Source organism: Neoarius graeffei, chromosome 16 (genome assembly GCF_027579695.1).
Source record: "Neoarius graeffei isolate fNeoGra1 chromosome 16, fNeoGra1.pri, whole genome shotgun sequence".
Lineage (NCBI taxonomy): Eukaryota > Metazoa > Chordata > Actinopteri > Siluriformes > Ariidae > Neoarius > Neoarius graeffei.
The window spans coordinates 33,214,015-33,286,103 of record NC_083584.1 but is presented as its reverse complement, the minus strand read 5'-3'; the positions used below and the strand labels follow the sequence as shown (position 1 = coordinate 33,286,103).

The 72,089-nt window shown below is 41.3% G+C and overlaps 2 protein-coding genes across 4 annotated transcripts; both read left to right on the top strand.

Moving 5' to 3' along the window:
• The first annotated feature begins 28,456 nt into the window (after window positions 1-28,456).
• Window positions 28,457-31,977, top strand: LOC132900617 (uncharacterized). The gene is made up of 2 exons (XM_060942822.1): window positions 28,457-28,646; window positions 28,871-31,977. The coding sequence occupies exon 2, from the start codon at window positions 29,110-29,112 to the stop codon at window positions 31,975-31,977; it is 2,868 nt and encodes a 955-aa protein (XP_060798805.1). The 5' UTR covers window positions 28,457-28,646; window positions 28,871-29,109.
• Window positions 31,978-31,993: 16 nt separating this feature from the next.
• Window positions 31,994-63,651, top strand: LOC132900615 (uncharacterized). Of its 3 annotated transcripts, none has more exons than XM_060942821.1 (3): window positions 31,994-35,420; window positions 37,627-37,671; window positions 63,585-63,651. In XM_060942821.1, the coding sequence occupies exon 1, from the start codon at window positions 31,994-31,996 to the stop codon at window positions 35,174-35,176; it is 3,183 nt and encodes a 1,060-aa protein (XP_060798804.1). In that variant the 3' UTR covers window positions 35,177-35,420; window positions 37,627-37,671; window positions 63,585-63,651. The 3 variants fall into 3 exon arrangements, with proteins under 3 accessions (XP_060798804.1, XP_060798803.1, XP_060798802.1); XM_060942820.1 differs by lacking the exon at window positions 63,585-63,651 and adding an exon at window positions 38,029-38,507; XM_060942819.1 differs by lacking the exons at window positions 37,627-37,671; window positions 63,585-63,651 and adding an exon at window positions 35,645-35,746.
• Window positions 63,652-72,089: the final 8,438 nt, after the last annotated feature.

Sequence of the window (72,089 nt, the reverse complement as noted above, 5' to 3'; positions counted from 1 at the left end):
GTAATAGGCTGAGGGCTATGGAGATCGGCAGCCGCCACATGGCGTGGGAAGGACTTCCATTTTTTATATGGAAGACTAAGCCCCATACAGAAAATATCTAAATATTTGAATATACTCGAAAATACAGTATCACAAGGCTAAAGATCTCCTTAAAGTGAAGTCAGCAAGAACAATACATATTAACAACATGCTGCATAAATCTTATATTTTCACAACTAGAACTTTCAGCTTAGTGCCCAGGTTTTCTGTTTCATGTTGAACCAGGTGCAACAGTGTTGTTAGTGTTGTTGCAGACAATTTCAGACTATGACTTGATTGGAGATTTTAAGTTTGCAGACTCAACCCAGCAGTGGTGTCTCTGATAAGTAATGCATTGAAAAACACAGGCTATATTCAGCAACACTGCTGCTTTATGGTACACTGTATGGCCAAAAGGATGCGGACACCTGATCATAACACCTACTGTATATGACACTCTTCCCCAATCTGTTACCACAACATTAGAAACACAAAATTGTCTAGAATGTATTTGAAAGCAATAGCATTAAGATTTTCCTTAACTGGACCTAACAGGCCCAGATATATGCCAGCATTGTGCACAAAGTGAGGTCCATAAAGACATACGGTACAGTGCCTTGCAAAAGTATTCATCCCCTTTGGTGTTTGTCCTATTTTGTTGCATTACAAGCTGGAATTAAATAAATTTTTGGAGCGTTAGAACCATTTGATTTACACAACATGCCTACCACTTTAAAAGTGAAAATTGTTGTTTTATTGTGATACAAAAAATAATTAAGATGAAAAAAAAAACCCAGAAATCTGGAGTGTGCATAGGTATTCACCCCCTTTCATATGAAACCCCTAAATAAGAGCTGGTCCAACCAATTCACTTCATAAGCCACATAATTAGTTGATTAAGATCCACCTGTGTGCAATCAAAGTGTCACATGATCTGTCACATGATGCCTGTATAAATCAACCTGTTCTCGAAGGACCCTGACTCTGCTATACTATTAAGCAAGCAACATGAAAACCAAGGAGCCTCCAAACATGTCAGAGACAAAGTTGTGGAGAAGTATAGATCAGGGTTGGGTTATAAAAAATATCCCAAACTTTGAATATCCCACGGAGTACCATTAAATTCATTATAACAAAATGGAAAGAATATGGCACCATTACAAAGCTGACAAGAGAAGGCCGCCTGCCAAAACTCACAGATCAGGCAAGGAGGGCATTAATCAGAGATGCGACAAAGACACCAAAGATAACACTGAAGGAGCTGCAAAGCTCCACAGCGGAGATGGGAGTATCTGTCAATAGGACCACTTTAAGCCATACACTCCACAGAGTGGGACTTTATGGAAGAGTGGCCAGAAAAAAGCCACTGCTTAAGAAAACATGTTTGGAGTTTTCCCAACAGCATGTGGCAGACTCCCCAAACACATGGAAGAAGATTCTCTGGTCAAATGAGACAATTTTTTTTTTTTTTTTTTGGCCATCATGGGAAATGCCATGTGTGGTGCAAACCCAACACCCTGAGAACACCATTCCTACAGTGAAGCATGGTGGTGGCAGCATCATGCTGTGGGGATATTTTTCATCTGCAGGGACAGGAAAGCTGGTCAGGATTGAAGGAAAGATGGCTGGCACTAAGTACAGGGCAATTCTGGAGGAAAACCTGTTTGAGTCAGGGCAAGGTTTGAGACTTGGATGAAGGTTCACGTTCCAGCAGGACAATGACCCTAAATATACTGCTAAAGCTACACTGGAGTGGTTTAAAGGGAAACATTTAAATGTCTTGGAATGGCCTAATCAAAGCCCAGATCTCAATCCAGTTGAGAATCTGTGGCATAACTTGAAGATTGCTGTACACCAGACCCCAAGAGACTTGCAGCTGTAATTGGAGCAAAAGGTGGCTCTACAAAGAATTAACTTTTTTTTTTTTTTTTGGGGGGGGGGGGATCTCTATGCACACTCCAGATTTCTGTTTTCTCATCTTTATTATTATTGTTTGTGTCACATTAAAACAACAATTTGCACCTTTTCAGTGGTAGGTATGGTGTGTAAATCAAATGGTGCTAACCCCAAAAAATCCATTTTAATTCCATCTTGTAATGCAACAAAATACGACAAACACCAAGGGGGATGAATACTTTTGGAAGATGCTGTAGTTTATCAAGGTTTGTATGGAAAAACTCAAATGGCCTGCATTGAACACTGACCTGACCCCGCTGAACACCTTCGAGATGAATTGGAATGCCAACTTTGCCTCCTCACCCAACATCAGTGCCCAAGCTTTTGGGACTGAATGGGCAAAAATCCCCATAGCCACATTCCAAATGCTAATGAAAAGCGTTCTCAGAAGTTTGGAGGTTATTATAAACGTAAATGTGGAATAACTCAATATTAATGCCAATGGTTTTGGAATGGAATGTTCAATACTCAGGTGTCCACGGCCCACATTCTTTTGACCATAATATAGTTTTACCTGATTAAAAAAATGCCAAAGGGTATAGATACAATTATGTACCTAACCCTAGCTAAGTAATAGGCGATAGGCTGAGGGTTACGGAAACGGAGATCGGCGGCGCCCTATGTGCCACATGGCGTGGGAAGGACTTTGATTTTTTGAAACTGAGTATAGTATCCTTTTTTTTTTTAAATCAAGACTCTCCATTTGAGTGATATATTTTTGCTCTCACCATCTCTGCTTTCACAACACACATTATATATTGACAACACCATCTGCTTTTGTTTTAGTTCTCAGTTCCATTTCAAGTCTCTGTCCTTGTCCTGCTGTTGACAAATTTTCTGATTGTGTTCACTGGAGTCTAGTTTCCCTTAATTAGTTTGTCTATTTATATGCCTCTGTGTGTAATTCTGTACAATGCCTACTCAGTACCAAGCCTCATTCTCTGTTTCACAACATTTAGTTCCAGTCCACTGATTTGATTGGTCATGTGGCAATCCAGGAGCGCTTATATTTCCTGTAACCACAATGGAACGTTTCACTGTGTCTTTCCACTCGTCTGTGTTTGCCACATAAAAATCCACTTCCTAGTTCTCACCCATTACTACAGTAGTGTTAGTTCTACCGTATGATCAGCAGATATGTCAAATGATATGTTTCAGGAATATAACTTTTGACTTAAAATATGAAAACTCATCACATGGAGGTAAAAAGGAAGAAGGGAACAACAATTTTACCAGAAGCACCTTCAACATGAGCTAGCCACTGGACTATAAAGTAAGTGTGCCTTCTTCAGGCTCTATTTCCACAAGTGGAGCAAAAAATCAACAGAACATTTAGTCATATTGTTTTTGAAATATTACTTACTCAAACTTATTTTTTTTATTAATAGAACTGTTGTATAAAAGCAGTATCACACTCACAATCATGCGGTTATACAACACAGCTGTAACGATATTCATTATAGCCACACTGTCTTGTACCATATTGCTTTATTATTGTACATACAGAACACTTTTTTGATGGAATAAAAACATGTATTCTATTCTCTTCTAGCCTATTTCATTCATTTGGTTTGATAGCATGCAGTATTGTTAGCATATCGCTTATCCTATGTGATTATCCTATGCATGATATTGCATGGTTGTCAAGACAGCATGACGTCACACATCGGAGATGTAAAACTTCCGCACTAGTGAGTGACTGTGACGATTTAGAAACAAACATGGCCGCCAGGTTTGCTTCATTAAATATGGACTATTTTGAGAGAATTTTAAAAGAGAAAAACATGTTGAACACCTGAAAGGAATGTGCATTTATAATAATAATATTGGCTGGCTTTATTTCATGGTATATCAGATATATTCCATTCAGCTAGCATGATACTGAACTTGTCTTCGACTCTTTCAATATTATGCTTGAGAACTGTTGCATAAAAGAAATACCACACTCACAATCATGTGATTATACTGAGTGACAACACAACTGTGACGTTACCGTAACTGTGTTTATGTTTCATTATAACCACACTGTTTCTTGTACCATACTGCTTTATTATATTGCTAGGAATCATTATTGACCATTGCCTATTTTGCCTTTTGGTCTTAGGATCTTAGAATCATAGTAAAAAGCTGTTTGTGGCATTTTGTTTTGTTTGAGAGCTTTTGTCTGTTCTTGACTATGATTGGAAGTGACTGACTTGATTGATAGATTTTTTAAAAACTATTTTACCATTTTATTGACGCGTATGCTTGTGGCAGACTTTACAGTCTATAGTCTTAAATAAACATGGGCTCAATAATGAAACAAAAATCAGACCAAACGTGAAGATTCCTAGTGCTGGTCAAATCTTGTGCAAGAGTTGAGGGGCAATCTAGAAATCCATCCTTGCCCTCTTTATCAAAACCATAAAGAAAAATGTCAATTCATAAAAGAATGCAGAATGGAGTCAGTAAAGTTCATTCTCCACAAAAGTGATGGAAAGAAAGTAGTCAAGGACTCCATCCACATTAACTTCATCTTTCATATAACTAATATAGTATGTATAAGTCTGTGGACCAAATATTTCTTGAGGACACTGTGTAATATCAGCAATAACTTTATCGTCATCTAATGGTCAAGTGATATATTGCTATCAGCACTCATAACTTGTATAATAGAATTATCTCAACTCATTATCTCTAGCCACTTTATCCTGTTCTACAGGGTCGCAGGCAAGCTGGAGCCTATCCCAGCTGACTACGGGCGAAAGGCGGGGTACACCCTGGACAAGTCGCCAGGTCATCACAGGGCTGACACATAGACACAGACAACCATTCACACCTACGGTCAATTTAGAGTCACCAGTTAACCTAACCTGCATGTCTTTGGACTGTGGGGGAAACCGGAGCACCCGGAGGAAACCCACGCAGACACAGGGAGAACATGCAAACTCCGCACAGAAAGGCCCTCGTCGGCCACGGGGCTCGAACCCGGACCTTCTTGCTGTGAGGCGACAGCACTAACCACTACACCACCGTGCTGCCCTATATAGAATTATTATTTTATTTTTATTTTTTTACCATTCTCATTAAGGCAGAGGTCATAAGGCTTGGCTGACCCAGACTGGCTGGTGCCCAGACTGCCAGAGTTTGCATCTCTCAAGTATAAGCTACCGTATATTCATCTAGTAAGGCAGTTGATAAACTGGCAGGGCCATTTATTTACTTTGTTTGCTAGTAAAATTGAATATTTCCCATGGAAACTGCAGCTAAAAATGTAATACCATGGCAACCAGCAGCACATCATGCCAGGACATTTGTACAGTACTTGTTTAAATGCTACTCCTTTATTGTTTTGGTGAATTTTATATAGGTCATTGTGCAGATGGTGTCTCACTCATCCCAGTGAAAATAATTAAAAATTCAAATCTAGAAACCTTATGGCTCCTTTATTTGTGTCTCTAAAGCTAAGGAAACTTTAATGGTTCTATGTAGAGCCCTACAACATGGTGTTTCTGTATTAGAAAAGCATCCAAACTAGATTGTGTTTAGGAGACTAATAACCCTTATCCATAAAAATAACCCACTGAAGAGTTTTTGAAGGTTGTTTCTTAAGAATGTGTGAAATTTCTTTAATTTATGAAGAAAGAACATAGTAAACACGTCTTAATTGTGATGTGATGCAATGTTTTGTAAGCTGAAGCCCTTACAGCTTGAGATTTATCTTCAGAAGTTAATGCTTTTCTGAGGCTATAATCATTAACCCTGTTCCTGGAGATTTACTTTTCCACAGAATTCAGTTCCTAATTCGGTAGATCTAATCTGGCTAATCAAGCATATGGATTATGTAGAGCAGGTGTTTTTTTTTATTAGGAGTGGAACTGAAATTTCTAGCATGGTAGCAGTAGATCTCCAAGCAAAGGGATGATGATTATGGTTCTGAGAGGTGTATGATTTTGTGCAGCACAAAAGCCTGAACACTAATTAAATGTTTACTCTTTTTTTCTTCTTCACAATTTGGTCTTGCCAATTCCTGCCCACTATCCAGTTAATTAACCAGAAAGGATGAAGGCTTACACATAAATCCTCTAAGAATCGTCTTCTCATTCAAAGTACATACATCTTCTCTACAAATTAATTGGCAGAGAACTGATCTAGAAATTGTCATCATATTATATTATACAGTCCTATAAATTTATATATATATATATATATATATATATATATATATATATATATATATATATATATATATAACTTCTCGGGCAGCATGATGGCACAACTTGAGGGTCTCTATGGTTCTACTCTGATCTCAGATTATTCTCTGTGTGGAATTTTGCATGTTATTCTTTGGATTCTCGAGTAACATAAGGTGTGAATGAGTGTGAATGTATGTGTGCCTGGGGCCCTGTGATGCACTTGCATCCATGGTTCCTCAGACAGGCTCTGGATATTATTATCATTATTATTATTATTGTAGCGGTTCAGTGTGGGTGGGTGGATCACAGAGGACGGCAGGACAGAGATCAGGTTTGACAGGGCGTTTTATTGCCACACTTTTCAGTATAACAACTATCTACTTTGCAGACAGACACACACACTCTGCGTCTGGTTCCAGAAGAGCCCCTCTGCTCTCGCTCTCCCTCCTTAAGTAGGGCGCGGTCACTGGGAAGACACACAAACACAGGTTAATTGCTCTCAGGTGTAGTGATTCTGCCACTTACCTTCCCTGACTCCGCCCTCCTGTCACAGACCGGCACTTGACCACGACCCCGCTGCCACATACCCCCACCGCCCAACTCAGGCCGGGCGGCTGTCCGGCCTGCAGTCGACTCCCCCCCCCCCCCTTGACGGGAGAGAAAGTCCGCCACGACCATCTATGCCCCTGGCCTGTGGACCACCTTGAAATTAAAGGGTTGGAGTGCCAGATACCAACGGGTGATCCGCGCGTTGGCATCCTTCATGTGGTGGAACCACTGGAGGGGCGCGTGGTCCAAACAGAGGGTGAACGGGCACCCCAGCAGGTAGTACCGGAGGGCGAGGACGGCCCACTTGATGGCCAGACACTCTTTCTCTATGGTGCTGTAGCGCCCCTCACACACTGACAGCTTCCTGCTGATGTACAGGACAGGGCGGTCCTCCCCCTCCACCTCCTGGGACAAAACCGCCCCCAGCCCTCTGTCCGACGCATCGGTCTGCAACATAAAGGGGAGAGAAAAGTCAGGGGAGTGTAAAAGTGGCCCCCCACACAGTGCAGCCTTTACCTCAGAAAAAGCCCGCTGGCATTGCTCCATCCACTGGACCGGATCTGATGCCCCCTTTTTAGTGAGATCAGTCAGTGGGCTGGTGACGTCTGAATAATTAGGTATAAATCTACGATAATAGCCAGCCAGCCCCAGGAACTGTCTCACCCCCTTTTTGGTCTTGGGCCTCGGGCAGGCTGCAATTGCTGCGGTCTTGTTAATTTGGGGACGCACCTGCCCGTTGCCCAAGTGGAAGCCCAGATACCGTACTTCCACCCGCCCAATCGCACACTTCTTCGGGTTGGTTATGAGACCCGCTCGCCTCAGCGACCTAAGGACGGCCCTTAGGTGTTCAAGGTGCCTCGGCCAGTCATTACTATATATGATGATGTCGTCGAGATAGGTGGCCGCATAGGTGGCGTAGGGGCAGAGGACCCTGTCCATCAGCCGCTGAAACGTAGCGGGCACCGCAAACAGCCCAAATGGAAGTGTGACGAATTGGTGTAAACCAAACGGTGTGGAAAAGGCCGTTTTTTCTCGGGATAGTGGAGTCAAGGGGATCTGCCAATATCCCTTTGTCAAATCCAGTGTCAAATAAAAGCGAGCCGTGCCGAGTCGATCGAGCAACTCATCAATACGAGGCATTGGGTACGCATCAAACTTAGACACCACGTTGACTTTTCTATAGTCCACACAGAACCGGACCGACCCGTCGGCCTTGGGTACCAAGACCACCGGGCTGCTCCAGTCACTGTGGGACTCCTCGACGATGCCCATTTTGAGCATGGTCTCAAGTTCTTCCCGAACCACCTTTTTTTTGTGTTCGGGTAGCCTGTAAGGGCGGCTATGCACTACCACCCCCGGGGGCGTCTCTATGTGGTGCTCTATGAGGTTAGTGCGACCGGGCAGAGGCGAGAACACATCCGAAAACTCGGTCTGCAACTGGGCGACCTCCGTGAGTTGGGTCGGGGAGAGGTGGTCTCCACAGGGGACTGGAGAGGTACGCGATGCCAATGCCCCTTTTTGAACCTCCGGCCCCAGCTCTGCCTTCTCCGGAACCACTGACACCAACGCCATGGGGACATCCTCATTCCAGAGTTTAAGCAGATTGAGGTGGTAAATCTGTAGTGCCCCACCCCTGTCCGTTCGCCTCACCTCATAGTCGACGTCTCCGACTCGCCGTGTGACCTCAAAGGGCCCTTGCCACTTGGCAATCAACTTGGAGCTCGATGTGGGCAACAGTACGAGTACTTTATCTCCTGGTGTGAACTCCCTAAGGCACGTACCCTTGTTGTACAGGCGGGCTTGCCGTTCTTGGGCCTGCCGCAAATTCTCCTGGGTTAGGTGGGTGAGCGTGTGGAGTTTTGCGCGCAGGTCCATAACGTATTGAATTTCGTTCTTGCTTTGTGAAGGTCCTTCTTCCCAATTTTCCCGCAGCACGTCTAGGATGCCGTGCGGCTTACGCCCATATAATAATTCAAACGGGGAGAACCCTGTGGAGGCTTCGGGGACCTCTCACACTGAGAACAACAAAGGCTTGAGCCACTTATCCCAATTACGTGCGTCCTCACCTACGAATGTTTTAATGATATTTTTGAGGGTGCGATTGAACCGTTCCACTAAACCATCCATTTGTGGGTGATACACACTGGTGCGGATCGGCTTAATCCCCAATAACCCATACAGTTCGCACAGTGTCCGTGACATAAATGTAGTGCCTTGATCAGTCAGAATCTCTTTCGGGATTCCAACTCGGGAGATGACACGGAAGAGTGCCTCTGCAATACTGTGTGCTGAGATATTGCGCAGAGGCACTGCTTCCGGGTACTGCGTTGCATAGTCCACCAGAACTAATATAAAGCGGTACCCTCGTGCTGACCGATCTAATGGCCTGACGAGATCCATCCCAATTCTTTCGAACAGGGTCTCGATTAAAGGTAGGGGGCGCAAAGGCGCTTTTGGAATGGCCGCTGGATTTACTAATTGGCATTCGCGGCACGCCGTACACCACCTACGAATGTCGCCGCGAATCCCCGGCCAATAGAATCGGGCCATTATTCGGGCTAGTGTTTTGTCCTGCCCTAGGTGTCCAGCCATGGGATTAAAGTGAGCCGCCTGGAATACCAATTCCCGGTGGCTCTTCGGAATTAAAAGCTGCGTGACTCGCTCTTTAGTTTGAATGTCCTGCGTCACTCGGTATAATCTATCCTTCATAATTGCGAAGTAGGGGAAGGACGGGGTGGCGTTCGGCTGGAGCGTTTGACCATCGATTACTCTCACTTGGTCAAACGCATGCCTCAGAGTCTTGTCTCGCGACTGCTCTAACAGGAAATCTGAGAGGGATTCCCCGAGAGAGGGAGGAGGAGCCGGCGGCTCCTCACTCTGACGCGGAGATGACGTAGACAGCTCTGTGACAGCTGCTCCCGCCAAAGCGACACCAGGACCTCCCCCTGTTAAATGACAGGACCCACTCTTCACTAAATGTGTCATTAAATCCCGAAATCCCAGCCAATCAGTCCCCAAAATTAAAGAGTGGGTAAGGCGAGGATTAACCGCCACCTTCACTATAACTTTTTCCCCTCTGAAATAAATGTGGACTGACACCAAAGGGTAGCTGTGAACATCCCCATGCACACACAACACCTTCACCCCCTGTGCTCCCCCCAATGCCTCGTTTTGGACCAGGCTTTGGTGAATGGAGGTCTGATTACAACCAGAATCCACCAACGCCTGATATGTATCCCCTTGAATACTCACCGGTATGCGATACGCTCCGGCCCGATCGAGGGTGGCCTCTGGTGCGTCGGGGATCCAAACCACCGCGCCCACCTCCCTTGCCGTGCACTGCTGTTGGAGGTGGCCCGGTTCCCCGCAGCGCCAGCAAACCGGCCCGGGCTTCCTCTCTGCACCAGTGTTTTGGGGCTCACTCACCTGAGGGAGGGGAGAGACAGACACAGAAGGGAGAAACGGGAGGGCACCGCGGGTGCGGCGGGCCGGCTGGGGTGGTGCCGGCCCCCACCTCCGCGGTGGGGGAATGGGGCGAGGATGGGACACAGGAGGAGGGGGAGAGAGAGAGAGAGAAGAGGAGAGGAGAGAAGAGAAGAGGCTGTCTGCTGTCCTGCCGCTGGGACAGCCGCCAAATGGTCCTCCGCCAGCTCGATGGCCTGATCCAGCGACGCCGGCCGGTGGCACTGGACCCACTCCACGGTTCCTGCTGGCAAGCGCGCGACAAACTGCTCCAGCACCACCTGATTGACGATCTCCTCGGTGTTGCGGTTGTTGGCCCTCAGCCACCACCAGCAGGTGTCCCGGACTTGCTGGCCAAATGCGAACGGCCGGCCGACTTCCTCCAAGCGCAAGGCGTGGAAGCGCTGGCGCTGCTGTTCCGGGGTACACCCCACGCGCTGGAGGACGGCCTGGCGGAGGTCCGTGTAGGCCAGCCGGCGGTCAGCGGGGAGCTGTAGCGCGGCCAGCTGCGCCTCTCCCATTAGCAGAGGGAGGAGGCGCGCCGCGCGCTGCTCCATCGGCCACCCTGAGGCCTCTGCGACTTGCTCGAAGAGCGTGATGAAAGCCTTGGGGTCGTCCTGCGGACCCATCTTGGTTACGGTGAGGGGGGATGGGCCCGCGGTGGGAGCGCTGGTGGACCCCGCCGACGCGAGGAGGTGCCGGAACGCCTCCCGATCTTCTTGCTGGGCCAGCACCAGGGCCTCGAAGCGCCATTCTTGTTCCTTGCGGAGGGTGACGAGCGCCTGGTGCTGGCTTTGCTGGGCCATGGCGAGGGCGTGGACCAGGTCGGCGAACGGGGAGGACTCCATGGGGCTGATCGGCTGCTGTACTCCACAATATTCCCAGGTTTCGGCACCACTGTAGCGGTTCAGTGTGGGTGTGTGGAGCACAGAGGACGGCAGGACAGAGATCAGGTTTGACAGGGCGTTTTATTGCCACACTTTTCAGTATAACAACTATCTACTTTGCAGACAGACACACACACACTCTGCGTCTGGTTCCGGAAGAGCCCCTCTGCTCTCGCTCTCCCTCCTTAAGTAGGGCGCGGTCACTGGGAAGACACACAAACACAGGTTAATTGCTCTCAGGTGTAGTGATTCTGCCACTTACCTTCCCTGACTCCGCCCTCCTGTCACAGACCGGCACTTGACCACGCCCTCACTGCCACAATTATTATTATTATCAACAATAATAATAATAATAATAATAATAATCTCATCTCATTATCTCTAGCCGCTTTATCCTGTTCTACAGGGTCGTAGGCAAGCTGGAGCCTATCCCAGTTGACTACGGGCGATAGGCGGGGCACACCCTGGACAAGTCACCAGGCCATCACAGGGCTTAATAATAATAATAATAATAATAATAATAATAATAATAATAATAATACAAAGTCAATTTTGTAAGAAGGCATTGTTTAGTATTATATAATAAATGTGAAATTTTAATAAGTTATATTAAAAATACCAATGCATTGGTTAATATTACAACCAGAGACAATCTACACAAACTAAATATCAACTCAGAGCAGACAGGAAAAATGCAAGTTTTTAATGTGTATTTTCACCATTGAATGAACAAAGTGTTTTATTTCTGAGTCTATTTGCTAAATCTATCAGTCCCACCTATTCCATCAGACCTTAAAGGCATTTTGAACTGAAATTTGAAAATGCTCATTGTTTATTTTCTTTTTTCTTTTATACCATAAGCCATGAAATCATCATTACTCTTTGCTATTGTTGCAGTGGGTTGTGATACTTGCATAAATATCATTCACTTACACACACACACACACACACACACACACACACACACACACACACACACACACACGTTTGTCTCACTATCCTTGTGAAGACCTTTTACTGACAATTATTGCAGTTAATTAATGCTGTGCCTGCACCTAAACCTAATCCTAACCTCAGTAATGGAAAGGAAACTTTTTGGCTCTTATTTTTGTTTAAAAATACACAACAACAGCAATTTCCTTGTGGGGACCATCCAAATGTTCCACAAGGTCGAAATTGTCAGATTTTACTATCCTTGTGGGGACATTTGGTCCTCAGTAGTATATAAAACACACACACACACACACACACACACACACACACACACACACACACACACACACACACAGAGGCAGCAATCTCTCCCAGTCTCTAAGACCCTGGCACGTCTCACTGTGTTGTCCTTATACGCTCCCAACCTCTGTCACCTCATAGAGAAAAAAGACTCAATATAAACTGGAACTTTCCAATAATGGCCATATTATAAAAGAAAGAGTGAGTGTGCATAAAGCATAAAGGTAGGGTTTTATATATATATATATATACACACAACCCCGATTCCAAAAAAGTTGGGACAAAGTACAAATTGTAAATAAAAACGGAATGCAATGATGTGGAAGTTTCAAAATTCCATATTTTATTCAGAATAGAACATAGATGACATATCAAATGTTTAAACTGAGAAAATGTATCATTTAAAGAGAAAAATTAGGTGATTTTAAATTTCATGACAACAACACATCTCAAAAAAGTTGGGACAAGGCCATGTTTCCCACTGTGAGACATCCCCTTTTCTCTTTACAGCAGTCTGTAAACGTCTGGGGACTGAGGAGACAAGTTGCTCAAGTTTAGGGATAGGAATGTTAACCCATTCGTGTCTAATGTAGGATTCTAGTTGCCCAACTGTCTTAGGTCTTTTTTGTCGTATCTTCTGTTTTATGATGTGCCAAATGTTTTCTATGGGTGAAAGATCTGGACTGCAGGCTGGCCAGTTCAGTACCCGGACCCTTCTTCTACGCAGCCATGATGCTGTAATTGATGCAGTATGTGGTTTGGCATTGTCATGTTGGAAAATGCAAGGTCTTCCCTGAAAGAGACGTCGTCTGGATGGGAGCATATGTTGCTATAGAACCTGGATATACCTTTCAGCATTGATGGTGTCTTTCCAGATGTGTAAGCTGCCCATGCCACACGCACTAATGCAACCCCATACCATCAGAGATGCAGGCTTCTGAACTGAGCGCTGATAACAACTTGGGTCGTCCTTCTCCTCTTTAGTCCGAATGACACGGCATCCCTGATTTCCATAAAGAACTTCAAATTTTGATTCGTCTGACCACAGAACAGTTTTCCACTTTGCCACAGTCCATTTTAAATGAGCCTTGGCCCAGAGAAGACGTCTGCGCTTCTGGATCATGTTTAGATGCAGCTTCTTCTTTGAACTATAGAGTTTTAGCTGGCAACGGCGGATGGCACGGTGAATTGTGTTCACAGATAATGTTCTCTGGAAATATTCCTGAGCCCATTTTGTGATTTCCAATACAGAAGCATGCCTGTATGGGATGCAGTGCCGTCTAAGAGCCCGAAGAGCACGAGCACCTGGTATGGTTTTCCGGCCTTGACCCTTACGCACAGAAATTCTTCCAGATTCTCTGAATCTTTTGATGATATTATGCACTGTAGATGATGATATGTTCAAACTCTTTGCAATTTTACACTGTCGAACTCCTTTCTGATATTGCTCCACTATTTGTCGGTGCAGAATTAGGGGGATTGGTGATCCTCTTCCCATCTTTACTTCTGAGAGCCGCTGCCACTCCAAGATGCTCTTTTTATACCCAGTCATGTTAATGACCTATTGCCAATTGACCTAATGAGTTGCAATTTGGTCCTCCAGCTGTTCCTTTTTTGTACCTTTAACTTTTCCAGCCTCTTATTGCCCCGTCCCAACTTTTTTGAGATGTGTTGCTGTCATGAAATTTCAAATGAGCCAATATTTGGCATGAAATTTCAAAATGTCTCACTTTCAACATTTGATATCTTGTCTATGTTCTATTGTGAATACAATATCAGTTTTTGAGATTTGTAAATTATTGCATTCCATTTTTATTTACAGTTTGTACTTTGTCCCAACTTTTTTGGAATCGGGGTTATATATATATATATATATATATATATATATATATATATATATATATATATATATACTGTGAACATACAGTGGTGCTTGAAAGTTTGTGAACCCTTTAGAATTTTCTATATTTCTGCATAAATATGACCCAAAACATCATCAGATTTTCACACAAGTCCTAAAAGTAGATAAAGAGAACCCAGTTAAACAAATGAGACAAAAATATTATACTTGGTCATTTATTTATTGAGGAAAAGGATCCAATATTACATATCTGTGAGTGGCAAAAGTATGTGAACCTCTAGGATTAGCAGTTAATTTGAAGGTGAAATTAGAGTCCGGTGTTTTCAATCAATGGGATGACAATCAGGTGTGAGTGGGCACCCTGTTTTATTTAAAGAACAGGGATCTATCAAAGTCTGATCTTCACAACACATGTTTGTGGAAGTGTATCATGGCATGAACAAAGGAGATTTCTGAGGACCTCAGAAAAAGCGTTGTTGATGCTCATCAGGCTGGAAAAGGTTACAAAACCATCTCTAAAGAGTTTGGACTCCACCAATCCACAGTCAGACAGATTGTGTACAAATGGAGGAGATTAAAGACCACTGTTACCCTCCCCAGGAGTGGTCAACCAACAAAGATCACTCCAAGAGCAAGGTGTGTAATAGTCGGCGAGGCCACAAAGGACCCCAGGGTAACTTCTAAGCAACTGAAGGCCTCTCTCACATTGGCTAAGGTTAATGTTCATGAGTCCATCATCAGGAGAACACTGAACAACAATGGTGTGCATGGCAGGGTTGCAAGGAGAAAGCCACTGCTCTCCAAAAGAACATTGCTGCTCATCTGCAGTTTGCTAAAGATCATGTGGACAAGCCAGAAGGCTATTGGAAAAATGTTTTGTGGATGGATGAGATCAAAATAGAAATTTTTGGTTTAAATGAGAAGCATTATATTTGGAGAAAGGAAAACACTGCATTCCAGCATAAGAACCTTATCCCATCTGTGAAACATGGTGGTGGTAGTATCATGGTTTGGACCTGTTTTGCTGCATCTGGGCCAGGACGGCTTGCCATCATTGATGGAACAATAAATTCTGAATTATACCAGCGAATTCTAAAGGAAAATGTCAGGACATCTGTCCATGAACTGAATCTCAAGAGAAGATGAGTCATGCAGCAAGACAACGACCCAAAGCACACAAGTCATTCTACCAAAGAATGGTTAAAGAAGAATAAAGTTAATGTTTTGGAATGGCCAAGTCAAAGTCCTGACCTTAATCCAATTAAAATGTTGTGGAAGGACCTGAAGCGAGCAGTTCATGTGAGGAAACCCACCAACATCCCAGAGTTGAAGCTGTTCTGTACGGAGGAATGGGCTAAAATTCCTCCAAGCCGGTGTGCAGGACTGATCGACAGTTACCGCAAACGTTGAGTTGCAGTTATTGCTGCACAAGGGGGTCACACCAGACACTGAAAGCAAAGGTTCACATACTTTTGCCACTCACAGATATGTAATATTGGATCATTTTTCTCAATAAATAAATGACCAAGTATAATATTTTTGTCTCATTTGTTTAACTGGATTCTCTTTATCTACTTTTAGGACTTGTGTGAAAATCTGATGATGTTTTTGATCATATTTATGCAGAAATATAGAAAATTCTAAAGGGTTCACAAACTTTCAAGCACCACTGTACATCTTCCGATGCTGCCTCTGGACACATCCTCAGTGATGTTCCTGGAATCATTGGCAGTTTCAGGTCTTTCAACATCATACACCCTCCTCCAGGTGATCAGACCCCAGCTTGTGTCCAGGTGGTTAGCTACTGGCTCCATGGCTCTCCTCTTTTGAGCCACAGCCATCTTGAGGCTCTCTCTGCCGCATTGATAATATTGCGGATGGCTCTCCTTTTCCTCTCTCCTACGATGCCCAGATTGCTAAAGGCTCTGACTAGGAAATGAGCTGCAAACTTCAGCACTTCAGTTTATATACATACATATATATGTGCTGAAGTGAGTCAGCAGAGTGCACAGAGCCATCTCCCATTTAGTATGGATGCAGATATGAATATTTCTTTGTTGAAATTTGATTTGTGGACTGACCTGTAAGTGCTTTATCTCCCTTATAACTGATGCTAGAAATCCAAAAAGCAGAATCTCAGGCACTTTCTTCCTTTTGGTCTGCTGTTTTCATAAATGTGTTTCAAAATCGGAAATTTTGAAAAGGCAATGGTTATTTTGAATTTTCTGATTCCCTGAAGTTTCATGATCTGCTACCTGGCATATCACAGAGTGGATATTCAGGGGAAATTTTTTAAGATCCATTCTATAAAAACAATAATGTGCTTATCAGAAATGTTTAATCTCTCCTATCTATAAGACTGATGATTTTTCTTTGACTTAAAAAATTTCTGAGCTTGTCATTTTACTGGCAGTCATGAATCATTTCCCAACGCATATTTCATTTGGGTGAAACTTCACAAATCAAACTTTTTTAATCACTGACACAATGATTGTTGCCTAGCAACAGGCTCAACTGGAGTGAGCTAGCATGGAGGTGTATGCTGCAGCAGTACAGAGATGGTGCGTTGTCCTGTAGATGTGTGAAATGACATGACCATGCTTTTTATCTCCTACTTAATGAGTTTACTGTTTGGTTCATTTTTTACCATTGACATCGACACCCCAGGCCTCAATTTCAGCATGATCCTGTTTAAAAGGGGATGCAGTGCCATAGACAGAGGGGCTTGAGATATCAATGGATCGCTTTATCTTGTCAGATAGCGTCTGACCTATTCACTAGACAGAGTGGGAAATTTCAGGGTGGCACAGACAGGCACGGGAGAACAGATGCTCTCTGTCTAAAGACCAAAATGTGCCTCTTTGCAGAGAACATGCAGCCCTATAACATCAATTTGGGTTGGTGTTATTTGAGTAATCTTGATAGCTCAAAGTTGTGCTACCACAAGGACTTTAATACAAGGACAAACAAGCTTGGAGAGGAACAGAATACATGAATGGTGTTAAATAATTAGGATACAAGAAGATGGTAACTGTATTTATTCCATTAAAATTACAGGATTAAAAAAAATCAGATTACTAATACATTTAGTAAAAATGGGGTGGTTTATTAGCAGGGTTACAATTATAAAATACATTTTAAAATAAAGAATGATAAATTACCATGCACACAGGCACGCAATACTTCACAAGTCTCACAACACCACTCTGGTCTCAAGTGAAACCAGAGCTAATCTTACAGTTGTCAATTCATTATCATGGTCTCAAGTGAAAAAAATGGTTTCACTGGGTGGAAATTGCCTTCCAGCTGTGAAAATGCTGTCATCATCCAAGGACCTGACATCTAATTTAATCCAAAAGTAACAGAAAGTAAGCAAATTACCGTATGTTACTAATGATCTTGGAAACAGGTAATTACTAATTGTATCAGAATATATTTTTAAAGAAACCTCCAAACCCTGAGGACCAATCATATTATTTGTATCAATAAGAGGTTATAAAGTTGACATGGGTGTAATTCATATTAATATTACCATGACATAAAGCTAAAAGCAACAACAGTAACAGCAAGAAGAAGAAGAACAATAATAATAATAATAATAATAATAATAATAATAATAATAATAATAACACATATAACCAATTCCAAAACAGTTGGGACTCTGTGCAAAACAGAATGTGATGATTTACAAATAATCAAAACTCTATCACTCACTCACTTAATCCAGCTTGTCCCACTTATGAGTGTGAGGTCACTGCCATGTGGACTAGGGTTATGACTGTGAAAGTGTTTTCAAAATTTCTACTTTCCTGATGTTGCATTTGGTGAACTTTTACTCATATATTACTTTTTTGAAGTTATTTTTATTGGGTCATGCAAAAACCTCCCGCACCCAACATCACCTCACTTTTGATAAATACATGTAATCATATTTATTCCATTAGTTAGTATTGCATTGATCCTGTGATGTGGTGCAGGCATCAATCTCTGGATTTAAAGTGAAAACTTGTGGTCTGAATTGAATTTGGATAGTGCACAAACATAGAAATATAAATTAAATGTTCTGCATATAGGAGTGGTTTAAGTTCCCTTTTCTAGTGTTCTCCAACCTTAGATATTGTAGAAGAACACTCATTGCTACAGATAATAAAGGGGGGGGGGGGGGGGGGTTTGAAATAAAACATTTTATTGAGATTTTTTTTAAAAATCATAAAAATAAAAATGCCATGCTGGTAGGTGGATTAGAGTGAATGCGTGTGTACATGGTCCCATTCAGGGTCTATTCCCACCACACAAACAATGTTCCTGGGATAGGATTGTGATTCACTGCAACCCTGACCTCTATAAAGCAGCTAATGATGATGAATCAATGAATCGATCTTAATACATGACTATTAGTGCTGTTGTTTAAGTAAAATTAAATTTATTCACGGATGTTTAGCCTGTAGTTGTATAAATAAAGATAACACTGTCACCTCGCTGCATTTCTCCATGATGTTCTGTCACTGTCTGTAATTCGAAGAGATATATTAGCAAACACACTTACCTTGGATCATTTTATCAGCTCTAATCTTCATGCCAGTTTGTACAAATGACTCCAGGCATATGTACTTGCTTGGATACTGAGATGTCCATTATCTGTCTTAAATCCTATCTAAGCACAGAGACATTAACCAAATTTATAAGTGGATAGAAGATGCATTGTGTTGTCAGTGTTGTGTTCATTTTTTTTTTCATGCTCTATGTGGATGACAGTGACTTGGGTCACCTCAACCATAAATTATTGGAGGTGTAATAAGAGGCAGTAACATTCATCATCTTAATTAGAGTGCGATACTGGTTCACACAGCACATTTAATGAAAGAAGCATGGAGATGGATCTCCTCTGTGAGAGCTGAACTACAGACAACCTGTGCTGAAGAATTTCTGTGGTTCAAGGGATTGGCATGGACATATTAAGGAGGTATAAATCGATCATTTCAAGGTAGCACTAGAGTAATTATTGGGCATTGAATTTATTACCATAAAAAAGGGAAAGAGGCAAAAACAATGCTACTAGTGCTGAGTGTGAATACTGAACAATGGAGAGGTCAGATAAATGGGCAAGACTAGAATATGCTATGGATGAATACCTGTGAAAGCAATGTTAGACAGAGTCCAGAGCATCTCTCATGCCACACTGACTAATGTTAGACAGTATGGAGTATGACTCAAATTAAAATTATTTAAAAAAAAAACATGGCCCAAGTTATTTTTTATTTATGGTGGCCAAGTGCAACGCACATTAACAAGCAAAAATGCAACAGAAAATTCAGAAACGCAACATCCATCCATCCATTATCCGCAACCACTTATCCTGTGAAGGGTCACTTGGAGCCTATCCAAGCTGACTAGGAAGGAAAGGCGGGGTACACCCTGGACAAGTCACCAGATCATCGCAGGGCTGACACATACTGTAGAGACAAACAACCATTCACACTCACATTCACATCTACGGTCAATTTAGAGCCACCACTGATCTTAACCTGCATGTCTTTGGACTGTGGGGGAAACCAGAGCACCCGGAAGAAACCCACACAGACATGGGGAGAACATGCAAACTCCACACAGAAAGATCCCCGTCGGCCACTGAGCTCGAACTCAGAACCTTCTTGCAGTGCTAAACACTACACCACCATACCACCTAGAAATGCAACAGCAAAACCAAAAATACAAAAGCAAAACCAGAAACAAGTGTTGCCAGGCAAAACAAACCTTGCCTGGCAACACTTATTTTACACCTATATGTTGATAATGGTAATATTTCTCAGTCATCAGCTGTCAGGTTATAGTCCTATGAAAATCCATGACCTTGGGTTTGACATTTCAAATTCAAAGATCATGGTGTCAAATGAAAGTCCATATGGCACTCACTATAAGTTGATAATGGTAAATATCTGTCTACCATCAACCATTTTCAAGTTACAGCCCTCTGAAAATTCTTGACCTTGAGTTAGACCTTTCAGGGTCACTCAAGGTCAAAGATCATGGTGCCAAATGAAAGGCCATATGGGAGTTCCTATATGCTCATAATAGTGAACATTTGTCTATTGGCAACTGTTTTTGAGTTATAATGGAAAATATGTTATTTTGAGCAAAAGGTTGATCTTTCTAGTGACCTTCACCTTCACCTTGACCCGATTACCCCCAAAATTTAATCAGGTAATTTATGGACCATTGCCCACCTACCCTGAACATTTGAAGTTAATTGGTGCAACCATCTAGATGCTAGATTGTTAACAGACATACAAACAAACAAACAAACAAACAAACAAACAAACAAACAAACCGCACTGATTACAATACCTCGCTCCGCTTACTCTGTCGTGGGCAAGGTAAAAATAACAACAAATTCAGAAATCCATTACATGCTCATTGTTAATTGGACATATATGACTATCACAAGAAAAAAAAGTGATTCTGTTATCTAGTTAGTGTATTGAAAAATGTTTAAGGAGAAGTTTGTGAGGTTATAATAGTGAGGAGTATTGTTCTTCTTCTGAATAACCCAGCATCTTTTAAGCATGTTTTTAGAGTTCATGTAATCATGTTAATGCAGTGCAAAGTTCACAGTGCGTTTAAAGTAACAGCAAATGAATGCCCTTGAGTAAAAATAAATAAATAAAATCATCATTAGATTAATTTAGGCTTATACTTCCTATTACTGCAAACATCCTCCAGCTTTCCACTGTCTCTAAGACTTTACACACCAGCTGCAATACAAAATTGTGATGCAAAAATGTGAAAAATTTGTGTGCAAAATTTTCATAAGAAAGAATGCACACCGAGTCCAATGAGAAGTTTTTAATATGTCGTGATCTATTCCATGCTGGTTGCATGCCGCAACTATCAGTAGTGTCCTGAGTGAATGAGGGAGTCATTTAGAAGTGATGAAGACAATTATAGACATGCTCTCAAGAAAGAGAAAGATATTGGTACAAACGACAACAGGCAGAGTTTCATAAACTCATTAAAGAATTGAAGCTGATAGACAGGATGTTGGACAACAAGAAAGAAAGCAATGCTCAAGGTGCTGTGTGTTCACAGGTGAAATAAGGTAGAGATTTCTCTCATTCTCATTATCTCTAGCCATTTTATCCTGTTCTACAGGGTCGCGGGCAAGCTGGAGCCTATCCCAGCTGACTACGGGTGAAAGGCGGGGTACACCCTGGACAAGTTGCCGGGTCATCACAGGGCTGACACATAGACACAGACAACCATTCACACTCACGGTCAATTTAGAGTCACCAGTTAACCTAACCTGCATGTCTTTGGACTGTGGGGGAAACCAGAGCACCCAGAGGAAACCCATGCGCAGAACATGCAAACTCCACACAAAAAGACCCTTGCCAGCCACGGGGCTTGAACCTGGACCTTCTTGCTGTGAGGCAACAGTGCTAACCACTACACCACCATATAGAGAGTTATTCATATGTTTTATTCCTATCTTAAGTCCAACAAGAAAATAAGTGAGAGAGTGCAGAAATGTGTGAACAGAAGATTCGCGAGCGCACAAATCAGTCTGAATATGAGCAGGAACTATTTGAGAGCGAGGAGGGAAACACTGCAAAATCTGAATGTGAAATGTATAAATGCTGCTTTTAAATTGAAAGACCATGCTCTTGATTAAAGGTAGGAGTAAAACAGAGACTCACTGCGAAATTCAAGGCTACTACATTTTGCTGTCTGTCTCCAACATCACCACATGACATCTGTTATGCACAACATTATTGGTTAATGTCTTTATTCATGGTACGAAAGCTCAGAAAAATCAACCTCAGTGCAAAAAAAGTCTCTTTTTTATTACCTATTAGTCACATTCTGTGTGAAAGTACTCATGACAAAAACAACAGTTCAAAAAAAGCCCCTGGTGTGTAAATCCCTTAATACACACTGCAGCCAATCAGCAAAGATCATGTAACATTCAATAAGGACCCTTTTTGTATTCAATTGTTGTGTTTTTGGTTTTGCTGTCAAGTTTCTGAATTTACTGTTGCACTTTCTAAGATACTACTGCTGTTTTGGTTTGTTAATGTGTTTTGAACTTACGGACCATTGAACTTATTACTTTAGATTATAACAAAGTTCAACTTGAGGGAAATCGGCAAATAATGCAAGTTGGCGGCAATTTAATGAAGACAAAATTCTTTGCTTTTCCAAAATTCTATTACAAGGAAATTAAAAGATACCGTGTCTTGCAAAAGTATTCATCCCCCTTGGTGTTTGTCCTGTTTTGTTGCATTACAAGCTGGAATTAAAATGGATTTTTGGGGGGTTAGCACCATTTGATTTACACAGCATGCCTAAAACTTTAAAGGTGCACATTGTTGTTTTATTGTGACACAAACGATAATTAAGATGAAAAAACAGAAATCTGGAGTGTGCACAGGTATTCACCCGCTTTCGTATGAAACCTCTAAATAAGAGCTGGTTGGTCCAACCAATTCACTTCATAAGTCACATAATTAGTTGATTAAGATTCACCTGTGTGCAATCAAAGTGTCACATGATCAGTCACATGATGTCTGGATAACTCAACCTGTTCTGGAAGGACCCTGACTCTGCTACACGACTAAACAAGCAACAAGAAAATCAAGGAGCACTCCAAACAGATCAGAGACAAAGTTGTGGAGAAGTACAGATCAGGGTTGGGTTGTAAAAAATATCCCAAACTTTGAATATCCCAGGGAGCACCATTAAATCCATTATAGCAAAATGGAAAGAATATGGCATCACTACAAACCTGACAAGAGAAGGCCGCCCACCAAAACTCACAAACCAGGCAAGGAGGGCATTAATCAGAGATGCAACAAAGACACAAAAGATAACACTGAAGGAGCTGCAGAGATCCACAGCGGAGATGGGAGTATCTGTCAATAGGACCACTTTAAGCAGTACACTCCACAGAGTGGGACTTTATGGAAAAGTGGCCAGGAAAAAGCCATTGCTTAAGAAAACACTTCTGGAGTTTGCCCAATAGCATGTGGCAGACTCCCCAACCACATGGAAGAAGATTCTCTGGTCAAATGAGGCTAAAATTGGTATTTTTGGCCATCATGGGAAATGCCATGTGTGGCGCAAACCCAACACCCTGAGAACACCATTCCTACAGTGAAGCATGGTGGTGGCAGCATCATGCTGTGGGGATATTTTTCATCTGCAGGGACAGGAAAGCTGGTCAGGACGGAAGGAAAGATGGCTGGCACTAAATACAGGGCAATTCTGGAGGAAAACCTGTTTGAGTCAGACAGAGGTTTGAAAATTGGACGAAGGTTCACGTTCCAGCAGGACAATGACTCTAAACATACTGCTAAAGCTACACCAGAGTGGTTTAAAGGGAAACATTTACAGTAAATGTCTTGGAATGGCCTCATCAAAGCCCAGACCTCAATCCAATTGAGAATCTGTGGCATAACTTGAAGATTGCTGTACACCAACGCAACCCATCTAACTTGAAGGAGTTGGAGCAATTTTGCCTCGAGGAATGGGCAAAAATCCCAGTGGCTAGATGTGCTAAGCTAATAGAGACATACCCCAAGAGACTTGCAGCTGTAATTGCAGCAAAAGGTGGCTCTACAAAGTATTGACTTTGGGGGGTGAATACCTATGCACACTCCAGATTTCTGTTTTTTTTTATCTTAATTATTGTTTGTATTACAATAAAACAACAATTTTCACCTTTAAAGTTGTAGGCATGTTGTGTAAATCAAATGGTGCCCCCCCCCAAAAAAAAAAAAAAAAAAAATCCATTTTAATTTAATCTTGTAATGCAACAAAACAGGACAAACACAAAGGGAGATGAGTACTTTTGCAAGACACTGTATGCAATAAACCAGAGCTGACGGTACTAATTATTCATAAGAATAATGTCCTCACTCATGCCTAGATAACTGACACTGACCTTCATTTTGTAAAGCACTACCTCCACCTCTGCATCTTCCTTGCTGACATGCTGACTATATTTAATGTTGTCTTGTGTGTAATTACACCTCCTAACTGAGAAAGAAGACTTGTCTATGGCCTCCGGCTATGATGACTTGTTAGCTCAGTGTCCTGCCAGCATGTGAGCTATGAAAAAGACGTTCATTTGTCATCTCTCTGCCATCTCCATGACAACACTCTTGTCTGATAAAGCTGACCTTTCCTCTGAAATGTATATTGTGCCTTTAATGTCTAAATGACCATCTGTCTAAATGAATATCTCTTTCATGTGGCACAATGGAAATCATTTGAGTTTTGTTTAGAGCAATTTTTTTCCCGTAAAAGATTAGTGCATGTAAAATAAAATCAACTTGAGTCCAGGGAAAAAGATTAAGTTATCGTTTTTTTTCTTCAAAATACACATAAATATAAACCAAATAGGGGGGGATTATGCCAGCACTCACTCACTCGCAATATGCTTAACTTGTGTGTCAGCAATGACAGACTTTTTAAATCTTTAATCAATTACTTATTTTTACTTACCTTTAAAGAGAAATCTTCAAGATGGAGATTTATATTGCATATTTTCCTTTGAACCGATTTTTCTACGTCCCAAACTGTTTTTTTTCCTGCCCCTATTAAACTGCGGTCATACCACAGGTGTTTTCACAATATGTTTGACAGTTAACAGGGTGTTACGTGATTTTCCTGCAGTCATCATCCACAGAGTCTAGACTGCCAAAACTCCATTTCTTCTTCAGCTTAATACTCAGGGGTGTCTGGTGGACTCTTGAAAAGGAGTAAGTTGGCAGCATACAGTAAGCAGAGAACAGCATTCACCAGTGGAGTGCTGGTGGAAAGTCAATGTTGTGATATTATACATATAGGAATATTGCAATTACTCCACATACTTCATCACACACAGCTGTACAGAACTGCATTGCTTTAGTGTCAAACTAATTCATAAATTAATTAATCTAATCCTTGTTCTAATGACTCTCGATATCAAGGTCAACTTTCTGATTCCTTAAATAAAGCAATAATTTCACAAGGAAACAATAATTTCCTGACAATAAGGAGAATGAACGATAATGTAACCATTATGAATTCATTAATCTAACAATAATTTAGTAAATATAAAACTGCATACAGATTCTTAAGGAACACAGTCTCCATCAAGATCAGAATGTCAAAATGTTGAATTAATTCATCATGTAAAATTTACATTATAATAAATTACTAAGCTGACATTAAAGTCTATGTAAATGATTTCACATCCTTGCCGAGGGTTTTAAAGGATCTCAGACAGAGCATAATGCAATTTTGTCTCCACATTGGCAAATCCAGATTTATGAAACAGATTTTGGGAAGAAGATTAAGCTTGTGGGCATCACAGTGGTGGAGTGGGTAGCATTACCCTCTCACAGCTCCAGGGGCCCCGTTTCAAAGCTGAACTTGGCTTACTTTGTAGAGTTCTCCATGTTGTCCTCTGGGTTATCGAGTTTCTTCTCACTTTCCTAAAACATACAGATGTATTGTCCATGCTAAAATGCTCCTAACTGTGAATGTGTGTATACATGGTGCTTTGTGATGGAATGGTGGACTACATCCAGGGTGTAATCCCACCTTCCATCCAGTGTTCCTGGTATAGTCTCTGGATCCACTGTGACCCTGACCAAGATAAACTGAATATGATGATGATGATGATTAAGCTTGTCTATTACTCTCCTGCAAACAATGGACTAGAAAGTATTCTGGTGTTATCTGGCATTATTATCTTGTATACTATGGAGAAATCATCCTCAAGTGAAAGCAAAGCTATAGTCATGAAAGGCAATTCTGAAAAGCACGAAGATATGAAGTTTATCTTTGAGTGGTGAATATATTTCATGAGTGAGCAAAGTGAATGAGTTAAATATTTTTCAACATGAGAAGATAAACTTCATATGTCTTCACACCACCGTGTAATATTCTTTTTATTATATAGACCCATCCACAAAAAAAGCAAGTTATTTTGAACCAGTTCACCATTTTGACAATGCACCTCAAAAGTGTCAGAAGTTACATCAGTTTTGTAATGTATATGAGCAATGATGCACTCTGATTGGCTACTCTCGTACTAGGCTATCGGCTCATATACTGTGAGTAAAGAAAAACAAAATGGCGGAGCGTGTTGCTGAACCAACTGAGGACGAAATAAATACTCGACTTGAAAACAAAACCCCCCAAAATTCTTATCAAATATTTAAAGGACATGGGACATGGATTTTTTTCTGGGTATAATTATGTATAAAGGACATAAGAAATGCCATCTAAATCACTGCAGGGTGTCAAAAATGTGAAAATCATCACATTATTCAACTTTTTTTATACATCAGCGTAAAACAATGATTCGTTAATTAGCTAGGTGGTCACATGACCCGTGACGTCACAAAAACTTTCCAAGGAGCCAGCGCTTGGGAATCTAATGTAAACAGGTTACCGAAATGGACACCATCGACAGTGACGTTCCCGATGTTTCACAGAGATGTGAAGTTAGACCCTATCAATTCGAACCAATAGCTGGAAATTCACATGAACATAGATCTTGTCTTTACTCTGACGGGTCAGATGATTCTGAGAGTGAGGGTTCATTCAATCCCCATGAAACTGAAAGCGGTCGGCTCGATAACACTTCCGGGTAAGTTAAAAACAATTCTGCTCAAAGGCTAATGATCTGTTGAAAGAAGTATTATTTTTGTATCATACATTGAAAGTTCATCATAGATCTAGCTAAAGTCCGTTGCAAGCTAGTTTTTTTTTTGCTGATATTTTTCGAGATTGATTGAGATACAATGCTTCCAGAGTCCGAGATGAAAACATTCAAAATGGCGAAACGAGTCAGAATTATGATAATCAATAATTGATACACCCAAAATTATAATACTAATCCTTACCTCGGCTTTCAGTCGCTTAGCGAATGCACCTAGTGGTAGCCGTAGCACTTCGGGTTTCACTCCGCCGTCTTGTTCCTGAATTGGGACGTTGGGAACGGCTCCATCTTTAAGTAGCCTTTTAAATTTGGCTTGGCAATTAATATCGCTCAGTACCTGAGTATTAATGGCGAAAGAATCCTCAGTGAAATGGTCCGAGCACAGTTTGTGGGAAACAGTAGGTGCAAAGTTTTTTCAACAGGTGTTCTGTAAAGTTATCCTACCTCTTGGATTTGTCCTACCAAGCCTACTGCGCATGCGCGAAGCCTACTGCGCATGCGCAGGTGAGCCCACACTTTCCTCAGCTTCGGGTCCTTGGGGAATGCAAAAAAAACTTACTCCAGGGCATTTCCCATTGGAATTATTGCAACCATAAGCAGCACAATACACCATGATGTTCAATGTACATTAAAGACTATAAAAACATTTTTCTTGTCATCCACTTCTCCATTCATCTACCCGCTTGTGCTATGCCCGAAAGTTTTTGTGACGTATGATCACGTGACAGCGGCTCTTCCGGTTGTAAAATATGCATATCGGAGCTCGAGCAGAAATGCCATATAATCATCACGGATATAACGATTTTACTGAATTTAATAGATGATTTTGTATTTGTTGATGCAATTAATTCATATTTTTAATGGAAAGAAACTGATATAGCGTGCATTTATGTTTCATGTCCCATATCCTTTAAAAGAAACAGAAATAGCTAAAAGAATATAGTTTTTCCCCCAAATAGCTCCTGTTCCACACTCCAGCCCAGGTGGTGGTGGTAATGCACATTTAAGTTGGTTTGCCGACCGCCAAAAAAAAAACTAAAGAAGAAGAAGAAACCCTCAGTATTTGATGGTAAGAACATATTTTTTTTTCTTTCCAAGAAGTATTATTATAGTTTTTTTTTCCACAAATTGCTACTGTTATTTCACCGGTTTGTTTAAATTCTAAGCGGAAATTATTTTGTCAGACGTTTTGTATGAAGTTTTTATTTCTCAAATTTGCAAAAAATAAAAATGATTGGTTTCTCAAAAACCAGTGAATATGGATAGAACAAAACAACTCCACTCAATCACGTCGTACATGGCTTATATATATATAATATAATATATATATATATATATATATATATCTGTGAGTGTTTAGTCTATGTCTATTTCTTACCTAGAGTGTTTATACTGTTCATATTGTTTATTTCAGTTATTCTGTTTTTATTTATTGCATTGCCTGTTTGCACCGTGGGTCAGAGAGGACTGAAATTTCATCTGTGCTGTATGTCGAGCATGTATAGCATATTTGACAATAAAGTTGACTTGACTTATAGCCAACTCGGTATTACACGCCTTGTTGGCCACCAGCTCATGTACAACTCAACTTCATGGATGTTCTGGCCCTACCAGCAGTTCTTATGTTAAAGTATGCAGAGACTTTTATTTTGCCTATTGTTTACACCCCACATTGTAGCTGCAGGAAATCTGTAGAGAGGAGAAGAAGAAAAAGTTAGACAGCATGGTTATAAGCAGCATGGAAGTTTGTTGTTGTGCTCCTCCTTCTGTGTAGCTGTTCAAAGGCATTCTCTGTAAGTAAATCATAGTAAAGTTGAGATCAAGTTGTGATGTTTGTGCCTGTGAAATTAGATTAAGATTATCTTTGAGCATTATGATTTTCAGCCAGAGTTAGCTATACCAGTGTATTTACCCTGTTAGCTTCTGTTAGCTTTTGTATCGATTGCACCTGAGCCAAACCTTTTATTTGGAAGATTCATATTTCTTTTATTGACTGGTGCATGTATCTGTGTTTTAGTTTCACAATTTTCCATATAAAGAGTCAACTTCACCCTCGGTGTCTCGGACTTATTGTGTGGAGTTGTTTAGCTTGCTGGATAGCTGAATTAGGACATTCTGTGAAGCCAGTACAGTGAAAAGAGAGACTTGTGAAGAGCTACTGATGACCAAACTGCAGTATTGTGCCGGCAGCCCGAACCAGTACGACAACTGCAACATCGCTAGGAAGGATTGAGGTAAAACACATCCATAGTAGCCATGGACAGAGCAAATGCATCAGTCAGATCATCAGATTCCCATATGAGTAGTGCTTCATGTAAAGTTGCATTGGCAGCAGCCACAGCACGTGCCAGAGCCCAAGCTGCGCATGCAAGAGCTGCTTATTCACGTAAAGAGATTGAATTAAAGATGGAAAAAGCCCGTCTTGATGCAACACTCATCGCCTTAGAAAGGGAGAGAGAGGCAGAAGCCGCCATGGCTGAAGCAGCAGTAATGGAGGCTGCAGCCGTAGACTTTGAAGATGAGTGCCGCAGTTGTGGACCAGAGTTACTGCCCAGGCAAAGTGCAGAACGGCGTACTGAGGAATATGTAGAAAGACACAGCCATCTCAGTGGCAGCTCACATTCACTCGAAGATTTACACTCATGTGAGGAGCAAATACCCCTCAATCCCAGTGCTTATGTATCTGTATGTGGAGATAAGGAAGGTGAACTCCCAACTCCTGATCACCATCAGCAATGTGACCATTTCGCAGATGGTAACCCCCATGTGGGCGATGTTCGTGCGAATACACAAGTGTGTACTGAGCCGATGAGTACCCAGCTGCATGCAGGCTTACCTGCTCACACACCCCGGCGTGCTGAACAAAGCGCGCTCAGGTCAGGCTTACCTGCTCACACATCCAGGCACGCTGACCACAGTCCACTCAGGTCAGGCTTACCTGCTTACACCTCCAGGCGTGCTGACCACAGCGCACTCAGGTCAGGCTTACCTGCTCACACATCCAGGAACGCTGACCACGGTCCACTCAGGTCAGGCTTACCTGCTCACACGTCCGGGCATGCTCACCACAGCCCACTCAGGTCGGGTTTACCTGCTCACACATCCAGACACGCTGACTACAGCCATTTCAGGCCAGGCATACCAGTTTATACACACAGGCACAACGACCACAGCCCCACCACATCTAGGGCTGCACACTGCCCCAGCGACACAGCCACATCTGACTTAGCGAGGTACCTAGCACGAAGTCAGCTAGTGTCATCAGGACTAACCAGGTTTGATGATAAGCCAGGAAATTACTTATCCTGGAAGAGCTCATTCCTGAACACCATTGACAGCCTAGATCTTACAGCAGGAGAAGAGATGGATTTATTAATAAGATGGCTAGGCCCAGAATCTGCAGCACATGCAAGGCGTATTAGATCAGTGAATGTGAGAGATCAAGCAGCAGGCTTATGGCTTGTGTGGGAGAGACTGGAGGAGATGTATGGCTCACCTGAAGCTATAGAGGGTGCTCTCTTCACTAAACTCGATCAATTCCCCAAAATATCAAACAAGGAGCATCATAAACTTAGGGAGCTGTCTGATTTGCTGTTAGAGATTCATTCTGCAAAACGTGAAGGATACTTACCTGGCCTATCCTATCTCGACACAACAAGGGGCATAAACCCAATAGTGGAGAAACTGCCATACACGCTCCAGGACAAGTGGGTAATGGAAGGCTCCCGATACAAACAAGAATTCAGGGTCCCTTATCCTCCATTTGAATTCTTTTTACAGTTTGTACACAGGCAAGCAAAGGCACGCAATGACCCAAGCTTTAGTCTTCCTCTCTTAAGTACAGCAGTCAGGAAAGATAAGTTCAGTGAAAGCAGCCGAAGGACAGTTTCTGTGCATAAAACTGACGTTGCACACTCCGACTCCGCATCCACTGCCGAAGACCCAGAGAAGCAATGTCCTATGCATCAAAAACCACACTCCCTGGAAGTGTGCCGCGGCTTCAGGGAAAAGCTAATGGATGAACGAAAGAGAATACTAAAGGAGAATAACATATGTTTTAAATGCTGCGTGTCAAATAAGCATGTAGCCCGAGACTGTGAGGCAGCCATCAAATGTGCTGAGTGTGACAGCCATAGACACCCAACAGCGCTGCACCCAGGCCCAGCTCCGTGGGTCTCCAAGACCTCTCCACCCCCATCAGGGAATGGCGGGGAGAGCGATGAAGCATTAGAAACTGCTGTGGTTTCCAAATGCACGGAGGTATGTGGGGAAGGCTTCAATGGCAAATCATGCTCCAAGATATGTCTTGTGACGGTCTACCCGGCAGACTGCCGCAACCAGGGCAAAAGGATGTACGCCATGCTGGATGACCAAAGCAATAGGTCGCTGGCACGCTCAGAGTTTTTTGATATCTTCCATGTAGGCGGGCCCACATACTCTTACACTCTAAAAACCTGCTCTGGTGTTGGTGACGCGTCCGGCCGCCGAGCTACAGGCTTCGTCATCGAACCTGCAGATGGTGACATCAGCCTAACTCTGCCCACACTCCTGGAGTGTAACATGATTCCCAACAACAGAGACGAAATCCCCACTCAAGCCGCCGCGCACAGCCACCCTCACCTCAGAGCTATAGCCAATGAAATACCAGAAGTGGACATGAATGCTGAGATCCTGCTGCTTCTGGGCAGGGACATGCTGAGAGCGCACAAGGTGCGTAAACAGATCAACGGACCACATGACGCACCCTACGCACAGAGGCTGGACTTAGGATGGGTCATAGTTGGCGATGTGTGCCTGGGCAGCACACATCGGCCTCCCGAAGTCACCAGCATGAAAACATACATCCTTGAAAATGGCAGGCCAAGCCACTTTCCCCCATGTGAGAACCACTTGAAGGTAAAGGAGAAAATCTGTTCCCCTAATCAGCCCCAGCCTGTCAGCCGTGTGACATACAGTGACAACCTGGGCCTATCGGTTTTCCAGCAAACCAAGGATGATCACAAGCTTGCGCCATCAATGGAAGATCTCCTATTCCTTGAAACAATGGAAAATGAATTCTTCCAGGATTCGGCTAACAGTTGGGTGGCCCCGCTACCGTTCCGCCAACCCAGGGTGTCTGCCTAATAACCGCCAATATGCCATGGGTCGGCTGAAGTCTCTGCACCGAACACTCAACAAAAATCCAGAGATGAAATCTCATTTTATGGACTTTATGCAAAAAATGCTGGACAGCCACCACGCAGAGCTTGCTCCTCCCATGCAAGATGGGAAGGAGTATTGGTACCTGCCCTTTTTTGGTGTCTACCACCCACAAAAACCCTCACAGATCCGTGTGGTGTTTGATTCGAGTGCACAGTTTGAAGGCAAGTCACTCAACAACGTGCTGCTCTCTGGGCCGAACATGAACAATAGCCTGCTAGGGGTTCTTATAAGGTTCAGGAAGAACTCAGTTGCATTCACAGCTGACATACAACAAATGTTTCATTGTTTTCTCATCCGAGAAGACTGCAGGGATGTTCTACGCTTTCTCTGGCACAGAGATAATGACCTGAGTAAAGAGGTGGTGGACTACAGAATGAGGGTGCATGTCTTCGGAAACAGTCCCTCTCCTGCTGTGGCCATCTACGGATTACGAAGAGCTGCCCGCCAGGGAGAAGAACTGTATGGCAGTGATGTGCGGTACCTCACTGATCGAGATTTCTATGTGGATGATGTCCTCAAGTCCGTCTCCACCGTGGAGCAAGCAGTCGATCTACTCAAAAGAACACAGAAGATGCTGGCAGCCTCCAACCTCCGGCTCCACAAGGTAGCCTCCAACAAAGCCGATGTGATGGATGCATTTCCAGTTGAAGATCGCGCCAAAGACATCCAGGATCTTGACCTGTTTGTAGATGACTTACCAGATCAGCGAAGCCTCGGGGTGAAATGGAGCCTCATGTTAGACCACCTTACCTTTCATGTTCCTCAGGACGAAAGCCCTTACACACGCAGGGGCGTACTTTCAATGGTGAACAGCCTCTTCGACCCATTGGGGTTCTTGGCACCAGTGACTATCCAGGGTCGGCTATTGTTAAGAGAGCTGTCAGCACAGGCCTCGGACTGGGACTCACCCCTCCCTGAGGAAATGCGTGAGAAATGGACAGAGTGGCGAAGCTCACTGAGCCATCTCAGCAGCATTCATGTGCCCCGCACATACTTTTCCATTCCCCCCTCTGAGATACAAAGCATTGAACTATGCGTCTTTTCTGATGCATCTGTCAAAGCCATATCTGCTGTTGCCTACCTGAGAGTCACTAGCACCAAAGGGACAGTAGAACTGGGATTCGTCATGGGTAAAGCGCGGCTCGCCCCTCAGCCCGAACTCACAATCCCCAGGCTTGAACTGTGCGCAGCGGTCATGGCTGTTGAAATCGCAGAGGTAATAAGTGAAGAAATAGACCTCCCACTCAACTCCGTCATCTTTTACACAGACAGCAAGGTTGTCCTGGGCTACATATTCAACCAGTCAAGGCGCTTCTATGTATACGTAAACAACATAGTTCAGCGTATAAGACAATCTACCATGCCTGAACAATGGCATTATGTGCCAACGGATCGGAATCCTGCAGACCATGGCTCACGCTCTGTTCCAGCCTCAAGACTCAGCAACACCTCATGGCTCACAGGCCCCTCGTTTCTCCTCAACTCTAAGCTTCCACCTGAGCAGCACACAGAGTTTGACCTTATCAACCCCGATAAGGACGTAGAAATCCGCCCTGAAGTCAAAACCCTATCCACACACGTCACTGAGAGCTTCCTTGACTCCAAACGCTGGGAGCGCTTCTCCACATGGAGATCACTGATCCATGCTGTGGCCAAACTCAGACACATAGCCCTGTGTTTCGCTCACTCACAGAATGATGGAGACTGTGCTGGGTGGCACATCTGTAAGAAGGCCATCTCCAGTGGTACTCTCGAAGAGGCAGAGAACCTTGTCATCTGGAGTGTGCAGCATGAAGTCTATGGAGAGGAGTTCCGTTGCATCACTGCGAAATGTGACCTCTCCAAGCAAAGCCCACTCATCAAGTTGAATCCCACCATCGACAGCAGTGGCCTACTGAGAGTAGGTGGTCGTATCAGTCAGTCAGGCCTTGAAGTAAAGGAAACAAACCCCATCATCTTACCTGGCAGTCATCACATCACCACTCTTATTGTACGACACCATCATGAGAGAGTGCAGCACCAGGGCAGGCACTTTACAGAGGGCGCTGTCAGAGAGAGCGGCCTGTGGATAATGGGAGCAAAGAGGTGTATTGGGAAGATATTAAACAAATGTGTGATTTGCAGACGACTCAGAGGCAAGATTGAGGTGCAGCAAATGAGTGAACTACCTGCAGATCGTCTTCAGCCAGGCCCCCCTTTCTCACATGTGGGCATGGACATGTTCGGGCCATGGGAAGTGTCCGCAAGGAAAACACGCGGGGGTCAGGCTAATAGTAAGAGATGGGCAATCCTGTTCACCTGTTTATGCACAAGGGCTGTCCACATCGAAGTGGTTGAAGAGATGAGCGCTTCTAGTTTCATCAATGCTCTGAGGCGTTTCTTTGCGCTGCGCGGCCCAGCCAAACAGTTGCGCTCAGACTGTGGGACCAACTTTGTTGGTGCATGCCGAGAAATGGGCATCAGCATTGTAGAGCAGAGTGAAGTCCAGAATTATCTGCAAGAAGAAAAATGTTCTTGGATCTTTAACCCACCCCATTCATCCCACATGGGTGGAGTGTGGGAACGCATGATTGGCGTTGCACGACGCATACTGGACAGTGTGCTGCTGCGTGTTGGACAAGCACATCTTACGCATGAATCACTCACCACTTTCCTTGCCGAGGTTACAGCCATAATTAACGCTCGTCCTTTGATACCAGTCTCATCTGACCCTGAGCATCCCCACATTCTGTCACCCTCCATCCTGTTGACCCAGAAATCAGGTACATCAGTTCCACCTTTGGGAAGCTGCAGTCCAAGGGAGATCTTAAAGAATCAGTGGAAACGTGTACAGCTGCTGGCTGACGAGTTCTGGAATAGGTGGCGCAAGGAGTATCTTGGCACTCTGCAGTCACGGCACAAGTGGCAACACAAGAGACCAGATCTCAAGCCAGGAGACGTTGTTCTTCTCAAGGAGAAACGGGTCAGGAGGAATGAGTGGCCTATGGGGGTTGTCGTTAAGACAGTCCCAAGCCAGGATGGACTAATAAGGAAGGCTGAAGTCAAGATTGTTCAGCAAGGAACAACAAAGAACTATTATAGACCTATTTCAGAACTAGTGTTCCTTCTATCCCCAGAGTAAGGTATCATTCTAATGTGTTATGGTATCTCTAAGATACCAGATGGGGAGTGTTCTGGCCCTACCAGCAGTTCTTATGTTAAAGTATGCAGAGACTTTTATTTTGCCTATTGTTTACACCCCACATTGTAGCTGCAGGAAATCTGTAGAGAGGAGAAGAAGAAAAAGTTAGACAGCATGGTTATAAGCAGCATGGAAGTTTGTTGTTGTGCTCCTCCTTCTGTGTAGCTGTTCAAAGGCATTCTCTGTAAGTAAATCATAGTAAAGTTGAGATCAAGTTGTGATGTTTGTGCCTGTGAAATTAGATTAAGATTATCTTTGAGCATTATGATTTTCAGCCAGAGTTAGCTATACCAGTGTATTTACCCTGTTAGCTTCTGTTAGCTTTTGTATCGATTGCACCTGAGCCAAACCTTTTATTTGGAAGATTCATATTTCTTTTATTGACTGGTGCATGTATCTGTGTTTTAGTTTCACAATTTTCCATATAAAGAGTCAACTTCACCCTCGGTGTCCCGGACTTATTGTGTGGAGTTGTTTAGCTTGCTGGATAGCTGAATTAGGACATTCTGTGAAGCCAGTACAATGGAATAACTGTTTATATATATATATATATATATATACACACACACAACACAGGTATTTTTACTTTTATGGTGGACAGAAGATGGACATATTAGTGGATTACTAATACGTTGATAAATATGAGTCAATAAAGAAGGAAAGAACAACTTTATCCATCACACACTTATGAAATTCATCTTTGCATTTAACCCATCTGAAGCAGTGAACACACACACGTGAGCAATGAGCACACACACCCAGAGCAGTGGGCAGCCATGCTAACAGCACCCAGGGAGCAGTTAGGTGCCTTGCTCAAGGGCACCTTAGCCCAAGACCATCCCATATTAACCTGACTGCATGTCTTTGGACTGTGGGGTAAATTAGAGCACCTGGCAGAAACCCACACAGACACAGGAAGAACATGCAAACTCCACACAGAAAGGCCCCCTCTGGCCGCGAACCCAGAACCTTCTTGTTGTGAGGCAACCATACTAACCACTTACACCACCATGCCACCCACAACCATAATGCAAATCTTTATCACTTTTTATTGGATGTGCATTTTGGCACAAAGTGTTTAATATGTTCTCAATTTTAAATCTTTTAGATGGTGCTAACTACTTAAATACTTTTTATTTGCACGAATGGGCACATGTAACAGAGCTATAAATGGATGTCTTTGGAGTCTGCAGGCAAAGACAAAGATGGAGAGTCAATAAATGCCCAGTAATTAAGGAAAATGACTCAACCAGAGACACTTAGAAACAGATTAGTGATGTTCCAAAGGCAGTCTGCTCTTAGATTTACATTCTTTCTCTCATGTATAATAGCCCTCAAATATTGCTGAAAGCTTGTCATTTTGGCTATTAACTTAACAGCTGTCTTTTTGTCAAGTCTTCAAAAACCAATAGGATTATTATATAGTCCTCTGACTCAAAACTTATATTTATTATTGGAACACATGCTTATGCTTATAACATGTATACACATGAATATACTGTATTTTTAAAGCTGTAATCTCATCATCTTCAATGTATTCTCTAATAAGTCTATTCTCTGCACACGATATTTTAGCTTGGATCCCATAAAAAGGTCAGAGATCAGGTGTGTAGAGCAGAAAGGTAAAGCAACAAGAAAGCTCAGTGATCCAGTGATCAGTCCAGGTTCTGAACAATGTCTCTAAGCCTAAAACTACAGCCGCTAATAACCCTGCCTGACTGAAGATATCACTCACACTAAGGGCAAAACTGTCCAACAGCATGACTGAAATGCACAGGATAGGATAAATTCTACAAAAAAGAATAGATCAGGCAGCCAAGAGGAACCTTAGGGCACTGAGTGTATGTACAAGGAGTGCAGCAAAGATTAAACACAGCTACAAAGTCAACATTTTCTTAAACCTATGCCAATCCCTCTGAGCTGAAAAATAGCACCTGCATTTCATTTAAGTCATATCTTGATAACTTTCCCGTACCACATGTCTCATAAATATTGAAATAAAATTCTCATAAATAACCACATCATTAAATTGATCACTTGGAGTGCTTCAAAATAACTTTTTCTTTCCCCTTTGGAAGTGACATGAAATGAAAAGTGCTGCACACAAATCTTCCAAACCTGCATTAAAAACAAAGGAAGGGTAGTCAAGAGCTCAGATTTTTAACTGCGAAGATGTAACACAAGAATTCACTACAACACAGACCACACTGTAGAAAATGGCAGGTTATTTTTACAGCCCAGTGGCTCAGCTTAGCTTGTTGGGTCAGGGAGTTGGGTCGACATGATCCTAATTGGGTTGATGTGTAATCCTGCACTCTTGGTTGGGAATGTGGACCTGAAAGGGAACATGTTGCATCAAGATTCATTTATTTTCACTTTATCCTGCACAGAACCATGGTGGACCTGGAGCCAGTCCTTGGAATGTTGGGTGCAAGGTAAGCGAATTCACCATAGATGGGTCATGAGTCTATTGAATGGCATCATGAACACACATATATACTCAGGATCAAACGAGGGATCATCTATATGCTTTTTCTAGAATTTTCCAATGTGTGTGTCCAGAAAGATCGGCAATCAGGTAAATTCTGAAATAAAATAAATCGGCAGCAACAGCAAGTAATGGTCACATTGAACTTAATTTCTAATTGAGCATTTCTAAGTGTTAACTAGAAATTATGTCAGCAGTAACTTTTTTTCACATGTAGTTTGACTTGATGGCCACCATTAGCCTGCTGACAAAAAGTTTACTAGCTAACACCATCCATCCATTGTCTTTTCCACTTATCCATCAGGGTCATGGGGGAAGCTGGAGGCAGTCCCAGCTGAGTACACCCTGGGCAGGTTGCCAAGCTATCACAGAGACAAGCAAGCATTCACACTCACATTCACACTCTGGGCAATTTAGGCTACATCCACACGACAACGGCAACGAGATTTTATTTTAAAAAAATATCGCGTCCACATGGGCAATGGATCAGTAAAATATCAGGTACATATGGCAACGCAACGCTTGCTGAAAACGATGCAATACACATGCCACACCTCTACGTGCGCTGTAAGACGGTCCCATCGGAGACACCAGAACAATAGAAGAAGTAGGACGCATGCACATAAACCCCTTCTTGTACCCGGCGTGAAGCACTCACAGGAACAAACACACAACAACAAGAAGAAGATGGCTGCGACTACACGAGGAAATCGTGCCTTCTGTGTGTACAAATTAGTTTTATTAGTGTGCATAGTTTTATATAACTTAATTTTCTTATTGTGTGTGAACATTTTGAAAAGCATTTTTATATAATTTATATAACTTTTTATATTGTGTGTGAACATTTTGAAAAGCAGTCTTATCCAATAAAAAAAAGAAATTCAAGAAATGGTTCAGTTACTTGTTTATTTAAAAGAAAAGCTGTATACAAAAGTGAATGCAATGCAGTGGTTCATACAAAACAGCGAGAGTGCTGCTTGTTCTAGTCATGTGGTTGTGACGTCATCATAAACAAATCCGTTCTACTCATCCAGACGACTTCGCAACGGCGCCGTTGCCAGATTTTTCCACTCTGGAACCCATTCTCGTTTTGGGGCACCCAAAACGCCGGTGCCGTGTGGACGCCAGGCCGAAACGATAAACAATTTTATCAGATTCACCTGAATCCGTTGCCGTGTGGACAGCCTCTTATGGCCCTTTTCCACTACCCTTTTTCAGCTCGCTTCAGCTCACTTCAGCCCGACACGGCTCGCGTTTCGACTTCCAAAAAACAGCACGACTCAGCTCGCTTCAGCCCTGCTTAGCCCCTAAAACTCGCACGGTTTTGGAGTGGGGCTGAAGCGAGCCAAAGCGAGCCAAGTGAGGCTGGGGGCGTGAGCAGACACTCCCCTGTGCACTGATTGGTGAGGAGGAGTGTCCTCACATGCCCACACACGCCCCGCGAGCACGCTGGAATCTGTAAACACCGCAAACCCGGAAGAAGAAGAATTACGAATTACGAGAATTTCTGAAGCCTTATGCGCCTCGCCTCATCTATACGCTCTTGCCAGTATCTGTTGGCGTTGTCGGTGACAACAAGCCACAGAACCAAGACCAGCAACACTAACGACTCCATGTCCTCCATGTTTATTGTTTACTATTCAGGTCGTGAGACTACCGCTTAAAAGCTCACTGATGTCACTGTTTGCGCTGCTTAACGACATCACGTGACGTCCACCCACTTTCGCTAACTCCACCCAATGTGTCCACCCACTTCCAGCCAGCACGGTTCAGCGCGGTTGTAGTCGAAATGCAACTCCAACAGCCCCACTCAGCTCGACTCAGCACGGCACGGCTCAGCCCGACTCAGCCGCGTTTGTAGTGGAAAAGCGGCATTAGTGTAGCCAGTTGACCTGAACTGAATGTCTTTGGACTGTGCAAGGAAACCCACACAGGCAAACCCATACTCACAACACTCAGTCTTATGAATTAAATGCTCAGTTTTGTGTGTCTGACTTTACCAGAGCTCTGTTATTGTTCTTTTGAGTCTGGTTTTTGTCTTTGTATTTTGGGTCTTTGATATTTGATCTGACCTCTGAGGCTCTGTTTGTGCTTCACTTAATCATTACCTTTTTCTGATTCTGATTTTTGCCTCATGATTTGGATTTGTCTGCCAGTTTGTCTGAATAAACTCTCTTTCAGCTTTTACACCTGTCTGCCACCTGCATTCCTGACACAGATAAAAAAGGAATCATCAGTTAGGATTGAACATGTTGCTTGACATAGAGTAGATATGCATTGTCAAGTCAAGTTTATTTGTATAGCGCTTTTAACAATAAAATTTGTCGCAAAGCAGCTTTACAGAATTTGAATGACTTAAAATATGAGCTAATTTTATCATTAATCTGTCCCCAATGAGCATGCCTGTGGCGATGGTGGCAAGGAAAAACTCCCTCAGACGACATGAGGAAGAAACCTCGAGAGGAACCAGACTCAAAAGGGAACCCATCCCCATCCGGGCAACAACAGACAACATGACTATAACATTAACAGTCCTAACATAAAGTCAGCTTCGTTGATGCTATAAACCCCCCACCGACGGAAACCCGAGCGCAAAACCGTTCACGACAACCGTAGTCCCAAAGTCAGCAAGTCAACTGCAGTCCCCAGCCACAAAAGCAAAATACATTGGTATTGAAAGTCTTTTAAAAAGTCAAATAAAGTTTGGAATGTTCTTCTCCCAACTCTTAACATTAACTCTAAATACTTGTATCACAGCAAGGTTCATTGCTTAAATCTGATTGGTCAGTAGGTATCCATCACGGGCGATTGCTCTAAGACAACGAGGGAGGCTCAGCCTCCTCTAAAAATGACGAACATCGTGTAGGATGAATTGCGCTAGGCTTATGTTATAGCCGACCTTATAACATTGCTATTTAAGATCCAGAATCATAGAAATATATGTGCTCAACCCAACTACAGTGTGAAATCATTCCGTTATAACTTTCCCCAGTTCGCCTAATGTGTGCGTGAGTTTTTCCCCCTCGTGACAGCGCGATGCAGCCCAGCCTCAGTGGACTTCAATGGCATTTGGGAGCTATGCGCTTTTCAATATCAAAATGCAAGATGATTATTGGACAAATACTGCGAAAACGCCCGCCCATGGAGTCCCACGGACTCCCAGCCTCAGTGGACTTCAATGGCATTTGGGAGCTCTGTGCTTTCAATATCAAAATGCAAGACAGTTATTGGACAAATACTGCGAAAACGCCCACCCCACGGACTCCCAGGCTCACAGTGGGAGGGACATGGCAAAGCTTTCCGCGAGGAGACTGGTGATTGGTGAAAGCAGCCGGATATTTTCTTTGACTGACAGCTCGTTTCAAATATAGACAGGCAGCGGTGAATTTCAGTTCAGTCCCATGCGGATTCGCAAGTGCTGTGGTGTATTGTAAGAGATCAGCTTACATTTCGATTTCATTCATTACATACGGTTTCTACCAGCTTTTTTAGTTTGTATATATTTTCATTGTAAATAAAGTGTAAATATAGTGTTGTCAAGTTTGCTATCTTAGTTCCAGAAATTTCGTTTATTTGAGTGACTGAACTTGAACTTGAGGGGGCTAGTCAGCTAGCAAGAAAGCTGCGCACGGATGCCAAGCATTGCTGATTTAATTTTGGCGAAGCCATTTGCCAGTCTTCCTTTCAAGGAAAAAATTAAAATTAAAGAGCAGGGTAGACCAACACCTCAAATTGACTTGGTGAAAAAGGTAGGGAATAATACTCATTCCTTTCAGCTCTCCTGGTACAAGAAAGTGAATTGGCTAACAGCAAGTGACCCACATCAACAACAGTAAATAGGCTACTTTAGTAATATATCATGGATGGACCAAAAATATAGAATCTATTTAAAATGTTTATGCTGATTATATTATATTGGAATATATATTTCTCTGGATATGAATGAAACACAGCTACAATTTGGAAAACATTTTTAAACAAAAACACAGCCAAGAACATTTCACACTACAGACCTGGATTAAAAGTGAAGGGTTATCAAAATTGTCAATAAAACATTTCTCAGTCAAAATAAGTAAAATATAGGGAAAGTGTCATTGAATGAAATGTGTGGCACCCAGCTCTATGTTTGGCTCCCCAAGGTCAGTGCTTGTGCCTATTCCAGAACACTCTGCTGTTACTGCTGAGGTTCCTGACAAAGAGCTGCTTTCAATAATGATCAATTTTTAAACAACATGCCACAATTTTAAAATATAAAATGTGAAAATATACCCCCCAACACCACCATCATGTATATTGGACAGTAGGCTAATGGGCCAAAAGAACCTGTTATTTCACAGTTTGTGACCCTGCCAACAATCAGCCAGATCAGAGGCAAGAGTATGGGCAAAATTGATGTGTTTTTTCTTTTAAAATCTGGAAATATTGTAACCGACCAGCCTCCCCTGTTTGAAAGACTACCAGCCGCCACTGGTATGCATTATTTTCATAGCACAGGTAGTTCCTTCTGAACATCAAATCGCTTGTTCTAATGCATTATTTTTTCCGTAGTAACCGCTCACACAAAGGGACTTGTACACTCCACATAATTTGAAACTAATGAGAAACAGGTTTTAAAAAATGGGTTATTGTTGAACAAAGTAAGCACTCTCCACCTCAGTACCACACAAGGACTGTGTGTGTGTGTGTGTGTGTGTGTGTGAGAGAGAGAGAGACTTGATTGCTGAATAATTATGTTTATTGCAGTTATAACATAGGTGAGAACAGGAGCTTGCTCTCACCTCAGTGCCATAGCGTTAAATCTAAATCTATAAATTGTTGTAATCATTAACAAATTAAACATTGTAAATGTTGGCAACTTGCTGTGGTATAAGCAGAATAACACAACAGACTCTGAATGCACTTCAGAGGGTAGCAGCACTCAGCTTCTACCATGCACCACATCAGAATTATTTTTGTACAGCAGCATGATATGTAATTTGTTATTCCTTACATAATGACTGTGATCATTCAGTAAATAATAAAGTTCCATGCATAAAACCACAAAGTCTATTCCTGAAAAATGCACTAAACTAGAAGGGCACTTGGTAGATTGCATGCCTCCACCAAGCCACATGTTATCAACATCAAATCACTTGAACCTAGGATTATACTAAAGCTATACACCAAATTTCATCAAAATCCACTCATTACTTTTTGACTTGTATTGGGAACAGACAAAAAAAAAATCCTGGATCCACATACATATCTGGATTTGCATCAAAATCGAATAAATTGTTCCTTGGCCCATGGCGCACCTTTCCTCAAAACTGCATCAAAATCTGCTCACTACTTTTTGAGTTACATTGGGAACAGGCAAGCAAATGGAGACAAAAACATAACCTCCTCCAACAAAGTTGGCAGAGGTAATAATATATCCCATCTTCATGAAGAACTGAAATAAGACATGGGCTTTACTGTCACCATTCAGCAAACATTCCTGTTTGAATGTAAATTGAACATAATTGTTTTTAGATACGCAGCACGGTGGTGCAGTGGTTACCTTCTTGCTCGCCTCACAGCAAGAAGTTTCTGGGTATGAGCCCGATAGCCGATGGGGGCCTTTCTGTGTGGAGTTTGCATGTTCTCCCTGTGTCTGTGTGGGTTTCCTCCGGGTGCTCCGGTTTCCTCCACAGTCCAAAGACATGCAGGTTAGGTTAACTGGTGACTCTAAATTGACCGTAGGTGTGAATGTGAGTGTGAATGGTTGTTTGTCTCTATGTGTCAGCCCTGCGATGATCTGGCGACTTGTCCAGGGTGTACCCCGCCTCTCGCCCATAGTCAACTGGGATAGGCTCCAGCTTGCCTGCGACCCTGTATAGGATAAGCGGTTATGGATAATGGATGGATGGATGATTTTGGATACAGAAATTTGTGGTTTATTGCATTTTGTTTCATTAATTATTGTAGTGTATGGTTTTTGTGGCATTAACCAATAATGGTTTAAACAGCTCTTCACATATTTTTTAATATACCTGAGAGAAGCATATTAATCTTCGAGAGAGATGCTTGCGAACAGTTATTTTGGCTGGGTCTTTGGCCTCAAGTTATCCTGCACTATTGCTCAATAAATAATGTCTTCTGCAATCTGTTCTGCTTTTCAGAGTCACTCTGGTAATTACAGACTACTTCCAAGGGTTGGTTGGTTTATTTATTTATTCATTTATTTATTTAGAAGAGTTTGCTTTTGTATACTTTTGAAGTTCTTCCAAAAAAAAACCCCCTGATTTGCCCACAAAATGCCATGACTTTTAATTTGATCAGCAAAAAATGCATAAAAGCTTTTCTTTCCTGATACTTTTTCTGGTGTGTTTACCTAAGCTGTTTACCTAAGCTGTCCCTGACCCCTCTGTATTGGGTCTGTAGTTAATGATGTGTGGTGCCATCTACCATGGTTCATAGAAATGGCCAAAACAACAGCTTGAGAGTGTTCCTCCAGTGCCCTTCTGTCTGAAGGTGTGCATTAGTTTGGCTAACATGGCTGTCAGCCAAAGCTGACCTTTCGAGCACTTTGCCAGGGAAGATATTTTAACTTAGTATAAATTCTGAGCAAAAGAAATTGCCCTAAAATGAACTTGCGTCCAATTCAAGGTGTGTTCCTGTTTTGTGCCTAGAATTCATCCACCTTGACTTTAATCAGGATAAAGCAGATACTGCATGAATGAATGAATGAATGAATGAATGAATGCCTTTATAAGTTTATTGATGGCTGTTTAAAGAGGCTTAGGTCCAGTTGTTTTCTTCAACCAGCTGTAACCAAAAGTAATTCATATTATCTGTGTATCATACAATACTCTCTGGAGGTCCAAAAAGAGTTTGATGTGTGATCCATATAATGTTTTGTGATTACTAGAGCTGTGAGCAAATACTACAAAAAATTTAAAAAAAAATAAAACGCTGTATTTACTGGCTCAATTTTGAACTTAAAATATAAGATGACATTTAAGTTTTGCAATCACCCACACATATGTAGGACAGTTGCCCCCTGCTTCACCTTACCAAAAGTGGTGCAATGGGTAGCATTAACTGCCTCACAGCTCCAGGGTCTATGGTTTGATCAGGGTCTGAGCTTGGGTTATTGCCTGTGCAGAGTTTCGTCCAGGCTCTCTAATTCCCTCCCACCATGCGAAAATTAGATAACCTGTCCATAGGTGTTAATCAGTGTACCCAAGGTTCCCCGCAATGGCTTGATGTCACATCCAGGGTGACTCCACCTCATGCCCAGTGTTTCTAGAATAGATTTTGGATCCAACTCAACTCTAAACAGGATAAAGAGCTGAGTAAAGATAAATGAGTGCATCTACCAGAAATTCTTGGAGGCATCAAGTCAAACATGGTGAGATGCTAATGCAAAAATAAATCTCACCCTTGTAAAGTGAAATATTGTGTTGTTTTATATGTTCATGCAAATACTTTTAATAAAGGGATGAGCCTGAGGCAGCCAATCCCTCAGTTATTCTCACCAAAGAGAAAAGATCATAAACCTCAACAGATGATCCTTTAATACAATGCTAATACACATTCCACATTGCTTTATTTTACCTATGGCAGGAGCTTTGGATTAAACCAAGGAACAGCAGTGATTCATGACCATAGATTTTGGTGGGAAGGAACAACATTAATAACGACATAGCCTCAAAGAAAATTAAGTGAAGCGGCTTAACTTGATCACACTTCATTTATGCTACAGGCTACTATCTAATGAATTTTTAGAGTAACCTTATTATAGGCAGCTGAGCGTTGACAACAAGCAGTCATCCAGCATACAGTCTAGGGCTCATTTTAACCGGTTTTAGCTCTGTTCAATACAACAGGTGGATTGCCAGGTTTCAGCAAATTTTCCAGATCAACTACACACAAAGGACCTGAAATCAGTCCCCAAAAAATTGGGAATTGGGAGACAAGGGGACTGTGGTCATTGTGCAAATGCAGTTCTGATATACATATTCTACTCCATAATCAGGGTCCTAACTTGGCCTTTTCAGCATATTGGGCCGATATGCAATGTTTCCTTGCTGCTACACCTACAATATTGCTGACACAACTGTAAAAGTTGCTGCTACACTAATAAAGACTTGCCGATCTTGAAAATGTGGTCTTTTGTTTAATTTTCTTCTTGTTATCCCCATGCGGCAGTGACGGCGTGCCACCATGCGAATGTTCTACATATGGACATACTCCACTCCCCATCCATGTAAGCACCCAGTGCATAGCTGCCCGAGTAGTTCTGTGTGGAAATTGTCACTGATCATGCTAGTCCAGTTTACATCCTTCCTTATGCTGTGTTCACGGTAAAGTGCCATCCTTGTTAAGAGGTGCTTATGCACGTAATACATGCTGATCCCAGGCAATTGATTTATTATGCAACACAGTGCATTGAAACTGTCGGAGTAATGGTCAGTAGGGGAAGGTATGATATGAGCTAGATCAGGATAGTCATGTATTGTAATTGAATGGCTGAAGCTGAAAATAAAGCTGACATTTGGTGAACATCAACTGGTTGTTTTATTCTTATTCCATAAATATGCCACTAATATTGTTGAATATTAATTATAATAAGTCTTCAATCAAAAACAATCACAGCAACTTTTGGCAAAAAAAAAAAAATCTCAATATTACCAAAAAAGAGTGACTTTCAGGGAGGCCTGCAAGTGCCAGGAAATGCATTAGAATGCATCTCTGAGCATGTAGAACCCATGAGATTTTGGGGGCCTAAGGCAGCCCCCAAACCCCCAGCCGTTATGACTGGTACCACTACGCTGATATTTTGGTCTAGTTAGAACCCTGATAATCCCACTTTCCCTCTCCCAATATTTGGAATATATCTTACAGTAGAAATGGGGCTGTACACTACAGACACACTTTATGCACTTGTGCTTTTGTTTGTCACTTGAAAGTGGTAATTAGTGCCTCATACTCATACAAAGAACCCTCATGCTCAGGAAGAAACCTTATACACTCTGAAAGATGTACAATTCACCAGAAGATATATATTAATCAAATATTAGCAGCACTATTCAGTACATGATTGAGCTTGACAAAAAAAATCTACTAACCACAATGCGACTATTTTCTCCCACAGCTACATTCACTCATAAAAAAGGTATGACAAAACAGATTTTAAAAAATATCTGATCTAGATTTTCTGTATGAAAGTCTTTGAGTATAAGTTTCAGAAATGTATTCACATGGCATGCTAAGAAAATTATTTAATCAGTAAAGAAAAAGGACAGTTAATCAATGATTGCTTCTTTGTAGTCAAAGTTTTCTTTGTGTTGCAACATTTTTACAGTATGCATCATTTAACAGAACTCATACTTTTTATGGTATTATATGGAGTGAAGGAACAATATATCAACTTCAGGAACCTTTGTTCTGGAACTCGTCTTCTACACACACCAATTTGATGTCTACTCTAACCAGGGTTGACCACAGGATTGTTAAATCCCAAAGGTTATTCATGGTTGTTGTGTTGTGTTGTTTCAGTTGTCACAAATCAAAATGCAAAAAAGAAGAAGATGCAAGTCAAATCCCTAAACTACAGAACTTCTCTTATTTCCAAAATAAATAAAGTAAATAGAGATTCAAACTAGAAGGGCACTCAGTAGATTGCACGCCTTTGTCAAGCCACATATTATCAACATAAAATCACTTGAAGCTAGGATAATATTAAAGTTGTACACCAACTTTCATCAAAGTCAATTCACTACTTTTTGAGTTACTTTGGGAACAGATGAAAACAATCCTGGATCCACATACATATCTGAATTACATCAAAATCTAATCAATTGTTCCTTGGCCCATGGCTCACCTTTTCTCAATTTCATCAAAACCCAGTGTCAAAATTTAATCAATAACCCAGTGTCATAACCATTCATATTGACCAGTAACATGGTTAGGTCTCTGGTGTGTTGTTATCTGTGTATTATTATTTAACTGCATTATTGCTTTCTTTTTTGCTTATTGTTTTATTTTTGCAAATTATTTTAATGATGGTACTTATGCACTGGCCAGGCACATGTAGTGCAATTAAGGGAAATGAACCTGTGGCCCATTGACCAGAATATTGACTTTGACTGCCACTGCAAGCAATTAAACTTAAGCAGGTCAGCATTTATTGCCCAAACCTTTTGCTTCACTCCCACTAGAACTACAAAATTGAACTGAACTGAACTGAACTGAACTGAAAGGCTTTTCGAGCAGAACAAAACAAGTGGATGTGATACATGATGGCTGAGAAAAATATATCCCTGTTGTAGTTTGGTACCCCTCTTTTTATAACTATTTGTGCAACATAAAACACATTTCTAATTTTAACTTTACTGTATATTAAAAGTTACTTAATCTTACAATTTTGTTTAATTATTCAAATACACTATATGGCCAAAAGTTTGTGTACACCTGACCATCAAACCCATAGTTTTTGAACATGCCAGTCCAGATTTAGTCCCCTTTTGCTATTATAATAACCTCCACTTTTCTGGGAAGGGTTTCCATGAGATTTTAGCTGTGGGTGTTTGCCCATACAGGCCACACCAAACCTTGTAAAAGCATGTTTTCAAGGACTTCATTTTGTGCATAAAATAAATTATGGGACAGTATTTGGGACTGTGGGGACCATTGGGAGTCATATACAGTATTATGCAAAAGTCAGTGAGCAGGCTATTGTTTTCAGTCTAATGGGCATTCACTACTTATTGTTAATTATTTGTCAGCATAAAAATAATGATGGGAAAATGTACAGTACATCAATTCCATTTTCCATTCCATCTGAACAGCCATTCAGGTCTTAAAGTTCAATATTATAAAGGTAATGTTTATATATTTCATACTGTTTTTATTGTTTGAAGACCTGTGTAGTGTTCTGTTAAATACATTTTCCCAACTTTTTTGTTCATTACTTTTTATTGTGCATAAATCAGACAACAGTAAAAACTGTATGCAATATGCAAATACTTAATTTGAAATATTGAAATTTAACATTTACTTGCATAAATAAGTACTGCATGGCTGTTTGGTTGAAAATGGAATTAATGTACCGTACATTTTCACATTATTACTGTTTGCCATTAAATAATTAACAACATACTCCTGAATAATAATTTTAGTGAAAACAACAGTGGTCTCTGACTTTTGCACAGTACTCTTTGTATATCCATCCATTATACGTAGCCACTTATCCCGTGCAGGGTCATGGGCAAGCTGGAGCCTATACCAGCTGACTATGTTTCATATGCAGCACTAAACACTTCTTTCTCTAAAAGTGATAAATAAAAAGCAAACATTACCCACATGGAAATATAACATTGAATATTTAAATAATATTGTCTGGCTTTGAGTGGTCTATCAGATATATTCCATTCAGCTAGCATGATATTGAACGAGTTGAAGACGAGTTCAGTATCATGCTAGCTGAATGGAATATATCTGATAGACCACAAAAAAAAACCCAGCCAATATTATTATTATACATACACACTCTCTTCATATCAGCAAACACTACCTTACCCGCAACTCAGTGCTGTTAGTGCGGCAGTCCAGTCAGCTTCCAGCTGATGTAGCATAGAGCAGCAGCGTTAGCGAAGGCCAACACTAGCTTACCCGGTGCTGTTAGCACAGTCGTCCAGTTACATTCCAACTGGTGTAGTGTTAGCGAAGGCTAACACTAGCGTAGTCAAGCCAAATATTATTATTATTTTCCCCGTGTAATTTACTTAGTTACTTTTAAAATCAACATCGACTAGCTTTTATCTCTAAATTTGTAGTTTATTTCTTTTATATATATCCTTTTTTGTATACTTAGTACTTTTGCACTACTCCTTCACTGCCTTATCTTTTTCTCTTTATATATTTTGCTGCTGTAACAATGTACATTTCCCCTTGTGGGATAATAAAAGGTTATCTTATCTTTTCTTATCTTACACACAACGGAGCTACCTGGCAGCCAAAATTCTCTCAAAATCTTTGGTATTTAAGGAAGCAAACCTGGTGACCATGTTTGTTTACAAATTGTCGCTTGCTAGCATGGAAGTTTTACATCTCCAATGTGTGATGTCGTGCTGTCTTGACAATGTGCAATATTGTAACAATATTGCATGCCCATTCTCCACTGGGTAGAGTGGCGTAATACATGTAGGATAGCGATATGATAACATTATTGCATGCTATCGAACCAAATGAATGAAACCCATGAGAAGGGAATAGAATACATGTTTTTATTCCATGGAAAAAAGTGTCCTGTATGTATAATAATACAATATATAGTATTTATAATTTGGAAACATGTTTATAATATGCTGACAATATATTCCAGTATATTTAATTTTTATTTAATATTAGCAGACCTGAAATGTATGAATACTTAAGGTTGAGGATAGTGACATGTTTACACATATTTATGTGAATTCTAACAAAAAATTGAAGATTATGGATAAAAGACAGAGTGAAAGATCATTTGTATGCAGAAAGATACAGCTGCTGATCTTAGAGTAGAAATCATTTTCCTGTCGAAATGGCAGCAGCGAATGAGGCAAACTGTGCATGGTACTCAGCCAACTGGATTTTTGCTAAGCACCTTAGATCTTCACAGTGTTGCTCACTCTAAATTGAGAACATGAAGCACCCAAGGATTTAGGGAATGAGGTGGATTGGAGATATGAACACAGAGGAAGCTGACATAATACTGAAAGGACAGTTTAGAGAGGAGTGGCAGTAACAGAGGCTTGTTTGTAGAATGTACTGATTGAAGAAACAAAGAAAGATCATATAAGAAAGAAAGCACAACTTTATTCATCACACACTTGTGAAATTTCCTCTCTGCATTTAACCCATCTGAAGCAGTGAACACACACATGCACACACACGTGAGCAATGAGCACACACACACACCCAGAGCAGTGGGCAGCCATGCTAACAGCGCCCGGGGAGCAGTTGGGAGTTAGGTGCCTCGCTCAAGGCTGTCCCATATTAACCTACCTGTAACCTGCATGTCTTTGGACTGTGGGGGAAAACAGTGCACCCAGAGGAAACCCACACAGACAACATGCAAACTCCACACAGAAAGGCCCTTGCCGGCCACTGGGTTCAAACCCAGAACCTTCTTGCTGGGAGGCAACCGTGCTAACCACTACACCACCGTGTCACCCTATATAAAGGGAAGGGTGGCTGAGTTTCCCTTGAAAGAAAACAGCAGCTTAAAGGAGACGAGTTACAGTGAAATATTGGTATCATCTATAAATGGCATGAATAGGTTCATGAGTCAAAGTGTGTGAACCTGAATGGTCTGGGGTGATGGAGCTGACGGATATTAATTAATGACCAATCTTCCTAATCCACCAAATGTTACCACATTGTCAAACATTGGTGGAAACTTGACAATAACACTCAAGTGTGTTGTTTTAACATTTCATTCCAGATTTAGCCCCAACTGCTGTCAGGAAAGCTTTCTACTAGATTTTGGAGTGTGGCTGTGGGAATTTGTCTGGTCAGGCTCAAGAACATTTGTGAGGTCAGGCACTGATGTAATCATTTATGTTTTCAGATTGCCAGATGTCATTTCATGGTGAAAATTAACTAGTTTATGCTTCTAGCACAGGAACACAAATCTGGCTGGGAACACAAAACCAACACCTGTTGCTCACCCTGATTGTGCCTTGGCTTTTTTGAATTTAGTTTAGTTGGGATAGATAGATCATCTTTATAAGTATGGCTTCAATGCAATTTCTGTTGAATACAGTGGTGTAGTGGTTAGCACTGTTGCCTCACAGCAAGAAAGTCTTGGGTTCGAGCCCAGTGGCGGCCTTTCTGTGTGGAGTTTGCATGTTCTTCCTGTGTCTGCATGGGTTTCCTCTGGGTGCTCCAGTTTCCCCCACAGTCCAAAGACATGCAGGTTAGGCTAATTGGTGGCTTTAAATTGACTGTAGGTGTGGATTGTTGTTTATTTCTATGTATCAACCCTGCAATGACCTGGCGACTTGTCCAGGGTATACCCTGCCTCTCTTCCATAGTCAGCTGGATAGGCTCCAGCTTGCCCGTGACCCTGCACAGGATGAGCGGCTACAGATGATGGATGGATTTTTTTTCCTTTTTATTGGTTATGCAGAAAATTTAAGAAGAAAGACACATTTTATTTCTTTTTATTTGAATAGATTAATTAGTCTGTTTGGTGTAGTTAATTTTCGTGTGGTTGGGTTCTGAAGACAACACCCCGATTCTTTTTATTTTTTATTTATTTTTTTCACATATTCAAAGCAAACACCTCCTTCATTTTTGTGTGTTATGGCCTGAACTAGACTGGATCATAACAGTAATCTTAAAGTGGCAGCCAAGCAGACCATTTGGCTGTGCTGGCATCAGATCTAAAGAGTGACCTCTGCATGCAAAGCAGATTGCAAAGGCAACCCAAAAACTTTTGAATACCCCCAGGACAAAATGAACAAGACAAATAAATTTCATTTGTAGCAAAAAGATATTTAATATAGTTAGGACTCACAGATGCCCCTTCGTGATCTCAAGTAGCAAAAATATTCAACTATTTTATGCTAAGATATTATTACTATAAGCCCTGTGATGACCTGGCGACTTGTCCAGGGTGTACCCCGCCTTTCACCCATAGTCAGCTGGGATAGGCTCCAGCTTGCCTGCGACCCTGTAGAAGGATAAAGCGGCTAGAGATAATGAGATGAGATGAGATGAGATTATTCCTATATTTAAAAAAATAGCTCATAGATTGGAATTTCTCTTTCTGGATGTGATTTAAATATTCTCTCATAAATTGATAACTGCTCTTGTATCCTCTGAACAACTTTTGGATATTCTTAATATAATATTCATCCCAGTGTATCCCATTGGCTGCACATTAACTCTGATTTACTGTATTCATCATTACTCTATTTATTACATATTTCTTATATACATCCGAATCCTCCTTAACTGGCCAATGCTTCCGGAGTGGTAAACAGGACCCTCTCCTTTCACAGCCATGCCTTTGTAACATGTGCAGAATGTGGTTGTCTTGTTGAAATATCCCTGGAAAAGATGTCATCTTGAAGGCAACATATGTTGTTCCAGCATCTCAATGTACTTTTCTGCATTAATGCTACCATCACAGCAGTGTAAGTTACCTTTGACAAGGGCACTGATACAACCCCATACCATGACAGACCCTGGCTTTTGGGATTTGTTGCTGGATGGTCCTTTTCATCTTTGCTCCGGAGCATACAGCATCCATTTCTTCCAAAAAAGACCTGGAATAATGATCCGTCTGAACACAATACATGTTTCCACGGTGTGATGTCCATCCTAGATACCAGTGAGCCCAGAGAAGTCCACAGTGCTTCAGGACACAGTTAACATAAGGCTTTCTTTTTGCACAGTAAAGTTTTAACTGGCATTTGTGGATGTAACTCTGTATTGTTGTGCTTGACAAAGGTTTGCCAAAGTAATACCGAGCCCATGTGGTTAAATCATCTACATATATAGATGAATGACAGTTCTTGATGCAATGCTATCCGAGGGATTGGAGATCACGAGTGTTCAGCTTCGGCTTGTGCCCTTGCCCTTTATGCATTGAAATTCCTCCAGATTCCTGGAATCATTTTGCACTGTAGAGAATGAAATATTCAAATCCCTTCCTATCTTTCTTTGAGGAACATTGTTTTTAAACATTTCATTAATTTTCTTATGCATCTGTTGATAAACTGGAGATCCTCGGCCTATCGTTGCACCTCAAAGACTAGGCCTTTCCTGGATGCTGATTTTGTTCCAAATCATGATTCCAATCACCTGTTGACATCACCTATTTCAAATCACATCATTATTTAATTGTTTTACCTCATTACTTGCCCTAAATTGTCCCTATCACAATTATTTTTGGAATGTGCTATAGATCTGAAATGCAGGAATGGATGTATGTTAACAAATGAAATTAAATTGACCAAACAAAATGTCTTCATACTGTTTGCAATGAAATACAAGGCAAAGTAAGTTTAGAAAGTTCACTGCCTTCTTTTTTATTTGCATTTTCCATACTGTCCAATTTTTTTTTTTTTACGTTTTGAGGTTGTATATAATATATAAAAATAAATATTAGTTGATAAAATATTTTAATGCTCATTTTGTTTTATGGTTTGTTGCTTTGTTGCATGATCTTGGAAAACATCTAGGAATTTTTTTTAACATAGATTATAAAATATATTTTTTTCTTTTAGTTTCATAGCGATACCTTCCAGGATGGAATGTTTTTGCACCGGTGTGTACACAATCCTATCTTAACACATAGGATATGCTCAATCAATCCATAGTTTAAAAGCATACACGGACAAAACTGCTTCGAATATCAGAAGGTCATGTTGGCATCAGCTTTCAATTTGTCAGCAGTAGCACTTTTCCTTGTTTCTGTCCTTGTTGCAGAATTCCCATTCATCATAATAAACTGAGTTGACTGTCCATTTATCAAGCCATGCTGGCTGTATTAAGGCCGAGGGGCTGAAGGGGTGTGGAGGTGGGTAGGCATAGTCATACTGAGCTAAAATTACTTGAACAAGAAGTAAATTGAATAAAAACAGGCATTTATATTATTGAACTGATTTTCTTTTATTTAAAATAAAATATTGCTTATAATATTTTTTAGTCCTTGACATGTACTTTTGTCCTTTATATTTAAGAGTTTCTAGTAAATATAATATAATTATTTCAGTTTGGAAATTGAAATTTATTTAAATCTGCTTGACATATACAGATGCACGTTAGCTCTTTTCATATACTGTGTAATATATAGTGCAGTTGCTACATTTATAGTGTATGTAAAAGATATGTCATGATATATCACTTTTCTCCTGACTTGCCTCATGCATATTTGCATAACTCGTATGTAAGAATGAAATACTCACTCTCCCTGCTGATTAACCTATAAGTTTGAGATTCAGGCTTACATGCATTTTGACTAAACATGATTTATTTTGGCATGTGCCCCTGCATGTACTATGTTGGTAAACTCTCTAATTAATCAAGGGTGATAGACCTTCTTTAATCAGAAAAAAAAAAAAAAAAAAAAAAAATATATATATATATATATATATATATATATATATATATATATATATATATATATATATATAATTTATTTATTTTTTTTGGACTAGGATGCAGTCCAACACAAGTAATCTGTTGAGTCTATATCATAGTAAAGATTGGGGATAATTGTCTAGAATCTCCATTTTTAGTTTCATTATTTGCTGCAACAGCTTAGAATAAAGTGTGTAATAGTGCAGTGTCGGGGTCTATGCTGTAGTGAACACCCTGTAATCATGTCTACATTACAAAGGCACTTTGTATTTATTACAAGACATTCTTAATACTGTATATTTTTCTCTCTGTAATCTTATCTCAGTGTTCTTTGGAACATACTGTAGTCTTATTCTTTAGTCATGTGTAATTAGATGGGCTCTTAAGTTCACTGGGATATCCCAATGTGCCCTAATATGGGCATAGAGTGTGGGCATGTCTCAGATGGCCCACACCTTGGTGGTGACAAAAGGAAGCCAGTCGTCAAAATATGGTACTATGCCTCTATTGCAATCTGAAGTGACAGAACTGACTGCTGAGAAGGATTTTGAATTGGAATGCCTGTCCTTGGAAGACAAACCTTATGCCATGCTCACAACCTGCCGTAAGTGTTTTGGACACGCATGGGTCACAGGGTTTGGTAGTTTGCAGCCGTGCCGCAGATTCGCGGTGAACCCGGGGGAAAGTTTGGGAGAGGAGTACAGGCAAATTACTTGTCAAGTACAGGTTGCACACCTGACTTCCACAAAGCGTGGGAAAAATTGCGTCGTTAGCCCATGGAAAGCATATGTCTGACACACATGATCAGTGCGTGTCACTGAGTGTGGGGTGCATGTGACTTGCATTTTACCAGTTTCCTGCGCTAGGAGTATGGGCTGCACTTGTGAAGCATGTGTGACGCATGTGATTAGCACGTGACAATCACTCAAGACTTGCGCGTAACACAAGCCAGGAGTGGGTATAAAACCAGCGTGTCTGCAGCATTCTACATCTGTCTTTCAGCTGAAGAACAATATCACTTTGTGCTGCTCCTCAGCTTCTATCATCTGCCTATAAGGGTCCAACTCCCTCAGTCGTTGTGGCGGTATGGCGACAGCCATCTTCTTCCTTTCTACAATGCTACACGTTACATGATCAGTTTCTTGGTTCCTCCCCAATATATATACCCAGAGTCTTGCCCCTCATGTCACATGCAAGTCGTATGCACTGCACGTATGCCACACATAGGGGTAGAAAGTGAGACGTACTGCTGTCTCGGGGGCTGCACAAATAGCAAGTGTGGAGTACTTGTGTAGTACTTCTGAGGTATGTCACTTGTATAATGACCATGCATCACTCGTGTATCTTACTGTCATCGCAAAGCCCCTACTAGCCGTGCTGCTGACTTGGTTCAGGTGTACAAAAAGAGTACGGGTCCCATACATAGTGTATGCATTCTTGATTTTTTGCAAGACCTGTAGAATTTGCATGTGCAGGACCAAAAGTCTCCATAGCAAATCTGCAACCTTCTACGGCACTGAACACACGCAAGTGTCGCACAAGTCTCAAGCACAGTTTTGCCAAATTTTTTATTGTAGACCGCCCGTAGTAGCACATATGGCGGGTTGTGAGTGAGCCTTTAAAAAGCATTTGTGCTCTGGTGGAATAGGAAATAGAGCAGCATGGTGGTGCAGAGAAGCCTTTCTGTGTGGAGTTTGTACATTCTCCCCATGTCTACGTGGGTTTCCTCCAGGTGCTCCGGTTTCCTCCATCGTCCAAAGACATGGAGTTAGGCTAATTGGCTACTCTAAATTGTCCATGACTAAAAGCAGTGCAGCAGAGAAATGACTAGGCACTTACTTAGGGACCCAACCCAGAACACTCTGGATAGGCGAAGAATAGGAATGTGAACATATGCATTGTGCATATCCACTGGTATGATCCAGTCTTGTGGCTACCTGGCAGGAATAATATCAGACAGCCTTAATATGCAAAAGATCAGGGGTTTTAGGGAGCAGTAGAGCCATGCCAAATCTAGAATCAGAAGGAAACCACTGGCAGAAACCACTGGTGCTCAAACCACTAGATGGTGATCATCCTCACATTACAGAGACACTGGCTGCAGCAGGATGGATCATGAAGAGTGGCTTGTTAATAGTGCAGAGCCCAAGCTATGTATTTTTGAACCTAACACATTCTGGAGCCAGATTTTGGAGCTAAATTGTTCTAATCTTCAATACCCAGTTTTGGTGATTTTATTTGAGTTACCATAGCTTTCCTGTCAGTTCAAAACAATCATTCTACTCTGACCTCCCTCATCAACAAGGCATTTCTGTGTGCAGAAGGATTACATGAATTTCAGAGTTTCTTAGGATTCGGTATGTCCCCTTGTTTTGCTTTACTGACAGTGTGACTCCACAATTTTGTCTGAAACCTGATGATTCATGTTAGATCAAATTCATCAAAGGGTCATCTGAACACATGCTTCAATAGAAGTGAAAAGACTCAGAAAATCTGATCTTTTGTACATGGTCAATGTCACAAATAGTGACAGAGAAACAGTGCAGAATATTGAATATCAACATTTTTGTTTTAGAGTTTTCAAAATTCACATATATTACAGTATCAACTCAGACAGATGAGAAATGTTTATAGACAAGTAGTGAAAATAGCTCCCAATTTATATACAGAAATTTAATTTACTACAACCACTACAAGACAGTGGGGATTCTACCAAACATGGGTTTCTAAACATGGAAAGTCTAGATTATTGTGGTGGAACAAAAAAAAAAATCTCTAAAACCTAAAAGAACAGCAAATATCATAACCTAGTTTTTGAAAACAAGGTTAAATTTCTTTTGCCTTGTGCAAACCAAAATACTCACTGATATTTTGTTGCACAATTGACTATGAATATAAAAGACTGTTCACTTTAATGAACTGCAGCTCATTGCTCAGCTGTAAACCATAGTAGAATTTTTATAAAACTGCCTGTAATGAAAAAAGGTTAGAAATGAATGTTAAGAAAGTCAATGCCAGTAATGCAATGTGATGCCCTCCAATCAATTAAACAACAATAGTTGGTCTAAATTAAATGTAAAATAATGTGCATATTTTTTTTCATTTAATTCGGGGATTAATCAGCCTCTCGTTACTGAATCTATAGCAAGATTTCTGTGTATCTGATCTGCCTACAGTGGCAGTTTGAGGCCAAGTCATAAGGGCTTCGTTTTCAAGAGTGTCTGAATAATGCATCTTTCCTGAACTCAGTTGTTTTTTCCCCTCTCTCTCTCTCTCTCTCTCTCTCGCTCTCTCTCTTTAATCTCTTATATTTAGTACTGAGAACATATTGTGCTAGAGGGAAAAAAACTGTTGGAAGTAAATATGGATATGGTTATATCTCTAGTTGTGACACAACTATAGACCATTAAAGTGAGACCTCATCATGAACTGCTGGAACATGTCAAGGGAGACTTGACTTAACAAGATCTGGAACACAGGAACGGCATTAACAAAGATGAAAGGCATCACCAGTTACTTACAATACCGATTTGATATCTTCTTGAGGGGATGATATGAATTAAGTGAACATCTGTAGACATCATGAGTCTTTTGCAGTTCTATTAAATCAACTGGCCTCAGAGTGATGGATTATTGATATCTGAGAACTTGTAAAGTAGTTTATCCATGTGTTTCATGTGACCACACTTTATAATCCTTGTAACTTTGCGGGCTAAACAGGGGACTAATTGCATCAATGTTAATGTGTCTGTGCTTCATTTGATTTCATTTATACTGATAATCAGTGGCGGCTGGTAGTCTTTCAAACAGGGGAGGCTGGTCGGTTACGATATTTCCAGATTTTAAAAGAAAAAACATCAATTTTGCCCATACTCTTGCCTCTGATCTGGCTGATTGTTGGCAGCTAGCCTGGCAAGCCAGACTAAATGTGAATATTTAGTTTGGCCTCGATCTGTAGACATTTCCGAAGCGGGTAGGAGGAACAAACCGCTGTCTTTCAAACTGTCTCTGTGCGTATAGACCCCTTCGCAGTAAACGTCATTCATACGTAAGCGGAAATTGCGCGCGCAGCCTGGACCCAAAAAAGACTCAGAAATGCCTAGTTGTTGTTTTTTCGGGTGTCAGAATCGTAGCAGTGATGGGGTTAAAATGTTCAGAATTCCAGCAGGATCTCACCCATTCCAAAAAAATTGCCAACGTCTATGGCTACAAGCCATCAAACGTGTAGACTGGGATGAAAGCACCATCAAAAATGCACGGGTTTGCAGCGCCCACTTCATCACAGGTAAGATCAGGCTATTTATTAAATCTTTCTTTTTTATTCTTTCTAGTCTTCGTTTATTGACGTAGCAAAATACTTTGGTAGCGTTTGTCTAATTAGCTGGGTCATAGTTACACAATGTAATGAATATTGTTAGCATGTTAACTTAGCTTTGCATGCAATTTTGTTTGTAGGAGAGGTCTCGCTTGACTCAAGCAGTCCAGATTTTGTGCCATCATTATTTGTGTATGCCGAAAATCACAATTTTAAAGCAAGGATGGAAAGGTAAAACTGTGTGCCCTCACTCTAAATGCCAACTTACATTGACTGCTCTAACCTAGCTCCCGCCCCATTCAGTTTCATTTCTGGTCTCTGCCTCTCGCTTTTTACGCAGCTCTGATTTCTCTTAGCTGCACTCTTTACACTATCATTCCTTTCATGCCATTACCTCCTGCAAATTGCTGTTTAGTGTTGGTATTTGCTGTTGTAGCTAAAGCCACATTGCCATCACATCACTGGCATAATTTGATTAAAACAAAATGAATATGAATGTCCCATTGTTAATCAAGTTGTACATGCCCGCACATAACATAATCATATGCGTCTAAAGACTTGTAGGCACGAAGTTTTTCGTGGGTGTACACTGAAGTCTTGTCAATAAGGTATGAGTATATATCTGGCCATTGTATACCAGGGAACTTACTAACATCGTCCGTCCACTCTTTAATTAAATGCGGATCCGGTAGGCGATGTCCACTTCTAATCTCATCTCATTATCTCATTATCCTTCTACAGGGTCGCAGGCAAGCTGGAGCCTATCCCAGCTGACTATGGGCGAAAGGCGGGGTACACCCTGGACAAGTCACCAGGTCATCACAGGGCTGACACATAGACACAGACAACCATTCACACTCACATTCACACCTACGGTCAATTTTAGAGTCACCAGTTAACCTAACCTGCATGTCTTTGGACTGTGGGGGAAACCGGAGCACCCGGAGGAAACCCACGCGGACACGGGGAGAACATGCAAACTCCACACAGAAAGGCCCTTGCCGGCCCCGGGGCTCGAACCCAGGACCTTCTTGCTGTGAGGCAACAGCGCTAACCACTACACCACCGTGCCGCCCGGCGATGTCCACTTGTTAGAGTTAACTTATTTATGTAGCATTCTCGATCTTGTAACGACAATTGTTTGGCATAGTCTGACAGCTCATAATGCCGGTCTATAGGCAGCGCCATTGTTTCTGAGTCCAGGCTGCGCGCGCATCCTGGCAACAGTCAGTTTGTTTACAAACATGCGAAGGGGTCTATAGGCCAACGCTCTGACCAATCAGCGCAACAGTGACTGTGACGTAGTCAGAGCGACAGAAAGCAGTGGGGGAGGCCTTGAAATTAAATAATTTTTCAAAATGCGTATTAATTAATAAACAGGTTCTAGATATTAAGAATTTTGGAGATAATGACCACAAGTTTGGAGTCTGTACCACATACACATTTTTTTCCAAGTGTTTTTCAAGGGTTTGCTTAAACTGTTTTTGAGAGTTTTTATTTAGTGGTGTTTGGTGAAATAATTTCCCTTAAATTTAAAATAACGGGAAAATAAGAAACAATCAAAAAGTAATGTTTCAAAGCTGTTTATTAATTCTTCGTACTGCACAAACTAGCCCATCCTTTTGGCTACGAGCGGAGCCAGCTGGTAGATCAGACTTTTGCCATAGCCGGTCGGCAAAACAGCGAAAACGTCCTTCTTGAAAAGGAATGAGCGGAGAGCCTCTTCCTGCTCATGTTTCAACGAAAACTCCAAGTCTAATTCTTCTGAAACTGATTCCAAAGCGGAGTCAAACGCGTGCTGTTCACTAGCCCGTAGCCATCTTTCCTGTTGTGCTTTCTCCAGCGTCGTGCAGCTTTGTCATCACTCCTGCAAAAGCCCGCCCAAAGAATCCAAACAAAAACCTTGCATTGTGATTGGCGGGCACGATTTGATGCCCGGGGTGTTTTTTGTTTATATGGTGCGATGCTAGACCCATTCGCTAGGCAAAAAATATTTTTGGCCGCTAGGCGGTTGGGTCTAGTTTACTAGGCTAGTTGGCAGCGTCACAAACTGTGAAATAACAGGTTCTTTTGGCCCATTAGCCTACTGTCCAATATACATGATGGTGGTGTTGGGGGGAGGGGTATATTTTAACATTTTATATTTTAAAATTGTGGCATGTTGTTTAAAAATTGATCATTATTGAAAGCAGCTCTTTGTCAGGAACCTCAGCAGTAGAGCTGGGTGCCACACATTTCATTCAATGACACTTTCCCTATATTTTACTTATTTTGACTGAGAAATGTTTTATTGACAATTTTGATAACCCTTCACTTTTAATCCAGGTCTGTAGTGTGAAATGTTCTCGGCTGTGTTTTTGTTTAAAAATGTTTTCCAAATTGTAGCTGTGTTTAATTCATATCCAGAAAAATATATATTCCAATATAATATACTCAGCATAAACATTTTAAATAGATTCTATATTTTTGGTCCATCCATGACATATTACTAAAGTAGCCTATTTACTGTTGTTGATGTGGGTCACTTGCTGTTAGCCAATTCACTTTCTCGTACCAGGAGAGCTGAAAGGAACGAGTATTATTCCCTACCTTTTTCACCAAGTCAATTTGAGGCGTTGGTCTACCCTGCTCTTTAATTTAAATTTTTTCCTCGAAAGGAAGACTGGCAAATGGCTTTGGCAAAATTAAATCAGCAATGCTTGGCATCCGTGCGCAGTTTTCTTGCTAGCTGACTAGCCCCCTCAAGTTCAAGTTCAGTCACTCAAATAAACGAAATTTCTGGAACTAAGATAGCAAACTTGACAACACTATATTTACAATTTATTTACAATGAAAATATATACTAACTAAAAAAGCTGGTAGAAACTGTATGTAATGAATGAAATCGAAATGTAAGCTGATCTCTTACAATACACCACAGCACTTGCGAATCCACATGGGACTGAACTGAAATTCACCGCTGCCTGTCTATAGTTGAAACAAGCTGTCAATCAAAGAAAATATCCGGCTGCTTTCATCAATCACCAGTCTCCTCGCGGAAACTGCCATGTCCCTCCCATGTGAGGTTGGGAGTCCGGTGGGCGGGCGTTTTCACAGTATTTGTCCAATAACCGTCTTGCATTTTGAGATTGAAAAGCGCAGAGCTCCCAAATGCCATTGAAGTGCACTGAGGCTGTGCTGCATCGCGCTGTCATGAGGGGGAAAAACTCACGCACACATTAAAGTTATAAGGGAATGATTTTGCACTGTAGTTGGGTTGAGCACATACAGTATATTTCTATGATTCTGGATCTGAAATAGCAATGTTATAAGGTTGGCTATAACATAAGCCTAGCGCAATTCATCCTACACGATGTTCGTCATTTTTAGAGGAGGCTGAGCCTCCCTCGTTGTCTTAGAGCAATCGCCCGTGCTGATAATCGACTGGGGTGGCAGGGTGGTGTAGTGGTTATATATGTGTTATATATACACATTGGAGGGATGCAATGAGACTCCAACCAGACACAGGGCACCAGGATGAATCAGGCAGGTCCGAGAAGCAGAAGAGGTCAGCATCTCGATCCCAGGACTGACATGTAACTCCGAGGGACCGATTTTTTTTTTTTTTTGGGGGGGACAGGTTGTTAGGTATCCCCAATGTCACCTGAATAAGTAGGAACAGTATACATATTGCACTGAGTATAAGCAGGGACTCTGGCAACTAACTATGACAGCATAACTAAAAGGGGAGAGCCAGAAGGTAACACAGGCATGAGGGAGCCCCAGGACATAAAGCAGCAGCCACTACACCATCAACAAGCTCGAGTGAGTAAGCGAGTGGGGGACTGACAGCATCCATACATTCCAGTTTACCAAAACACTCTATGTCTTAGGACCCTCCAGATCTACACCTTTACCTCATAAACACCATTAACAAAAGGTGTTATGTGTCTGTGTGGGTTTCCTCTGGGTGCTCCAGTTTCCCCCACAGTCCAAAGACATGCAGGTTAGGCTAATTGGTGGTTCTAAATTGACCGTAGGTGTGAATGTGAGTGTGAATGGTTGTTTGTCTCTATGTGTTTGTCTCTGCAATGATCTCGTGACTTGCCCTGCCTCTCACCCATAGTCAGCTGGGATAGGCTCCAGCTTGCCCGTGACCCTGCACAATATAAGCGGTTACAGATAATGGATGGATGGATGATAATCAACTCCCCTATACACATAGGCATATCCTTGACTTGCAAGTGATGTCAAAGCAAAATAGAAACCCGGATGTCGGCCATGTTGGTGGATATACTGTACAAATTGCAGGGTCAAGCGACATTCCATACAAAACATAGTCGTGTGCACAACTCTCTTTGTTTTTCCACTGCTTTAAGTGTTCTTTTAGCTATGCCATATCTTTGTGCTGTGTATGGTTGTGGTCACAACAGTACTTGTGACCGTGGCACATTCCGATCTTTTAGAATTCCATCCGTGATTCAGAAAGAGGGTGAGGAAACTCTGAGGCTTAGTACGGAGAGGAGACAAGCATGGCTGAACAACATTGGCAGGGCTGATCTAACAGAGGCTAAAACCAAAACAGCTCTTGTTTGTAGTAATCATTTTATCTCAGGTGAGATTCAAAAGCTTTCTCAATAATGTCATGGAAGAATTTTATTTCATGTTCCTAGAATTTTGCTATAAAATGAGTGTTCTCTTGTTGTGGTTCACTCGGTCATTGTTATAATTTTAACACGTGCATTACCATTTCGCTTCTAGGAGCGCCAGCAAAATTATACAAAAGAAACAATCCAGACTGGGCACCCGCTCAGAAACTGGGCTATGTTTTGTCCAAGATTGATTCTTTGGCACCCAAACCAAATAGAACGCGATATCTGGGTACTCGATGGTTGGTAGAAGTGTCTTATCTTCAGAAAAGTCTGCCTTTTTTAAGTAATATGGGTCAAAACCACACATATCTATCTTCTCTTTGTATCGAATCTTCACTCGACTGTTCAAATCATGGTAATACTGAAAAAATTCAGCATTGTTTACAGACACACTTTCAGTGGCTGCCATTCTAGTTGCTTTGTACATCCACCATCATGGCGGACTCTCATGATGTAGCACATTTTGATCACATGGTTGCAAGTCATTTACAGGAGACCAAGCACTTCATAAACTTACCCAAACAAGATGCCACCTACCCAGCTGAACATAGCACACAACCCAAATGAGCAGTGTAGTTCTATTCGTTTGGATGTTTGGACATAGCACGTAACCCAACTTGGCAGTGCAGCACTGTATGGTTCTACTTAAGGTGGAAGCAGGTGAATTTTCCTGTTTAAGAGTGACACAAAGCATTTTAAATAATAATAATAATAATAATAATAATAATAATAAATGCTAACAACCAGAAAGGTTATTAGTGAATATAAACTAGTACAATAATGAATACATAATACATAAACTAATACAATAAGAATTCTGCAAGTAATATTAGCCCATAAAATGTACAGGATGCCACATCATCTTTAAGCAAAATTGGGTTGATAAAGGTATTATTTATGTTTAAGTGATCTCTTTGATGCCAATGGTTTATTGTTTGGTTATTGGAATTTCTTCTTCTTAAATCCTTTCCTGTAACAAGCCTTGTCAGTCCACGTGAACCTACTTGATAGCGCAGCTGTCCAATCAAACAGTATGCGATTTCCTCTAGTTGATTGGATAGCAAAGGGCAGCTGGATAGGTGGTGTCTATCTTAGCCAGGCTTATGAATTATTTGGCCTGCCATATATACCTGCTTCCTGTTAGCTAGCTCTGTTATAGGACAACTAGAAAGTCTATCCCTATAGTAAACTATTACTAACATTATCAAAAGTTAGTTAACGGATATCAACTTACCCTCCCCATAATGACAGTTTTTCTTCCTCCTGATGAAATAGCTAGGGATCCTGAGACTTTCATCTTTTTTTCCAAATAGAATTACTTCTGTTTTATCTGTGTTCAGCTGAAGAAAATTTTGTGACATCCAGCTATGATTTGATCGATACACTGGTAGAGACATTCAAGGGGGGCATAATCATTTGGTGATAGAGCAAAATAAATTTGGGTATCATCTGCATAGCAGTGATACAAAATTGAATTTTTATTGATAATTTGCCCAAGTGGGAGCATATAAAGGTTGAAAAGTAATGGTCCAAGAAAACTCTGAAGCACTCTACAGAATATGAGAGAGTTGTTGTGGATGAGATAAATATATGTCACTCACTTTATCCTGGTCAAGATCACACTTGATCTGGAGCCTGTTCCATGAATACTGAGTGTGAGATGGGAATACACCCTGGATGAGACACCAGACTACCTTAGTGAATGCACCTACTGGGAGAGAACCCAGAGGAAACCAATGCAGACACTGGGTTGGATTGACTGGTAAAGTTATCAATTGGTTAAAATCATACTTAAAAGATAGAAGCTTCTTTGTTACCCTGGGAAATTGTTCCTCAACGTCAATGCCCTTGACCTGTGGTGTCCCCCAGGGGTTGATTCTTGGACCATTACTTTTCAACCTTTATATGCTCCCACTTGGGCAAATTATCAATAAAAATTCAATTTTGTATCACTGCTATGCAGATGATACCCAAATTTATTTTGCTCTATCACCAAATGATTATGCCCCCCTTGAATGTCTCTACCAGTGTATCGATCAAATCAATAGCTGGATGTCACAAAATTTTCTTCAGCTGAACACAGATAAAACAGAAGTAATTCTATTTGGAAAAAAAGATGAAAGTCTCAGGATTACCACTATTCTTGACACAAAAGGGATTAAAACTAAAGAAATGGTTAAAAATCTTGGTGTTTTCATTGACAGCGAGCTAAACTTTGACAGTCACATGAAAGCAATCACTAAAATGGCATTTTATCACCTAAAAAACATTTCCAAACTAAGAGGACTTATGTCAAAACATGATCTGGAAAAACTAATACATGCCTTCATCTCTAGTAGGGTTGATTACTGCAATGGCCTTTTCACAGGCCTGCCAAAAAAGACCATCAAACGACTTCAGCTGGTTCAAAATGCAGCGGCTAGGGTTCTCACACGAACAAAAAGAACAGAGCACATTACTCCAAGTCTAAGGTCCCTTCACTGGCTTCCAGTAAGCTACAGAATTGACTTTAAAGCATTGCTGCTGGTGTACAAATCTCTAAATGGTACAGGGCCCAATTACCTCTCTGATATGTTGCAGCGGCCTAACCCAATCAGATCTACCAGATCGCAACAGAAAAATTTACTATTAAAACCAGTTGTTAAAACAAAGTGTGGTGAAGCAGCTTTTAGCTACTATGCAGTACAGCTATGGAACCAACTGCCAGAGGACATTAAAAATGCTCCTGCTGTTGGCAGCTTCAAATCTAGGTTAAAGACCAAGCTGTTTTCAGATGCTTTCTGTTAAATAGTTAATATTTTTACATTTTTTATAATCTTTACTTTCTCTGCATGTTTTAAATTTACTTTAACTTTATTCTATTTTATTCTGCTAGTTTTTTTTCCCTTTCTCTTTCTTTTTCTCCTTTTTCTTTTTGGCATTTTAATATTTTATTTCTACTATTGTTTAATTCTTATTATTTTCTTTTAATTCTTTTAATTAATTATTTTAGAATAAAGATAAAATTATTTTATGTAATTTTATTTCTCTATTGTTTACTGTTTTTGTTTTTACTTCTGTAAAGCACATTGAACTGCCATTGTGTATGAAATGTGCTATATAAATAAACTTGCCTTGCCTTGCCTTACCCATCTGGACATGAAGAGCTGGCCTTCTGTAAAAACTCTGAAGCACTCTACAGAATATGAGAGAGTTGTTGTGGGTGAGATAAATATGTCACTCACTTTATCCTGGTCAAGATCACACTTGATCTGGAGCCTGTTCCATGAATACTGAGTGTGAGATGGGAATACACCCTGGATGAGACACCAGACTACCTTAGTGAATGCACCTACTGGGAGAGAACCCAGACGAAACCAATGCAGACCCTATTTCAGGATCAAACTGGGGACCCTGGAGCTGGGAGGTGGCAATACAAGCCACTGCACCACCATGCCATTAAATATCAGGCAAAAAAAACTAATTTGGTAAGTTTTCTGCCAGCTTATGTGGTATCAGCAGTTCAGGGGAAAGCATAATACAGTAAGTCTAGTTTATCCACTTTAGTAAAGTATTGTTCTCTCTCTCTCTCTCTCTCTCTCTCTCTCTGCAGAACTAACATGAGTAATTTTAGCCATCTTTCACTTCTAGTTAAGTTCTCATTGTGCAGCAAAGCCAGAAATATACCTTCAAATATGGCAACTGAAACAGATAAATGCAGGGATGAGAATGAAAAATATTTTAAAAGTATGAAAAAACCGGGGCGGGGCCTGGGGGGTGGGGCCCGGGGGCGGGGCCCATGGGGCTAATGATTTTTGGCTATTTTTTTTTTTACCCCAAAACCATTAATTTTATCAGCAAAAATTTGCAATTTATTTGGAAATAAATTCCCCTTCTTGGTGGACTCCCAGGTGAAAATGATTAATATGGTACTAGAGACTTGTTTTTAATCAATTCACATTTGATGATTTCAAAAAATCAATGCACCTTTTAATATAAATGATCTCTACAGTATTATATTTCTGCATTTTAGCTATTCATGTCTTTGAATACTCTAATCCTTTACAATGAAGTGCAAACCAGAAAAAAGTTCTATCATATAATTCTCTTAAGCTTTCTTCTGATGTTATCATGGTAGCAGGAGGTCTTGCGTATTAAGCAGGCAACATTCAATATCACTCATCACTTCCCTTTCAACTGTTGTGTGCACTAACTAGGATTTATCTGGACAGGATGTTGTGTAATGTAATGCATATACCATATGGTCAATTTGAAGATCGAGATGGTGATTTTGAATTAAAGAACAGGCATGTACAATGGGCATTACATATTGGAATTTTTTTTTTAAATCAAAAACTATAAGTTCATCTTGGCCTAAAAAATTTGGGCAGACGCTCCCGCGCGGCACACGCCAGCAATCCCCCCCCCCCCCCATCCCCCTATGAAATGAGCAATAAGTAGGAGAGTTATACATGCTATCATACTTAAAATTTCATCAGAAATATAGATATGATACTATGATTCTCCCCAACATGCTACATTAGATAAGCTAACCCCATTTATAAAAGATACACACATATATGACATGTAATTGATATATATTTTTTGGGGCGCGCGCTCTCTCTTTGCCATGCCGATCCTGTAGGCTGCACTGACTCAACTGAAAACTCCGGTCCTCGAGAAAAGAGATAAAAGCCCGCCCACACTGAAAGCTGATTGGCTTATTTTGCTGAGTAACCCAGTCAAGATGCTCTTTGTCTGGCATGCGCTACATGAACAGGCACACAGGCAGTGTTGCCAGATTGGGTGGTTTTAAGTGCATTTTGGCGGGTTTTGAACATATTTTGGGCTGGAAAACGTCAGCAGTATCTGGCAACACTGCACACAGTCTCCCTCGCGCACCCCCTCGCGCGCGCACATTCTAAGATGCGTGATGCAGACCTTAATGTTGCGCGCGCACGCTCTTGCTCGCTTCTATCAATATGCAAGAGACTCCCGGAACTTCCGGGAGACTTGGGATGTCTGCGTTATAAGGTGACCACAGATCGTTAATCATACACCCCCCCCCCCCCCCCAAAAAAAAAAAAAAAAAAAAATTCTCAACAGATTTACATCGATCTCAAAAACGATCATTTTGGTCTGAAAAAGTCGGAAATCCGCCAATCGGCGGAAAATTCTCATCCCTGTAAATGACATGCCTGAAATCACCAGAGCCTCTTAGACTATGATGTTTATTTACCAGAAAGCCTTTATGATGTAATTCTCCATAACCATTGTCTCTCACTAGAAATTGGTTTTGACAGCAGTACAATGGCACAAACCCAGGACTGGGTAGGTAGCAGTTTGGTTGCCCTGTTTGTGCTATTAAAAAAAAAAAAAAAGAGAGCTGAAAATAGACTGAGACTGGTTACTCTGAATACATGTCTTAGCACAGCCTTGGAACACTAAGTCTGTTGCCATAGTCCACTGATCTGATACAGGATACCCAGACAAATGGAAATGATTCATTTTTTGAATAATATTTATATATTATATTTATAATGAAATGTGATTTTTGTGTGAAAGCTGCAGTTTTGTAGAAGTCATGTTTTCACTATATATTTTTCCTGTATTTTTTAAAAGTGTTTCAGTTAAAAATCACTTAAAGTTTCGTAGTTTTCAAAGAACAAATATCAGATAGGTACTGATACTGACTGATATTCAAGGTTTCAATTTCAGTATCGGTATCAGAAAAGAAAAAGTGGTATTGTGCCATCTTTAATATAAGCACTAATGTGGACAAAGATGAAGAACCTTATCATGAAACAAGAGTCCAGATCCACATGTTGGCAAAAAAAAAAATATATATGGAACACCCAGGAAGGAATCTGTTGGTTACTATCAAGCTTTTGGAGTGAGAAGTTTACTGTCAGAAGAAGAAAGAAGAAGAAACCTTTATTTGTCACATGCACACTTCAAGCACAGTGAGATTCATTCTCTGCATTTAACCCATCTGAAGTAGTGAACACACGCACGCACACTCAGAGCAGTGGACAGCCATACTACAGCACCCGGGGAGCAGTCAGGGGTCAGGTACCTTGCTCAAGGGCACTTCAGCCCAAGGCTGCCCCGTGTTAATCTAACTGCATGTCTTCGAACTGTGGGGGAAAACAGAGCACCCGGAGGAAACCCATGCAGACACAGGGAGAACATGCAAACTCTGCACAGAAAGGCCCCCGCCAGCCGCTGAGCTCAAACCCAGAACCTTCTTGCCGTGAGGTGACAGCACCAACCACTACACCACCATGCCGTCCATCTTAGGGCAAAGAATGGCAGTCTGTATTATACATTAATTCAACCATGATTTGAGGTGCTCTTGCTACTACTTGTGCCCATGTTATTGTCAAAGTTGTCTTGTAGCAGATGCACTACAAATTACGCTAGAAATGTATAGCTAGTATTTTCTAGCTATTTTGTTTTGCATTTTTCTGTTGTTTTTTTTTTTGTGTGTGTTTGTATATTTGTTTCAGCTATTTTCCCTACCAGAAACCAAGAAACATGAAACCAAGCACCACAGCTTTACAAACTGCTGCTCATGGCAGTGTAACGCACTCAGAAGACAGCGCTGTCTGCCCTATTCTGCATACATGAGCTCACAGATTAACCCCAAGTGCGGCACTGATTGACAGAGGACAGAATTCTATGCTTCCTACCCAAACAGCATGGACAATTTTGCACTACAGGACCTCTGGACACAGATGGCTGTGGCACTGCATGAACTCAGGACCTGCCTCATGTTGTTTTGGTTTGAGTTCATGTCATGCTTTTGTTTACATTAGTATGTGCTTTTGTTTGTCTTGTCTCCACCCTGTCCAGTCATTAGTGTGTCACTTGATTGTGTCCATCTGTCTTGTGTTAAGCTTTTAATTACTTTGTCCTTGCTGTTTCAGTTCCTTGTTCTGAAGTCTTATTGTGCATTCATGGCATTAAGTCCAGGCTTTGTTTCCCAAGAGACTGAGTTTCTGTATTCCATGTGTTCCGGTTGTGTTGTGACCTTGGTCATTGCTGAATATGGATTATCTTAGATTGTTGCTATTTGCCTCTGCTTTGACCCCAGCTATGGATATTATGATTTTTGTATTCACTGTAATACAGCTCAGCTTGGGTCTCACTTAGAGTAAGGAGGAAAAAAAACAGCTGCCCTCTTTGGTTGAACTTGGGGTTCAAGAGTTTTAGGAGTGTAGCTGAGTTCTTTCCCTTTTAGCTTCCTCACTTTGTTGCTGCCATAGCAACAACTAGCAGTGGTGAAAAAGATGTTCTCAGTTAAATTAATTAATATTGTTAATTGCTGTTGAAGTGTCTCCCCACAGGAAAAAAAAATTGTATTCTGATGCTAAGATGCTTGACACAGTATTTCTCTTGGTTTCATCATTTTAAGTAATAGACTAAAAAACTGTTGTGTGTGAGAAATACACACACACACACTAGTGCATCTAAAACAATTAGAATATCGTGAAAAAGTTATTTTTTGGCAAATTTAATTCAAAAAGGTAAACTTTCATATATTCAATATTCATTACACATAAAGAGGAATATTTCAAGCCTTTTTTTGTTTTAGTTTTGATGATTATGGCTTATAGCTCATGAAAATCAGAAATCCAGTATCTCAAATTATTAGAATATTTCCTAGGATCAATCAAAAAAAAGATTTACAATATAGAAATGTCCAACTTATGAAAAGTGTGTTCATTTAAGCCTCACTCACAACCCGCCGTACGTGCTGCTATGGGCGGTCTATAGTAAATAATTTGGCAAAACCATGCTTGAGACTTGCGTGACACTTGCGTGTGTTCAGCGCCATAGGAGGTCGCAGACTGACCATGGAGACTTTTGGTCCTGCACATGCAAATTCTATGGGTCTTGCGACAAATCAAGAACGCATACACTACATATGGGACCCGTACTCCTTTTGTACACCTGAACCAAGTCAGCAGTGTGGCTAGTAGGGGCTTTTTGCGATGACAGTAAGACGCATGAGTGACGCATGGTCATTGTATGAGTGGCGTGCCTCAGAAGTACTACACAAGTATTCCACACTTGCTATTTGTGTGGCCTGCAAGACAGAAGTACATCTCACTTTCTACCCCTATGTGTGGCATGCACACAGCGCACACGACCTGCACGCGACACGAGGGGAAAGACTCTGGGTATATATATTGGGGAGGAACCAAGGAACCGATCATGTAGCGTGTAGCAGAGATGGGACCAAGTCACACATGTGCAAGTCTCAAGTAAGTCTCAAGTCTGAACCTTCAAGTCCCAAGTAAGTCCCAAGTCTTTTTTGTCTTGGGCAAGTCAAGT

What these genes read in the sequence shown, in the direction of transcription:
- LOC132900617 (XM_060942822.1), top strand. Translation starts at nt 29,110, where the DNA reads ATGGACAGAGCAAATGCATCAGTCAGATCATCAGATTCCCATATGAGT.
- LOC132900615 (XM_060942821.1), top strand. Translation starts at nt 31,994, where the DNA reads ATGGGTCGGCTGAAGTCTCTGCACCGAACACTCAACAAAAATCCAGAG.